General features: G+C 38.9%; 2 protein-coding genes and 1 long non-coding RNA gene across 3 annotated transcripts in view; 1 reads left to right on the forward strand and 2 right to left on the reverse strand.

Annotated features, from left to right (window-relative positions):
- The window catches only part of galnt1 (UDP-N-acetyl-alpha-D-galactosamine:polypeptide N-acetylgalactosaminyltransferase 1), a 58636-nt gene extending 30215 nt beyond the window's left edge, over nt 1-28421 (reverse strand). The window contains exons 1-2 of the mRNA XM_017309341.1: nt 27886-28421; nt 5354-5466 (exon numbers count right to left, since the gene is read on the reverse strand). The gene's annotated coding sequence lies outside the window, so the exon portion shown is untranslated. The remainder of the gene's footprint in view (nt 1-5353; nt 5467-27885) is intronic.
- Nucleotides 28422-41423: 13002 nt separating this feature from the next.
- Nucleotides 41424-44464, forward strand: ino80c (INO80 complex subunit C). The gene is made up of 5 exons (XM_008432617.2): nt 41424-41722; nt 42709-42822; nt 42922-43033; nt 43150-43217; nt 43306-44464. Exons 1-5 carry the CDS (start codon nt 41534-41536, stop codon nt 43435-43437), a joined length of 615 nt encoding a protein of 204 aa, XP_008430839.1. The 5' UTR covers nt 41424-41533; the 3' UTR covers nt 43438-44464.
- A 2722-nt stretch (nt 44465-47186) lies between these two features.
- Nucleotides 47187-60088, reverse strand: LOC108167018 (uncharacterized). The gene is made up of 3 exons (XR_001777409.1): nt 58106-60088; nt 48462-48599; nt 47187-47586 (listed from the first exon to the last, which is right to left on the reverse strand). It is a non-coding gene; the product is annotated as an uncharacterized LOC108167018 (long non-coding RNA).
- Nucleotides 60089-62306: the final 2218 nt, after the last annotated feature.

The following is a 62306-nucleotide window of genomic DNA, read 5'->3' on the forward strand; positions in this document are numbered from 1 at the left end:
AAGCGGAACAAGGTGGCCTTCAGCTCCTTGTCTGTGGCTCCATGCGGAGGAACAGATACACGGCCGCCGACATATGGTGACCCGTCTCAGGTCATTTCATATCAGATCATAACCACGAACCGAGGAACGCAGAAAGGCTTCAGAGGACGAAGAAAAACAACGCCAAGATCGAGGCAGGATGGAGAGGGAGAGAGACGGGATACAGCGGTTCGGCTATGTTTATAATAGTTATGTAGAAGCGCATCTTGGTGTATTTCGGTTATCTGTAATAATTTTGGCTTAAATCCAACAGAAATACAAACTTCCATTTTTCAGAAAATGTGAATATAACATAAGATCAACGCAAAAATTATTTTAAATTAATACAGAACTTTGTTGGTCTTCACAGTCAGAGGATTGATGACTTGGCAACTTGCCAAGTCACAGACTGAAACCGTCCATAAAGAGAGCAGGCCAAAGACGATGGCTGTTCACAGAGCTCTGTTCCCAAACATATTATTAGAAAGTTGATCCGATGGATACATGCTTGTTTACTGCTTACGGCTGTTTTTAATCGCCTCCAATCTAAACACGGCTAAATAAAACAAAAAAGAAAAAAGCTAATCTCATATTCTCACCCAATACTTCAAGGTCCCATTTGTATAATTTAGGAGAACCTTTTCCCAAATTCCTATTTTAGCTACAAATGTTGACACATGGCCACTAAAAAAAAAAAACATACCAATTCAACTCTGCTAGGGCAAAGAGCAGAAACGTTTTTAGAAATAACCAGCTGCGAGTTATTCTGCTGCTTTTACATCGTCAGTCAATAAATCATGAGTTGGATTTTGGGGTCTAGATTTTGCTTCCACCATTAAAAGACGTGGCAGGTGTGTAAAACCAAAGCCAACTGTTCCGAGTCAATACTACTGACAGATTTATTAGCATGATAATGAGTGTTATGGTAATGCGATGCTGTTGGGACACGCATGTTTACTGGAGACCCTAATCAATAATCAATACCAGAGGCAGGGCTCTACTCTGTAAGCGCAGCTGCAATTTATCCTTTGAAGAAATTGTTCGATGAAATATTCAGTGTTGTTTTTCTAAGCATTTTCGATAGGTTACGCTCTGACACGAAAAGGTTTAAGATGCACTTTTCTGCATTTATATAATATTTCACAAAGGCAGACAATGTTTATTTTAATAAAAAAAAATATGATTTTTTTTGTTGTCATATTCTTGTCTTTATTTTGAGAAGAGTCATGGATGCATTAAAAGCTGTATAAAAGGTTAGGGTGACTTGCGGGACTTCTGCAACATTTCTAAAAGTAATAATAAGAAAAAGAAGTGAAATAAATTGACAAGTGAAGTTGTAGATTTGTGGGTTAAATAGTTTTGATCTCTGTTGCAGTGACTCCTGCTTTGCATGCAAAGGCAAAAAAGTGCAAGTAAAGTGTATTTGCCCCTTAGTGCAAGCACATTTTATTCCAATTCTTTACTGCAAGAAGAAAGTACATCCAGCTAACGCAGCTGGAAAAAGGAAAAGTGTTGGACTTTCTCCTGAGCTCTCAGTGTTTTCTTGCAGAGCCAGCCCAGCACCCCTGGCGGTAACCCCCACTGCATTGACTGTAGGATTTGCAATAATTAGTTGCGTCGGTGTAAAACAATTATTCAGTTATTTCTGTCCCAAAGTAATGTAACGGCTCAACAGTCGATAAGCACCGTTTGTTTTGGTGAAACATACCAAAAGAGTTCAACAGAGAGAAGAGCCAACCACAGCACAAAAGTCCCTGCTGAAATCGATTACCGATGCAAAACTTGGCTCCGGAGCAAAGTGGAATTGCACACTTCAATCTCCAATCACTGAGGCATTTTTGGCCAGAATCAATACACATTACTTTCACAGCTGGTGTTCTCTTAATGATTACAGAGAGCACCGCTGCGTGTCCCCAACAAAAAAAAAAAAAAAAAAGAAAGGCGGACATGCTCAAAGACACACACTGAATGCATTAAAAAGAAATTGCGGCCGACAAAAGGCCCCACAAACCACTTTATCACGCCTTGCTGGTCAGATTGACGCCAGTCCGCTTCAGCTGCTCTTTTATTAAGAACTTCATTTTTTATTTATCTACTTCAATCTGATTTCTTTATTTACACAAATAATAAATCTGACACCATCAACCCACTGTGAAGGCGTCTCTTAAGTACTATTAGCACAAGCTCACACAGGCTGATCAAACCCCAACACATACAGCCTAAACTGTTTTTGCCCAGGAGAGTTTCGTGCCAGACATTACATGTTTGACTGTTGTTCCACTCTATTACTATAACAGCTCACAACAAGCAGGCAAGGCTTGAAAGGCTAAAGGCACCACAACAACATTTTCTTTCCTCCAGAAATGAGGAAAGAAAAAAGATTTTATTTATCAAGGGGGCAAAAGCTATCCTAACCAACCTGGTCCAGTGTGGAAAAGCAATTGCTCACATAACCTAATAACTGGGTGTGCCGCCAACAATCCCAATAAAGTGTGTGTGATAACTGGCATTGATGTGTGGGAATTTTGCCCCACGGCTCTTTGTTTAGTCATGTTGGAGGGATTTTTAGAATGACTGGCCGGTTAAGGTCTTACCACATCATCTCAGCTGGATTTAAGACCTTGTTTGTGTGGGTGCCACCTTTCCTAGTCTCCCCTGAAAATGATATTGTTAATCCCAGCGGGACTTCCTGGTTAAATACAGGTAACGTGAGGTTACAGAACAACAGCCAGGCATTCTCATTTGGGATTTTCTGAGCGGGATCCATGGCTCCATCAACCGAGGCGAGTCTCCAAGGTTCAGAAGCTCAAACGTGTCCCCGACCATCACACTACCACCATCACACTGACTTTTCACATGAGACATAATGTGAAAAATAACTATCCCAAAAGATGCACTTTAGTCTCACGAGTGCTCAGAATGTTTCCCCTCAGGGTTTTTAGGTAAATGTAGGATGGGCCTTTTCCACTGATGATCGTTCTTATTGAGCCGAGGGAGACCAGCAGTTCTCTATGTTGTTCTGGGATCTTTTTGTGACTTTTAGGATATGCATGGGATTATTTTGGTAGATGGACCATTTCAGAGAGGGTTTATTCTTTTTCCACTTAAAGAAAGTTTACTCAAGTTATCTTTACCTGATGTTATAATTAGTTTTACGAACTGAAATACTGAAAAATGACGACAGGATTTTCTTATTTGTTTAAATACCAATGAAAATGCATAAGAATCCAAACGATAGCACACTTAACGTTTGCTTTGGAGCTCATTAGTAAAATCACTAGGAGCACTGACTCAGAATAAGGTTTTTATTGCTGGGTGCAACAAAAGGATAGGCAGGTACTTTAAAGAGATCAACACATGGAAAGAGGTAGTTCAAATGTTTCACCCAAATTAGATGTAAATTACAGAGCAGAGAACTGTCTAAGTGTTGACAACAGGAAGATGGCAGGACCACATCTGACAGCTTTAATAACACTGTTAGCTCATAACTACAGTTTGTTCAGAAAGTCCAAAACACCCCGGTCCTATGACATCAGTGCTATGAGTAGGCAAATTAACAGCATTACTCATAACTCTTGATGCGGGAACAAGTTCCAACACAGAGCCGTCCAAAGATACCTTCATGTTTACTGTCACAGTTTCTTTCCCTCGTCGGGATTATCCAATCAAAAACTCAAAAGGTGTTTACCATGGCATAACATGCAGCCAGGCAATACTTAATGCTAACAAAGGTTGTAACGCTTCATAAAATACAGATGTTAGGAGCAAAATTTTAATTATCTGACGTTTGTAAGCCAGTTTGGTCGTTACTGCAGAGTAAAGAAAATAGAAAGAACAGCTAGTAATGCTTTATCTGCCTTGAGAAATATTTCCAAAGTGTCTTGAGATTTTCTCCAAATTTCTTAAACACAGTTTTATTAAACTAAACTATTGTTAGCCTACAGACAGCGCTGATCAGCAGTATGCTCCAGACGGAGGTAATAACAGTAATCTGATCACCCAGTGTTTAATCAATCATGCAGTGGTTTCACGACAGCAGAAAACGGGACTTGGAATTACATTTCATAATAAAACAGGATAATTTACATAAAGCCTTGGTGGCGTTGCTAAAGCCAACTTACTGCTCAACTGTGTTTGACTTTATTTTGTTATCTGTTAGGCAAAGATGTCAAAAAGGGGGTAAATGTCAAGAATTAGGATTAATTAAAGCTTTTAGAAACAAAAAAAGCAATAAATAGAAAAAAAGTTTACATCTTTGGAGTGTTTTTGTCTAGAAAGAACTGTTAAGTGAAAATCTAAACAATATTACCACTTCCAGGTTATTGTGAAATTGAAGTTGTTTGCCAACTGTGTCAAACAGTTTTACACCTAATATAACTATGTTGAACACCTAGTCTATTAAGTTTACTTCAGATGTGCTGATGACCAGTAACAGCCAAATACCAAAACCAGTTTCAAGCCGTGGCTAAATACTTGCTCCTCCATGGCAAAAGAGCTGTTAAGATAATAAAATAACCTAAATGTTTTGATTTAATTTGCCAAAACATCCACAAAGCGAGTTTCAGGAGGAAAAATGTTTTGTAGGTTTGTGTGGAAAGTTGAATTTAACTGGGTTTATTGCTTCCCTGCAATAAAGGAATTGTAGTTTTGTCAGTGTAATACCTCTTAAACTCCTCTCCCAGAACTACCAATGAACAGAGCAAATGAATGTCACAGGGGCATTCCTCAAAAAAAAAAAAAAACAGAAAAAAGATAGGAGAAGCAATGAATGAACAAAAGCACAGATTTAATTTAAGACCTACAGTTTAAAATGGGAGTCTCTAAAAGGCCTTGCAGAAACCTCGCAACATGAAGCACATTTTTAACAGAGTTTTCCCTTTATATAAAGAATTGTAGCATCAGTACATACGTAAGAATAGTATGAATATTTATGAGGTCCAATAATAGAAAGACAAAATGCTCATTAGCTACATCTGATCTTTAAAGTACCTCATTGGTAAAATTGAGAATTTTATATACTTTTCCTTTATTTATTTATTTTTTACAGTTTTTAACTGCAGAGACTTTTATTTTGTATGCACAAAAATAACAAAACGCAAAAATAATAGCTAATATTTCATTAAATTTGTGGAATTTCCTTTCTAATATATATGTCTGAGCAAACATCCTCTATAATACTAAGACGGTTATCTAATTATCTCATTATCTGATTCTGAGTAATTTAATTTTAATCATTACTTTTAGCCTGTCACTGCATACAACCACAAATTTATGCTTCACCACAGTAGAGAAATTTGAATTTGATCCCATTGTTCAGTTGTTGTGAAACTCCTACCTGTCCTAGTGACTCGAGGGCCTCTGGCCAGATGTGCAGGGCGCTCCACCGGCAGAGAGGGCCGGAGCCTCAGGGATCCCACTTCCTCCTTTACGTGTCACTCAAACATGCTCCTTAAACAGACAAAAGAGAGCCAGACAGAAAAATAAACATTTGTTTCACCGAGGATGTTAGGAAATAGCAGATATGCTGTGAAGGAAAAATGTTAACACTCTTGTAATCTCTAAGTCGTACAGGGAGGAAATATTTCTTAAATAGTAACAAACAGTTCATGGCAAGAGGCGCTGTGTAAAGTGTTTCACACATACAGTGCACCAAACCACAATCTTCACCTCAAAAAAAAAAAAAAGAAAACACAGAGTTCCTCACTGTGCACAACCTATAACAACCCTTAGTCACTCACTCATGGTGAAACTAGTCTTAATGTATCCGACTACGTTTCCATATATCAGCTCTTCCGACTTTGCTGCATCGTCTTCCACTCAAAAATGTCTAAATACTGACTTTGAAAAGTCATACATTGCTAATTAAACTCAGGGTCATCTCATAAATGCATCATCCTAAATCGTTCTACAACCATCCAAAGGTCAAACCAAGCTGGAGACATTTGGACGGCCTTAAAAAGGAAAAGAAAAAATGCACATTGAATGTCAAAAGGAGGTAGTGGTGGACAGAAATATGGGTAGACTGTTGATAAATTCCCAGAGCTGCTCACTTCACCGGATTAATCTGCTATTTTGGTAAAATCCACCGAGATGAGATGAGAGTGAGAATAATTCAACATGGGTTTATGTGTGTGTGCATCTCTGTAGCCTTAATTCTGGCCTCTGGCCTACTTTAAAGCCAAGTCTTCATCCTGGTCCACTGGGACTTGATGCTGCCTGTCTGCGTACAGTAAGAGTGTATTAGCTTTATGTTGCAAGAGCAGCCATAGCATAAATCTCTTCCTGCCAGCCTACACACTCCTGCAATAGTGGCAGTAAGAAGGATGTGCTGCAGTGCAGGTTTGCATCAGCTCATGAAGGATTCTGACCACTGAAGGTGTCGGTCTCTTTCACCCTGGGTGACTCATCACTCCTTATCTAACTTTGTCTTCTTCTCAATCATGCTTCTAAAGTCGTCTTTCTTTCCAACCCTCTACTAAACCTTCCCAAAACCACAGTGAAACGTAATCCATCTGCAAATTGGAAGAAAAACGAGTAAAAGGCTTCTAGAAATACTCTTGAAATTCCCAAGACAGACACAAAGTAAACCTACAGAGCCATACCCAACACTGCAGCGCGAATGGCAAATCATCTGTGTCTTTGCTTTGTCTGCACTGTAAACCTCTTCCTGTCCTCATTTCTAACTTATCTCATGCTGTAGGAGTGTGAAATGTCACCACAGGCACAAAGACTAAGAGCAGACAAGAAGAAACACATACGGTTCCACAGCTCTTTGCTTGAGCTACCGTTAAGGAAATGAAACTTTAAATTAAATTCATTCTTAATAACAATAGACGTTTTTTCCGCCTGTGTTTAATTAAGTTTCTATCCAGCAGTGCAGCAAAGGCATAAATTTCCAATCAAAGATGCATCATACATGAAATATTACCCTATACTGCATCCAAGCAGTCAGTTGTGATATATTATGTATTTCCACTCCTATACTAAAGCACCAATCAGAAGCTTCAGATTGGATACCAACTTCATCGTCACGTGGAAAAACTTTCTCAGTCACTTTAAATTTTTTTAACAAGTATCCAAAATACTACTACAGACAGGTTGAAAACCTGGCCTTCCACTTAAACTACTGACTCAGACAAAACAATGGACAAGCTCATGAACAATAGGCTCCATAAGATCATGAGATATAGATATAGTGTATAATAAAAATCACATTTAAACACAAAACGTTATTGGACTAAAATGATCTCTTTTGGTCTTTATTTTTCAGTACTATACTTTTATAACATCCTCACTTCACAGCTGTTCAGCTATACACTAAGAACGAACACATGTAAATCAAAAGGGTGGCTCTAACCACCTCCTACTGTTGCTTCAATCTCGGTTTTACGTAACGGTCCCTGTTAATAATCCAAAAGTCCAACAGTCTCCTCTTCTTCTCAGCCCTCTTTTCATTCACTCTGGGTCCACGTAGTTCCTGTCATGAATCCAAGAGGCCAACGACTGAGGCAGAAAAACAAATGCAGTAATAAGGAGGGGTTCGCTGGCAGACAAATGAAAAAGAAAATCATTCCTTTCTCTATGCAAAAAAAAAGAAGAAAAAAACCACACAACCACCCTGGACAAAAATTTAAGCACGCTTTACTATTAGCACCAAAACTGCCTTGTAAATGCAGAGGTGCTACAAAGCCTGTCTGAGTCTGAACACGGTTAGAAGACTTTGTTCTGGACCGTCTGAAAGGTAGCGTGGGCAGAACTAAACCCAAACAAGTAGTCAAATTAATCTTTCCCAATTCGCCGAGCTCAGAGCGAACCCTCTGAGCAATCAGTCGAGTCCAAGGCTTTATCCAAACTGTTTCACGGAAAAAGCCACAGGGGAGATATATTAAAGCTTTACATTCTCTGAGCAATGAACCGCTTGCAACGTGTGAGTGTTTGGTTCCCAGCCAGGATCTCTGTACGTGTTATGTGACTCTGTTTCTAGCTTATGTTGTAACAGAGGGAGTCCAAAGATGGCATCTTTTGTATTCGCAACAACAAACAGCGCTGCGCCAACCTTGGTCCAACTGGTTCGTCTTTTCTTTCAGTCAACCTCCTGCTCTGAAAAAGCCCTCCCTGAATACAGTTCTGGAGTAAAGGAAGGTGATGCACAGGCTGTTGCACTACACACACACACACACACACACACACACACACACACACACACACAAGTGAAATTCATGCAAAACAGACATTGGAGGAAAAGCAACAAAAGATGACAACAACACTATTACAGGCCACTGCAGTCATAGCTCACCATTTCTGACAGATTTCCAGGGGAAGCCCGAGTAGAAAAACAGGAATACCAGGAATAGAGTGTATAGAAAACACACATGAAGCAGCTGCTTGTGTCTCAATGGACACTCCATAATAGACTTTTGTTTTTAAAAAGATGCAAGCAAGGCAGGTTGGGGTTTAGAAAACCCTTTAAAAGCAAAGCAAACACTTTTATGAGCTAGCCAGAGGGTAGTTTCTGTTTTGCAAACGATCCTCAGCCACATAAAAGCATTTAGCAAAATCCCATCTGACCTGGCAGGATATTACTCACAAACTGTTTCTGGACACTGTTGGCTCATGTGACTGATTGACTGACTTTCATGTGATACATATTTATATGCATCACATGAGACTGACATCCTCATATGATACGGTCTCACACATTTGCCCAGAGGTAAAAATATATCTGGAGATGGGGTAAAATAACAACACAAAAAGCATCAACTAACTGCTATTTCATGCATGTGTAACTTCAGTCTTAAACTCTTGTAAGGGTTAAAAGTGGGGATGCAACAAGAAGCAACTCCTGACCGATACCGACTTTGGGTTTCTTTGAGCTCTAACCGGCTGATATTGATTTATCAAGTCAAGTCCATTTGCATAGCAACACGGCAGTTCAAAGTACTTTATGCAATAAAAACATAATACTGTAACAAATTATGAAACAAGCAATAAACATTACATTTAGTCAAATGCCATCATAAAAATCATCAAATAAATTTGCATTTATCTACTGAGTTCTCGTTTTTTTTATTAAACTCAAACAATATAAAGTACCTGCAGTTGTTTAATGTGTTTATAGTCTGATTATCAAATGTTTTCACCAGCAGATCACTGATCAGATCCAATTAATAATTGAAAGTTAGTTTGAGCTGTTTTTTTTAAAGAGAATAAATCAAATTACCCATTGACTTGAAGCCAGACATAATATGCACACAAACTCACACACACACACACCTAGACAGACCTTCACTGCTCTCGCTGCCCACACAGAATTTAGATTATAGTAGTTGAGATGCTAAAGCGCAGAGAGTGTTACAATGACAGAAGAGAAACAGAAAAGGGAGGAAAATGTGAGTTTTATCACAACAGATACAGTCATTGCAGTAGTCAGCAATAATCGGCATGCTTCTCTAATACCGTGCAGTCCTACTTTGCATGGTAAAACATTTACTGTGTGCTTGTGGGTCTGCAGATTTACAATATGCAGAAGAAAATGGAGGCAGCAGAGGAAGTGGAAGAATTAGGGAACAAAGGACATACAGGGGATAGATGAAAGGACAGAGTGACAGACAGAAAGACAGAGATCTAGTTCCTGTTTACAGAGAGCAGGGAACACAGGAAACAGAGCTGCAGGCCACTAGACCACTACGTGTGTAACCGTAAGCGACAAGATACACACCACACACACACACACACGCACATCCTTACTACCTTCAGTTGTCTGTGTCCTGAGTGATTACACGAGCTAGATCAGTCAGAGACTCTCCTATCTCTCTCCAGGTCCCTTGGTGACATCTGGAAACTTGTGATTTGTATTTGGTCCAAGTTCTGGCCAGCAGCCGCGTTAACAGGATCAGGCTTCAGAGCATGCACGTCCCCCAGCTGTGTGTTCAGAAGCTCCTGGCAACATTCCCAATGCAGAACTAAATTCTTCGTAGTTTTATGCAGTGAGAAATCTCCTCTTCTGACTGACTTTTGGCAAAGTGTGAATTGAATAAATTTTTTGAATATTGCTTTTTTTTTCTACATGAAAAGCACAAGATATATCAAACAGGGACGCAAACAATCGACTTACGATTAATTGTCGATTTATAGTTTATTAAAATAAGTTTAGCTACACTCAATTAACTATAAAGTCGGTGTGTAGACCTTTCAGTGTTGTCGTGTGGCCACAATCCAGAAGAGGGCGCTGCTGCTCATCCTGAAGTAGAGCCAGATGTAAGAGAAGAAGATGGCGGAGAAACGGTCCAAACGGTGTCCGATGTAGGATGCAAAGTGCACTTTATTCGCTTCTGTTTTGAAATATAAACACTCGACAAACTTCGTAAGTTTCACCTCTAATGGCGCTCATACAGCCGTGCTGCATAGTCGAGCAGCGTCTACTTCTCAACCACAACACGGGAAAATTGGAACATGGCGGAGAAAAACAAAATGCCAATAAGCACGATTGACTTTGAAGGCTTCCTTTCATGGCGTCAAGTTTTAACTTTCCTTCAAGAACCACAACAACCTGGTTACAGGCATGATGCAACAAGAAGGTAGCTGAACTGGAAGCACGACTAATAGCACAAAGTGCTGTTCTCACCACAGATTGTAGTCAGCTCAGACAGCAGAACTACATCACAGCTTCGGTCCACTTTTTTGACGCAGTGGACAGTGAAATGTGCAGTCCTGAACATCTCTCTGTTTATGAGGGATTAAGTGTTTCACTTATTTTATTCTTTTCATCTTTTATTTTTCTATTCAGTACACCGAGTTTCTTTTGCTATATTTCATAAATGTCTAAGTTTAATATTGTGAGAAAGTTGTATTAAATTCAGTCTGCATTTAATACAGTTGACACAAAATTATTGTTAAAATATGATGACGAGCTTCCTTTTTAAATTCACAGATTAAGAATAATTAGCCCTTTGTGATATGGAAAGACGGTAAACCTTTGATAAAAGAGGAAACTAAAGTTTGTAAGAAAATGGCCATTTAACAAATCATTATTCTATTGATAAACTCAGTCAACTTTAGATTAACTTAATTAACTGATAACTTGCAACTCTAATATTACATAAAAGCTAATTAACTTCTAAATAGCATTGTCTTTTTTCTTAAAACAATAAAAAGTTGAAAAGTGTTAAAACCAAGGATTCAGGCTAAAATAAAAGTACAGAAAAGCCAAACTGAACCTCTAGCACTGACATTTTAACGACTCTGGAAAAAGTATGCTTGTTCACCAACTTAATTTTATATTTGCTGGCCCATTTTCATGTACTTAGAGGAGTACCAGAATTACCCTTGCTGTGTGCTATGCACCTACCTAATGGGTAAAAAAAAAAAAACAACTTATTTTGAGAACCACTGCATTTGAATCGTCTTATCTTAATCATTAAATTGTCTGTTCTTATGGGAGATGAAATCAGAACATTTTAACAGGCATCTTCTACCTCTCCAAAAGTGGGCCATCAGCATTTTTGCAAATCAGATAACATCTGATGCCACATAACTGACATGCACGGTACACCTCAAGGTTCAGTGTTTGGATTTGTGACGTGTCTTAGACTTACATCTCTCCTACCATAGATAATGCAGTTTAAAAACAATTCAGTACATAATACAATGCAGTAATTAGCAAAGTTTTATCAGGATAAAACGTAATACCGCAATAAGATGAATTAAACACTCATTGCAGTCTTATTAGCAATAATATATTAATTATATGGCTGTAACTATATGGCTGCCAAACCTCTCTACTAAAAAAATGTAAAAAGTTGCTTCAGGACCAGTTACATTTAGTGGTGCAACTTTTTAACTAAGCATCACACATAATATCATATTGTCAAATAATCCAACTATAAAAATAATTCTAGCAATATTGGTAGTCTTTGCAAACAATCAATTTGTGTTCATCTTGTCAAAATAAAGTGTAATTCTTATGATTTTTTTTTTTAATCTTCACTATAAAGATAACCGCTGATTCATATTTCTTACTCCAACTTTTAGAAACTTGAACGGACAGGTTCTTCCTTTTTTCTCCTTTGACTTCCAGTTTTATTATTCCTCTGTGAAACACTTTGTGATATTATCTAAAAATAAACATAAGGATTCCAGTAACCGAATAAAACCAGAAAAACATTAACACTCCTCCGCACCCCATGCTTTCTTTTTATTCACACAAACATAACAACAAAAAGACATAATGACAAAACCAATATTGTGTCACATCATCCGATTCGGTCCGAGGCCGTGTTTCCAAAGACCGAATAGCTTTTTGGTTGCCGCAAAATGAGCAATCAATAAGTGGATGACATCTAAATATACACATGCGGCATCAAGATGAACTCGCACATGTTTCTAAAAGGAGCTGGTGATATCAGAATTTCATTTAAGCAGCTCCATCATGAGATCAATACCCCATGTCACTGCGTGCACACACACACACCCCTCGTCACACTAGATGAACTCCAATAAGCTTCCATTGTGCCTTCTAAATGTTCGGCAATAACTTGAGCTTAAAGACTTCAGGTAAAGCCCCTCTGTGAGCTCCTGGCATGACTAATCTGGCCATCCTCCTTTAAATCTAGCCTTATTAAGAAATCTAGTCTGATTAAGAACTCAAGAGATTTTCTTTCTGTCCTTCTATCCTATTATGTCTCTGTATTGCCCCGGTTTAATACGACTCGATCAACGCACTGTTAAACATGCCTGTGGTGCTCAGTTTCTTTTTGCACATGCTGTCAAATTTAAAACGTAGATGAGAACGAAATGAAACTTGTGCAGTTTCATTTCGTACCTCGGGGCGCCTGTAGATACAATGATTCATCGAGTCGTGCAGCTCCCCGCTTCGGCTTGCATTTACATTAACAATACCTTTAACTTGGTTGAAATTGCAAGAATGTGTTCCAACGCTCCACATTCTAAACAAATCGATCCGAGACAAACTGCTGGATTGTTTATATGGAGCTTAGCACCATGGGTAAGGCTTGCAGACACTTGCCAATTACAAACCAAATAGCTTTCGTGTGACACACTCTGATGGCGTCGTTGGATGGAGGAGGAGCAGTGTGAATGGGAGAAGCAGCCACCAGTGAGACTGCAAAGCCTATTTGAGGGGGTGTGAGAGCTGAAAGCATGCAGAAGGAACCCAAAATAAAAAACATACTGAAACCAAGGCGAAGAGTGTGATGAAATCACCCTGACCCTCTTGAAATGGGTGTGCGTGTTAACACAACAGATTCGATAGAGACGTCCCGGTGATAATCTGCAGATTGACCTCCACAAACGGAGGATCAAACAAACAAAACAAAATAGCCGAGAACAACTTCCTAATCATCCCATCATACTCCATTGTTGATGATTGCAGCACAACGTCTGCATTGATTAAAATCCCTCGGACAAGTCAAGGATTGGGTTTAGGATGTCGTCTAGTTTTGTGCAGCCCTCATGCTGCCTCATGTTATGAATGAGTGAATGGACAGATTCTTGTCGACAAACAGATGAGAGGGTTCTTTTTCAAGACACTACAAAATAGGTCACGTCTGTTAAATGTTACACGTTTAAATAAATCAACAGAAGCCAGGCGAGAGTTTATTTAAGGTTTTATTGCTCTGTGTGCCAATTCAGATATTCTTTTTTTTTTTTTTTTACTCGACCGTGTTTGGTGTAAAGACGCAAACAGCAGGAATGGGGGGGTGCAGGATCACAAGAGCTAACGACGAAAACACTGACAGTCATGTATATCAAAGAAAAGTCAGGGGCAGACGAAAGAAATAAAAATGTCCAAAGGTCGTGATTTTTATGCATCGTTTGCAGGTTTCTTTATGAGATATTTTGTTGTGGAGTTCAACCATAAAACGTTTTTAAAAGGGACATTTAGCTTTCTTATTTTAAAATGTTTAAAAAAAAAACAGATTATTTCTCTTGTACATAATGTTTTAGTTTTTCTGTTACCTTTATGAAACTTGAATCATGCTAGAAAGCTGAAAGAATGAGAGACCTATTAGGAATTTTTTCCAATTGCTTTGTTTGCTCCATACTTACTAAATATGTTAGTGAATGGAGTTAGGAGGGTCAAAGTGGAATTTAGAAAAATAAAAATTGAAATGGTGAAATTTGGGAAAATAAAATTGATTTCATAGGCCCCTACACAACCCTGAAAACACCATCCTCGCTGTGGATGGATGAAGTCAAATAAAGGGCAATCATGAAAAAAACAAAACGTTTCAACTGAGGAAGACAAAGAAAAAAATGTACACTACATGTAAAAACAAAATAAGAAGAAAACCATGGATTCTTCCATGGTTCACAACTTTGTGTTGGTCTATCAGAGACAGTCTAAGAGGCACTGAAAACATTCACCAGTACTTAAAGTTAAGAAATCCTATGAGCTTTTGTGGTTGTTAAACCAGAACAGGCCAAGACAGACAGCTAGAAAAAAATAAGCAGCCACAGACTCCAGTAGTCTAATAGGAAAAGAATGTGAAACTGAAAACAAAAAGGAACCTGCTGTTAACACGAACAATTAAACTAAACCTAAAAATGTTCTGTTTCAGAATTAAGAAAGATTTATCTGGCTGAGAAAATACGGGGTCGATATCCTGCTGCTCCGTCTCTTCCTGGCCTGGCCACTCTGACCCAAATCTCCCCCTCTGGCAGATTACACATACAACACAAACACACACACACGCGCGCGAGTTCGCACACACACACACGCACACACACACACACTCTTCAGAGATAAATGATCATATAGCAACCGACATTTGTGGCTTGGTGGAAATGCAATTCCTCTTGGGTTAGCATGCATACCCACACTTAGAAAGCAAAACAATGGATGTGCTGTTCTGCAGTCCATCAGTCAGGACTAACTGTTGATATGGCTATCCATGTGACCGAGCCAGAACAACTCTACTCAAAGAGTCCTCAGAGACACAAACACACAGACACTTAAAGTAGCAGGATGGCAGCCGATAAGAACTTGAGATGGATGGCTGTGTGCATCCCTGCTGCAACTTTATCAGGGTCACCAAAAGACGGATGACTTACTCTGACAGAGTGCAGAGCTGCACAGCAGGTTCTGTCCTTTTAGCCCAAAACATAATACGTTGCTCATCTTCAAATGATATTGGAAAGTCACAAGTACTTTCTATTTCTGTTCGGGATGGAAATTTTGCCTCAAGGAATCCTTGACTGATCCCTCTTCTGTTTTTTTCCCTGAACTCCAAATAGTTTACAACGAAATACATTTTTTAGGTGATTAGCAAGTAAATAAAAGTCATCCTGGAAAAGCCGACACAAGCTCAGCTGCCTGTGGCAATGCTTTATGCTGCATTACAATTGCTTGTTTAACATTTTAAATGGAGATGAACAATTGAGTTGGACATTTTTTTTCATTGCATTACAAAAACAAACTCAGTTTTCTGCCCATAAACACATCAATATTTTTTTATTTTTGTTTTACAAAAAAAATTAAACAGTGACGTGTTAATGGATAAATGGGGGTGATATACTCCATTTCTAATGAAGAACCTGTGCTTTTCTCTTTAATGAAATATTGTGCTTTAAAAAAGGCAAATACTACTTGCAGCAAAAGGGAAAAAAAACTACTGAGAAAAATTGGCTTAGCACAGATGAAATGCCCCAAAAACATTTAAAAAGTAGGGATGCACTGATATAAAAATTAGGCAAATATCAACAACCAATATTATTTTTGCCCATATGATCAATGACTGATATTTACAGATAGTATTATATACAGTACATGTATTTTCCTACTCACTGAGACTGAGTAGCACTGAGCACTGCAGACACTGCTTCTTTGCTTCAGTTAAACTTCCCACAATCCTTTGCTAACAATCTAACTAATCATGACCAAACAAATACCACATAACCAACCCCCATCCATCCTGAAACACAAATGGCAACCAGATGAAAAAAAAAGCAACAAAAAAACATCAGTTATTAATATCAACCCAGTTTAAACACCTCACAGGAGGCACCGCCGCTACCTCTCTATTCATTTCCTGTGGAACTTGTGCAGCAAGGCGACAATCGCTTCCTCTCCTCCAGCCAAACGACCAGCAAAGTTTGTCCATGTAAATTTTTTTAAATTTCACACTTAGACATAGTGCAAGTCTATGTGAACATGTAAGTGTGCACTGAGTGAACACTTAGATGTTCACACACAGCCTTGCAACGCAACACAAGAGAGTTGAAAAATGTTGAACTTTGGTCGCTGCCGTCACCATCGCATCCCGTGTGTCAAACATCGGCCAATGCCAATGATAAAGCCGATATGTTGTGCACCCCTAACGAATTAGTAAGAGAAATACAACATGTGGAGAGACTGACATGCAAAATAAAGACTAGATTAGGAACAATGGTGAAGCACAAACATTTGAAGAAATAGAGGTGTTGAGAAATCATGCAGGCTTTGTTCTGGGTTTTTTTTTCTTGCTTTTTTATAGGAATGTTTACGAAAGAACTAAAATCCGTGAATTGACGATGTCACGTGTGTTATGTGAATAGGTGATGAACAGTTGCAAAACTAAAAAATTATTCGTTTACTTGCTGATATTTGTCTTCATAAAAGAAATCCCCTGGACTAGTCTTAAAAGTTGACTTCCAAACAGTAAAGACACATCAGATCCAAGTATCACCACTAATTTAAATAATCCCTTAAATGTATAAAGTGTAAAGCATCGTCTCTCACATATAAAGTAGTCTGTATTAAATAATAGCTCCCTTTGATAAAAAAAAAACACCACTGCTTTTGTGAATCTAAAAAAAACTGTAGTAATCTAATTATAGTTGACTATTCCCTTTCCAGTTATGCAAGTAAAAAACACAATACATTATAACTCAGACAGTATTTTGAAGTTATTTTCTCTGATCAACAGATTCTGTCCCGTGGTTTAGTTGTGTAGCAAACATATCAGACACAGTGTGAGCTGACATGCTCTTTTTATTGCCTTTGTTCAATTTTATGTGAATGTTTTTAATTTTGTTTAGCATCTTGTTTTTGTTTTTTGCTTTTTTTTTTTTTTTTTTTTAACTAGACGAAACTGAAGTTTCCCAGACTGAGGTTGGGAAACTTCAGTTTTAAAATGTGCTTTATAAATAAATTGTATTTTGATATCCATTTATTCCTATTTAGGAATGTATCAAGATTCCCTTTTAGCATGTTACTAAGACATTTCATTTTTAGTAAAGATAGTGTTTTTGTAAATTAATTTATTGTAAACAACAGGGTAAGATAAACAAAAGAACAACACTGCTAAGAACATATGAAAAGCCATCAAGAATTTCAGCTCTTTTAAAGAAGACGAAAGATATAATCCTCCAGGCCAGGATGATATTTCCATATTTGCCATGCAATCATCTCTTTATGACTCAGCAGAATTTATATATTTGCTTCTAATGTTGCCTGGAAGGAAAGGAAATCCAGGCGTAAGAGTCAGCATAGAAAATAACATGTTCCTGTTGCCAGACGTTAAGTGCTGCATATAAAGGCACATTAGTGGTGCAGGATCACAAAGACGAGAGCTGAACACGATCTTCCAAGGTTACTCAAGGTGTTTTGAATAAAATGCGACAAATCATATTTTTTTCTACTTTATTTAAGTGTTCAAGGTGACTCTTCAAGCTTTGTGTGATTCATACAAAGAACCTCAGGATTCAGCAAATCACAGCAACGGTAAGCTGAGGATCGGGACTGGTTAAATCAATGGCAAAAACAGGCATGAAAACATTTATTTTCAATGGTATTTGAAATCATCTTCCACTGTCAATACCTCTGGAACAGAAAGTTTCCATTTATGTTCTCTGATCTCCAAGTATTTCACACAAAATAATTGTCTACTTAGGATAAACTCGGAGCACAACCTCAGAATATCAGCAAACCATTAACGCTGGCAAAACTGCAAGTAAAAACTATTTCCACATTTGAGTAACTTTCAAAACATTATTCTTATTCATTAATAGTTCTGCTTTCTATTAATGATTTTGCTGAACATCAGCCTTTTACTCCTTTGTTGTGAGCAGTAAATTCTTTTTTAGTCTGGATGTAGAGCTATTGTTCATTACATTGGCTGAAGTCACTTGATTTCTGTCTCTGAAAGTGACATTTTTGAGAGCAAAACACCTGAAGTCCAGATAATTTTTGCTCAAATTTTAACACACCTAATTATTCGTGCACATTTGTAACAATAAGTAAAGAAAAGAAAAAAAAACCTAAAGAAATATGCAGCATATGTAAACATAGACACAATACTGATAAATTGTATTTATTATTTATAGTTTTTTGATTAAAAAGATGAATAGGTGCAACCCGACTTCATCGTATTGAATTAAAATTATGACGGGATAAGTCTGTACAGATTTATGTTAGTGATCTGAATCGTTTCATATGTTTCAATTCTTTTGGTATTGAGTGGATTAATTCAGTTGTATATTTCTATGTAGAGAAATTAGATATGACTTTAATCGTCTTGCATTGTTAGTTCCTTCAGATGACTTGTTGTGAAATGGTGCTATATGAATTAACTGAACAGAAACGGGTCAAGAGTGGAACGGACACTCACAGCACTATGACCAGACAAAGCCCGGTCCAACATACAGTAGGAACAGAATGCTGATGTACTGTTGATGTTTTAATGCCGCAGGTCTTTAAATCCTTGTAACATGTCACCACAAACTCAACAGAGGAGTCTGCGATCATCTTTGAAAGAACACAAACAATGATAAAACATTACCCAACAAAGAGCGTCATATAATTTGGGGCAGCAGACTGCTTACACTGAGGAAGCTAAGAGATATTCCTGCTGAGCCTTAATCTAATATTAAACTATAAGGGTGTCTTTTACCTTCAAATGAGCTCGTGATGCTTTTGCTACTTAACAACGTTGGGACACAGGCATCCAAGCAGAGAGCAGAAATAGCCCATTAAATCCTCCTCAGAGAAGAACCAATGCAGAAAACAAGAGACTGCAGCTAGGAAAAAAAACCTCTGCTGAATACTGCGCTAAATCCTATTTCCTTATCGTTAAGCCTGCAGAAACTCTGTGTCCATCCAGCTGAGACACACCGAGTGTGACAGCCTCTGAATCATCTGTAAAGGCTCTATAGGCAGTTTAAATATTCTCTGCCGCAGCTGAGGTTTGCTGCTCGTTTTTTTTTCCTCCTTCGCGGCTACAACATTTTCCAACAAGGCTATTTAAGAGGAGTCAAAGTGCAACGAATAAGGCAGGAACAAGTGAGGTCACCACATGACATAACCCAAAGACCGTTCTCCTCCCACTCAGCTTAAAAAGCAAGATCTCCTCAATATAAAATTAACCTTCACACGCAGTTTTCAGGGAACATATGTGCTGAACGCACGCGTGTACTACCAGGATTTACGTGTTTGTGTTGGCCTTCGGCTGGTTCCAGTATGAGAGACGGCAGCACAGCACTGACAGGACTCCCTGATGGCGCTGGCTGACCCACTTCGACGCAATACTATCCCTAATGTGACCTGCTGCAGAGCAAGAGGACACACACACACACAGAAACACACGCATACACACACACGCACACACAAAAACATACCAAGGAAGCGTCTGCTTACAACTCCTAAAGGACGGCCAGCCAAAAAAGTGCTAAACACTCCCTACGGTTTACTCTTTTCTCATCCTTCTCCTCTGAAGATCATCAACTGAAGTGCTATCTGATCCAGCTGAACTACCTATCTACATCCTGAGCGACCTCCTTTAAGATCTACTATTAATCCAGCCCGTCTGTTTTAAGTAGGGGAGCTGATATAACAAGATAAGCATCTTAGAACAACAAACAAGCCATCAAAGCATGTTTCTTTAATTGAAGCGAAACAAGACGAATCTATATTAAGCACTGAAATATCACAGTGGCCTGGGTTTAACCAATTAGGATGTGAAGTAACGTATGACCGCTTCTGCCGTTTCGGAGCTGACGCAGTGCAACAGGAAGGTGGGAGCTTCATATAACAGATTCATGTGTTAATTGCAATGTCTGTGTTAGTTGTGGAAATCCTCTCAGACTGCAGTGAAGTTCCCTGAAGTATTTGCTTTGCAAAACGTACTTCACCACATATGAAACATATTCATGGTAACAGTACAAGCTGCTACCTCTCTCAGCCTGCTGTAGATACGCCAACTCCCACTAATGGGTTCTGGAAGGTGAAAAAAACTCATAAGAAAGATCTCTTATGAGTCTGTATATGTAGAAAATAAAGGGTATTTTCAGATTGTAAAAATTAACTAATATGTGTGAGGGGAAGACAAATGTGTGCCCACTCATGCATTATCGCTGTGCTGGGAACTACTTGTCCTGATACTCCCCCAAAAACATTTGCTTTTTACTTATGTGCCCTTTATGTGAACTAGCATAGTGCTGCAATTTGAGAGGATTACTGCCAAGTTCAGCCTCATCATTAGTATCACATCATTCTGGCTGCTCATAACTTTGCGGCTGATTTCTGACCTCCAGTTTTTGTAATGCTTTCTCTTCCAAGAACTCCCAACTTTTCCAAATCCAGCCTGTTCCCTGATAGACAAGAGGTTGAAAGATAAGACAAATCGCCTTTACTGTAGTCTGTGCAGCTTCCTGCTATCTGCTGAACAGTCTCTCTTCTGCAGCCCTAATGAACTTCTGAACGGTCTCGGAGTATTGTAGAAAGTACAGCGTCATTTTAAATAGCTCCTTACATCTCTTTGAGACTTACGTGGTCGTACTGAAAATGGATCGTATCAACTTTGCCTCATTCAGTGTCAAGCAACCCCAGCACAAAGTCTGAGTTAATAGTCAGGGTAGAACAAGCTTCAACCAGTCACAAGTCAATTTCTCTGTGTATTTCTGGTTTTATGGAAATATTTTCCAGCAGAGTCCCCTGAATGCACCAACAAATGATGTCCTGGGAATCAGCTTGAGGTTCTGATCCAGCTATTACCATCAAGAATCACTGTAGCTGACCTCACACAACTCCAGTTCTCTTATCAACCTTTTGTCTATTCATTGTTTGACAATCTTCTGATTGTCTTTGCAAACCAGTATTGCTAACATGTACACAGCTTGGAGCAATTTCATTTATTTCTCTTACCCCAGAGTATTTCATGTTCAACAGCTGGGAACTTGACAGAGAGCATCTCATTTTACATGATAATGGAAGAAAGACAAAAATGAAGTGATGATGTAAGGATTCAAATCACAAGTTGCTTTGAACACACTTAGGTTGGTTGTTCACCTGAACACAGCATCATAGAAACTAGAGTTACTAAAGAGACGATAGTTGATCATTTGAAGCATTTCTCAAATAACACTAAAGTCTAGCACCACCATTTTCTACTTGCACCTCAAAAAATGTATAAAATCGAAGTCCTATCCTGACCTAACAAATGTCTCAGCATTGAAAACTTAAACATGTTGGTTTACAGCTCATAGTGAGAAAACCGCATCATTCGTCTCTCACACCAATAAGAGAAACTAAGTGGTCTGACACCATCTAATTTAGAAAGCTTAAAGTCCTAAATATTCAAAATTTCAGACAAGCAAAAAATGTCTGAAATTGCCTTTCTGTGTAACCCCAATAAATTTTCTAACAAAATATAGAGAAACTTACGTTTCAAGTTACGTAATGAAACTTACCACTTCCTATAATGATCTGTGATCATTTTACCCAGAGCATTAAAGTGCTGCACTTTTGCTTATTGTTTCATTTTTTTTAAAGTAGTCTGAGAGGAAGCAGGTAGCGAGAAGAGGGAAAGACAACTCAGTAAAGAAACTGAAGACAGGACTCAAACCTGAGACGTTCGTATCGAGGTCTATAGTCTCCGTATACGGTGGGCCACTCCAACCATTGCTCCAGGCGACGCCCCACTCTTCTGCATAATGTTGAACCAAATGTTATAGTGAAGCATTCTGGTTTAACTCTCATCAGCTGACTCTTAACAGCAGCAGGAAGTGATCAGTTTAACCTCCATTACGCAAGAATTATATGTTTCCCTGTTTTATTGGTTCTGCAACAGCCAACAAAGAACTATTATTGTGCTGAAATGTTTCAATAGCCATGGTTTTAAATAGGTAATTAGACTAACGAGAACATCAATCAGTGATAAAGATTAATTTAACATCTAAACAGTGTCTGGCAGTTTATAATCTAAGTCATGCTGTGCAGGGCAGATACCAAACGTCCAGTCAATTGAATAAAGTTTTTTTAAGAGTTGTTCAGAGGAGCAATTGTGCTTCATGCTGGCAGGACTGCAGCTTTCAAAAGTGAATTGAGGGTAACCACACCGCTTTATCCATTAGGAAAGACTCAACCACCTTGCATTAGTGGGTTTAGTAGCATTGCAGAATGCATGCCAATACTAAAACTGCCATGAAAGGCAAACGTTAACCAGCTTAATCAGCAGGGAGATCAGGCAGTCATCCAATGTGCTGAGAGCGGCTGTTTCTATTTATTTATTTTTTTTTAAGAAAAAGCTCAAATAAAGCAAACTAAATTAGAAGTTTTGTATCTTTAAAAAGAAAAGCCCAAAGCCTCTGCTTTGGGAAACATGGCACAGCATAAACGTTGGGTGCTTGCACCCAAGTTTGCAGATGTCAGCAGAATACTTTTTTTCCCCTCAGATGATTAATCTATCACAGCAGTACAAGTAGTTTTTAATAAGGAAATCACTGAACGTAAATCACATAACTAATTAACATACAATTAGATCTAAAGACCCCCAAAACCACTACTTCGCGTACACTGACCAGCCATTTTATTAACTACACTTGTTTAATTAATGGAAATAGCAAATCACGTAACAGCTGAACTTATTTAGACGTCTCAATGTGGTAATGCGTTTTAACTTCAAACTGAGCATTAGAACTAAGAAGAAATTGAATTTAAATAACTTTAAATGTGGCATAGTAGGTGCTAGACAGACTGATCTGAGTATTTCAAGCAGTCAGAATGGTCCGAATGAGAGATGTATAATTATCAGCAGTTGTGCGGACAAAAACAACTTTTCTTATTCTTCTGATTAGAATATCTTGACTGTCTGACAAGATGGAAAGACAACAACAGATCGAATAACAACCAAGCTGCCGTATGTGGAATACCTTCACTAGTTATAATACACTTTGAACCTTGAAGCAGATGGGCTACAGCAGTTGAAAGACTACACCTGGTGTGAGAAAGATGAAACTAAGGTTATAATTCAAACAGACTCACCAAAATTTGGCTTTACAGATTCAATAAGTACTTCATGGTCCGATGTGTTTATTTTAATCAGGAACATTCAAAGGGCAGGACTCTGTTGGTGGCCCAAAGTACCAGTTGAGCATTGTTTATTTGCCACAGTCCGCTAGCATTACTGCTGCCCAGGACCATTACTTTATGACTGCAGCGTATCCGTTTGATGAGACATCTAGCAGGATGACGTTCCATGTCACAAAGCAAACTCCTCTCAAACCGACTTCCTGAATGTGCCAATGATTTCACTGTGCTCCAGCTGCCTCCGCAGTCACCAGGTCTCAAGCCGGTAGAGCAGCTATGGAAATTCACGTCATGGAGATGGATCAGGCATATCTGCTGTCATTTCAATACAGACCAAAATTTCTCAGAAATTATTGTGACAAATTGCTGAACATATGTTCCAATACTAACTGGGTGTCCAGTCAATAGTAACAAAGTGTACCGAATTCGCATGGAATTCAAACACATGTTAATTTACAATTAGCTTTGATGTGGTCATGCCAATTGAAGTTTTTATTCTTTGGCTGAATAGTTCTTTGGCTTTTATGTTCAGAAATCCATCACAACAAACATGCTAGAGAACAGAGAGTACTTCTTCACATTTTGCTACGTTGTGAATGGTTGAATGAGCATTTTAAAAGGGAAAACGAGTGCTATTAAAAAGTACCACCTTGAAAGTTGTGTTCAGCAGATCCAAAACATACTGAAAAGGTCGTCAACGCAGCTGTAGCAGGTTGCATTCCCAGGCCAGGCCATTGAGCAAATGTCTTCCTCTTCTCTTTGCCCCACTTCCTGCCTGTCAACTGTCAAAAAGGGGGCTAACGCTACAATTTTGTAGGATAAAATTGTACCTCCCAAAGATAACAAAATATAGCTTTTTTTGTAAGTTTCTGGGACAGAATGAGAAGGGAAAGCTTTACATCAAGTCTCGGTATCTATCCCAGCAATGTTTATCCGATTATAGCTGCTGTGAGCGATGGCAATGTAACAAAGATGGGTGACCTAAGTTTTGGTATGAGGTCCTGATGCATGTGTCTGTTTGCATGTGCGTTTAATCTGGCCGTAGTCTGGATGGAGGAACAATGGCATTCCTGTGCTCGGAGCTCCAGGTGGCTGTGGAAACCGAATCCTTAACCAAGCCTCCTGGCACACAGAGTCCCGAGAGCGCCGAATGCTGTTGCCTCCCTCCAAAGACATGGGCCAGAATAGAGCTATTGTTTCAAAGCAACCTCAGCGCAATAGGAGAACCAAAGACATGCTCGATGTTAAACTGAGTAGATATTAAGGATTGTCATCTTTTACATGATCAACTGAAACTAGGTAAAAGTATGAGAACATACACATCTTAATGTCATACTTCACATTGTTAAATGAAATCACTTGTTGAAAATAAAAAAAAAACCTAATCATTCTGAAACCACAAATATCGTTATTGCACAATCAATGCAAATATGATCACACACCTAAATGTGCTAAGTGAGCTACAAACCACATGTGATAAACAGCCAGACTTTCACATCCTGTACGTTTGACACCTTTTACCCAACCCTCCTGAAGAGAGAGAAAAAACCCAGACATTATTCAGAAAGCTTAAATCAGTCGTTGAACATCTGGACATACAAGCACTGCACATGTGCTGCGTCCTGGCTGCAGGGTTAACAAAAAGGGCAGGAAACACATCTACCAACTTCGATGGCCTTGAAATGAGGAACATGATTCATTTCCTTTCAATGCCTGACAGTCGTGTTTTACTGAGCTCAGTTGTGGAGCCCCGAGGTGATATTTTGACACAGTCAGGACAAAAGCATTCATTTGGTCGAGTTAAGTTTGTTTCTGTGTTGTTCAGCTTCGCCCCTCGCAAATTTCGGTTCAGATAAAATGTGTAAAAAACATTTCCTTTCGGGCTCCACAATATGTTGCAACACCACTGTAATCAATATGCAATTTGCAATGAATTGCTTGGACTGCAAAAAAAATGTTAACTAATTATTTAGACCATGACTGTAATATGTGGGACATATAGTGTTGCATGACTGTAACACTATATGTTAGTATAGTGTTAAGAAACTACAACTAAGTTGTTTCAAAGCTAAAACATTAGATGTTGGGCAAAAGAAACTAGTTGTTGGTTTGGAAATAATTGATTAAACAAGCCAACATCACCTTGTTCAAAGATCCTCAGCAGAACAGAGAGGAATTCACTCAAGATTTTTGTAGCTGTATGTGGTGAGTCAAGCAGCTCTTAAAGGATGAAGTTACATTTGTTTTAGGTGAAGGTTGCTAAGAGAGTTATAGCAGCTTCTAAAAACGAATTTATCCTAGTATTATACCAAGAGACAAAACACCAGATATAAAATTGCCCCACAAATGTTTATGTGTATCAAAAAAAGAAGAAAATTACTATGGCTTGTGGGTGCATAAGGTTGACCACAGTGTAATTGTAGAACGTATAAATAATGCTGATTTCTTGTAAGCTTTAAATCCATATCTGAAATGTTTTTATCTTACAAGAATTATTGTTTCCCAACTTAGACACGCATTCCACTTTTGTTATTAAAAACCTTTATAAATAGCTATTGGACAGATTCTTAAGAGTTTTGGAAAAAAATTTCAATAATCCCAAAATATTTGAGTTATTTTTCTAACAGTTTTACTTTGAACCTAAAAAGGCAGAAAGAGACAATTTTCACACTTGGTAATCATGTATCATCACTGCCTCTGGGTATCTAAATATTACAGCGGTTCTTTTGATTTCTCAGAGTTTTGTTGCACTAACTTAATTAATTTCTTTTGTTCATTCTTGAGGGATGAAAGGTAATCACACTGATTAAGTTTGTTTACACCAGAAAAGCACCAATCAATCATTATCATAGCCTCTGATCAGCAGGGGACACACTGACCTTTCATTTTTATCATATTTATTGAATCAAAAGTAAAAATTCCCATAATTATTTGTCCATAAATACATGAAATGACAACAGATACTATTATGGACTTTGTTGACTTTAATAAACGTAAAAATAACAGGTTAAAGAATGCTTTTAATGAATGGGGGTGACCTTGTAATTCTTTCACTTCCTGTTGGATTCAAAACAACCATTTCTGTCAAAAATAAATAAATAAATAACAGGCAGAATATTATTTCTCTTTTGTGTGTTAAAATGATCAAACTCAGAATTAAGAATCTGTTCACTTTAAATTAAATTGCACTTAATTAAATTACAACGCTCATCATGCTTTATTGTCACAAAGAGTAGCTTAGAATGGCAAAAAAAAAAGAAACACTTGGAAGAGTAAAATGTCATTTTAGTGTGATGGTAAGCTGCAAACAAATTAAGTTTAAGAAATCTGCTCATCAATCGTTGTCCCAGACCTCAAAATCAGACCTAGATCTTTACACTTTAAGTGTGAGAACCTCTGCCGCAGAGGATAAAAATATATATATATGCTCAACTTTTCCTCTCTTCTTAAGAGACATGTGAGAGCAAAATTAATTTGTTTCCTGTCAATCATATGTCTTCATCCTCTGCTCAGCATCCGTGACTCTCCTTGGATTGATGGCGAATCCACTTTCTTATCTCTTGAGATAATTACAGCATTGTTAATGCATGCTCACTAGAGCACAACCCTTCATTACACACATTCCCTGACATGTCAAGCTCTGACAGTCCAAATCAACTCCAATAAAAGGTTCTCCAAGTGATTCACACGCTTACAATGTGATAAAGCTAAACATTCTGATCACTTTTTCCCCCCCTTTTTGTGTCAAAGCTGAGCTGACCGCTAGCAGAGCCCTACACAAAAGGTCAAACTCTAGTTTAGGGTTCATCCTCCCAACTTGTAATGCAACACTCCAGCTCTAATGTTTCAGGGGGAGGGAAAATAGGAAACGACCACCAGGAAGAGTGCACACACACACACATTCTGCATTGTAAAAGCATGACGATCAACTTTGTGCATGTACTCCTTCCTTTTCTGCTCCTATGCATACACATGCAGACGGGGGTAGGGCAGCAGTTACCTGTCACAGTCATCTGAATCAACCCTTACTAAAAGTTACTGCAGCGAAATGCGGCAAATGTGCGACGATTTTTTTTTTTTTTTTTTTTTTTAATTTTTTTTTTTTTTTTTTTTTTTTTTTTTTTTTTTACGATTTTTTTTTTTTTTTTTTAACCTGACAGTGGCCCAATTCACCGCAAATCAGCACTCAAGGTTGAACACGAAACGCCAGATCTTAATGAGAAGTCTTCAGGACGATGGCTTTCTGCAAACGCGTACAGTCCGTGGAAAGTATTTGAAGGTGTGTTCGCAGGAAAAGCAAGTGTGGAGACATAATGCGAGTGGTGAGGTGATAATCAGCGTGTTAAACGGTGAGGCGCATCACATCCCAGTTGCTCGGCTGCTTCTGTCAACAAGAACGCTCCAGCTCAGCCAGCCGAAGCTCCACTCCGCTGCTGCTGCTCCTAGATACCGTTAGAACCTCGCTGGCCAGCGGCGAAAACCAGGGGTGGAACATGAGGCTCCAAAAAAAAAAAAAAACAACAACAACCATAAAGAACGTGTTTCCACGCGTTTTGTTCGCTTACCTGTCGTGACGGGTCACGTCAATCTGCCGCCGTGGCGCAAAAGACCGCAGGCTAGCTCCGAGGCAGAAAACTGACGTTGATACGGTACAAAGTATCACCGCTAAGTTAGCGGGCTAGCTAGCTTAGCGAGCTAACGATGTGGGGAGAGTGGCTCCCTGAGAACGGTCGAGACGAACCAGGCACCTAAAAATTCAGCCAGTCTGCGCGTCTCTTTTTTTTCTGATCTAAAAGGACGCCTTCCAGACTCAAAAATCGCTACAACATAATTAAATCCATTTGAGAAGGCTGGGGGTGTGAGTGTCAGTTCAGTCTTCAGTGCCTCTGCTGCGCCGTGAGCGCTGCTGTCTCTCTCCCGTGTGGACGTGCTGCCTCTGCCGCTGTCTGTCTGACTGGGAGATAGAAGCCCGGCTGGCTGCTGATGTGCACTGGCAGCATCTCTGCTCATCCCTCCCTTGATTTCCTCAACCCGGAAGAAATACTACAACTGATCCCATCCTCATATTACATAGATGCGTGTGAGATGGCAAAGATGCGCTTAATGCCTGGTTTGATTAATTAAATTATGCCTGACTGACAAATAAGGAAAAACAAAAAAATCATCCCTCTTCAGATTGAATAATGGAGCTGAAGATTAGCTGCATGAGCAACAATAATGTGTCAGACAAAACCCACAGTCACATCAAGGTGTTTCAAAACATGACACTATAAGGGGATATCCACATAAAGGGTCTTATTATCAAGTCAAATCAAAGGGGTTGAGGGTAATGTTTATTTCTAATTAAATTAAAAGAAAATGCATTGTAGGTGATAACACCAAAGTAAAAGCAGCATAATTAATACTGTGGAAAAGTGTTTATGCGTTATAGATTCTTCTGTTTTTGCTTTTTTGTAATACTTCAGCGTTTCAGATTATCAAACAAATTTTCATATCAGACTAAGCATGACCTGAAAAAGTAGTTTCCAAATGTTAATACATTTCATTTCTTAAAGATGGGCCATGGGGTTATTATGTATTTTTCAGGCACATTTGCCCCTTTTCCACCGGCTCTACTTCAACAACCCGGCTCGGCTCGGCTCTGTTTCGGAGTGACCGCGTTTCCACCGGCCCTTCTCGGCTCTGTAGCAGGGTACCGCCTCCTGGTGGCGGGGGGGTGTAGCACCCCGCCTCTAGGCTCTATGTGCTGTGCTTCGTTACATGCGACCTAACGCGAGTTGTTTTTCTGATACAAAAGAAGACAGAGCTGAGCTATTTTTTTATAGCCTGATTTTTCTGAGACTTCAAGAAAATGTGACAGTGGGAGAAATGCTGCGATATGGTGAGGAGGAGCTGATCTCCGCCTTGCAGCGGGAGGAAAGCAGATGGCTCAGACGGTTCAGGTAAGCTAACGACGATTTTTGTATTAAACGACATAAAACTTGTAATAGTCCCGATTATACAGGAGCTAATGTTAGTCAGGGTGTTGCAAATAACTTAAAAATGTCAGAATTAATTCATAATATATTCCAATGTGTTTTCATGTTGGCAAACTGCCGCCGCAGACCATCGTGGTTTTTCGTGCAGTCTTTGGGTTGTAGGTCGTCTCATCAGTGTCCGTCTTCCTGCCAGTCGGTGTTTACCTTCAGGATGTCCAGAGACCTTCACCTTCCTGGAGCAGGAATCACATGAGCTCAATATGCTGATGAAACATTTCTGATAAAACAAAAATGTGTCTGATGTTCTTACAGAGTTGAAGTGCATCAACAACCTGTTGTTTGTAACTTCTCAATATGTTTAATTATGATTCACCTGATGTCCAAGTTATACCGAGAACAAATAGAGCTTTATTCCTTCTAATCTGACTAGTTCCTCTTCCATGTTTTCACATTTTGGACACCAAGAATTAATATGGAGGCGAGGTCTAAATGGCCATCCCAGCGCGCAGTCTCTCTTCTCAGTGTGTCAGCGCTCGCTATGAAGCCATGTAGCGATAGCTAGCAAAACTACTACTAACACTGCACACACGACGAACTCTAACTAACACACTAATAGTCTAAAACTAAAAGATTTCTGCAGAAATTTTACGGGGCATGCCAAAGTGTGCACGTTGGCTTGGACCCAGCGTTCTGATGCTAAAAATAATCATTAATGCTAAGTTTAGCTAAATCATAGTCAATAACCTGTGGAGAGGCAGAAGCATGTGGACTAGGCTGTACCATTCAGGTACAGGTACAGCTCATGCATTAATGTTAAAATTAATGCATGAGCTAAAATTAGCCAAAATGCTAATGTTAGCGTGAAGACAATCAGTAGCATGTGGGGCATCATTCGCATGTTGTCTGTCATTGACTTACTCTATTCAGTATAATAAACATTGTTTATAAGTAAGAAAATTAGCTAATAGCTAACTTTAGTAGAAACGCTATTGGTAGCAGAATTGGGGTAGTGAAAATGCTAATGTTGTAGTAGTGAAATGCTAACGTTTGTGCTAATGTTTGTACTAATGTTAATGATATCATGAATATCATGAAGAAAAAATCATAAAAAAGCTTAACATTATTGCACCGCTGTAGGCGGTGCTCTAACGTGAGAGAAATATGCAGGCTTTTATTTTGAAACTTTCAGTAAGCTTCATTTTAATAACCACACTAATTCAATGTGTAACAGTGGTTTCTTTAAACCAGTCACATAGAAACCAAAAGAGCAATTACATGATGTAAAAATTGTCAGGGCTATTATTTTTGAAATTTTCAGTAAGCTTAATTTAATTTTAAATGGCCACACAAATCCAATATGTAACAGTGGTTTGGTTAATCCAGCTATATAATGTCCAAAAGAGCAAGTAGCTCTAAATGCCAGCTCAGCCCTCCTCTGTAATAACCGAGTGTTCCACCATGTTGTAGTTCTGACCTTTTGCTCAGGCCTCTGTATTAAAGTGTTCCACCATGTTTAGAACTACAGAGTCTTTGTAGTCCAAACCAGCAGCTCTGACTTTCTCAGTATTCTGTTGCTATAGCGATTAATCCTCAGCCAACTGCTGTGTGTGTGCTGAGCAAGGCAGTGCACTAGGGGGCAGTGAAGTGCTAATCTTTGTGCTAATGTTAATTAACAAGGTAGTTCACTATCCTGAGGGGAAAAAAAAGGTAAAAAAGGCTAAATATTATTGCACCGCCTACGGCGGTGCCCTGACGTGAGAGGAATATGCAGGTTTTATTTTGAAACTTTCAGTAAGCTTCATTTTTCGTTCTACCTAGCAACAGACCGTCAACACATTTTCATTGGTTGTTTCGAAATGTGGTACATTTAGACCCCACAAAATAAGGCGGAAATGATCGATCTTATTTCTGGCTTTATTTTGAATAACCACAAAACCAATATAAAAACACCACTTTTATAAATTTTGAAGTCCGTGCTGCCCAACAGAGTTGAAATGAAAACTCGGTATGCGTCCGTGTTATTACGAAGCCTTATAAATGCGTCACATGCTTGTACGCTCCACAGCGGGCAGCGACAGCATAGGGGTAAAAGTTTAAACTCAGTCTTAATTATCACTAATTAAGGTTACAGGTTTTTGGACACATTTTCTCATTTTCTTACATTGAAGATTCTCCAGGAAGACAGATAAACAGTGAGTGAATAGAATGATTGTGTATGAACTAGAAACTAACAAACAGGATTTGTATTTTGGGTTCTTGTTAATAGCTGCCCTGATAATAATGTCAAATTGTTTGGTTTGCTGAATAATGTATTCAGTTTTGGATGGCTTCATTGGTAATCTACAATGTTAAGTTCAGTGACATATTTATATAATATAATGTTATTTTCATTCTGGCTAACGCTCCTCACATTTTGGGAGGATTGTATTAGGACCTTGATATAAACTACAGTACAATAATGTGTGGAGTGAGCATAAATAAAGAGACTTCGCTCACTGAGACACAACAACTTTTATTTTTCTTTTGTTTGTCTCAACTCTCCATGGAGCGCTGCCATCTCTGCTGGTAGCTGCTTCCTGCTGAAGGAGATCCAGGTGTTCTGACGGTTCTCCATCATGTCAGCCATGTTCCTCTTCTTCTGCTCCCTGGGCAGTAATCTGATTACTTTTCCCAGATGTTATAGCTTATATCACATAAATGTAGATAAATAACAGAGCTACTAATGTGGATGTTACATACAAATAAGGAATTATTTCAAACAGACATGTTACTTTATATATACATGCAAATGTGAGATGCACTGAATTTATTAGTTTATTCATTTATTTTACTGTTCATGTATATTATAGTTCACAGGTACCCCACCCAATTTGTTTTGTTTATTGTAATAAGTTAATTCCTTCAGAACTTTATTTTGTGTCTGTCTTGTGCTGTGATCGTCTGTACTAATATTTCCTATATGTCATTGAATGTGTCTGTTTTACGTGTGTTCCTTGAACGTGCCGTTTTGCGAGCCAGTTCTGTTTTCCGACTGCTCAGGAGCGTTAGGCACCAGGTGTGACAGCCTGAGTTTTCTTGTGTTAAGGTAAATAAAACCCATTTTGATTCACAAAGACAACTCTGGACGTCGTCTTTGCCTGATCCCAGCAACACAAACACTTTTTTTTTTTTTTACCACCCAGCCTTACAGAACTATAAATAACTGGAATAGTTGTTTAAATTAAAGACAAAATGTAATTACTTGTAAGTTTTAGACCTATGCAGGCATACAGCCATGGATAAAATACCACTATCGTTTTCTTCAGGTTTATTGTTCAATCTGCAATTAATAATTCATAACAATTTGACTAGAGAACTGATATTTTACAATAAAATGTCATATAACATGTTTTATTATCGCACAACGGGGGAAACTCAGATGCAACAGCAAAATGAGAAAATCGGAGCGCATAGATTCACACAAAGATAAAAAAAGAGAAGGTAACATGCTGTACAATATTAAGTTATTTATATTCTATTTCATGATACAACCAGATAACTGTGTTGCCTTCAGTTGTTATAAAAATGCTGTGTATCAAATACGACTTAGAAATTTGACTTTGCCATGTAACACATTGAAACTCGCCTCTTTAAAAAGTTCCTACTCTTTCCGACACTCTGCCTTCAGCATGTCACCCCAACAATGCTTCTTCATGATCCTGTTTACAGTCATTCTTTGGAGGGTTGGACTGAAAGTAGTTTATTTGATGAGCTCAGCACAGGCATAGTTTCAGTAGGTGTTTGCTAAGGGCTACTGCTGCTTCGCTGGTCGAGCTGAGTGGGGGGCGCAAGGGAGGAGAGCTCTGTTAGCAGAAGCTCTGCTGGGAGCTTAAGCTTCAAGGCGGAGCTTTGGGTAAATATGTGGCGCCGCCGCTTTGAATGAGCAAGCGTTTAGACACCCCCAAATGCCTCCCCTGGGAGATTAAAGGATTCCTCAAACATGCATGAAAGAATCAAAGCAACACTCCATGTATGTTTCTCATTAGGGAATAACAATAAAACATAGTATAAAACTTGATTTTACATAACACGTCCCTTTAAGAGAAGAAAACCAGACACAATTCCTTGTGGAAAAGATATCTCCCCCGACGTGCTTAGAACTATCCCATGGATGTAATTTCCCTCCGTTCTCTTCATTATTGTTGAATCATGAACATCGACCTCAACTTGACAAGTAAGGCCAGCAGTGTTTTAGATGTTCTGATTTTTCAAGGACGTTTCTGTAAGCTGACCACTCCTGAAGGCGCATCAGGTTTTCTTCAGCTGTGGATAATAACCATTGCTGCGGTTTGCTGGAATCTCAAAAGTCTCAGACCTTGCAACCCTTTTCATGCTGATAGATGTCACCATCTTTGTCTGTTCTTGAATATCTTAACGTTTCATTGGAGAAATGTGATTCTCTCTCTCTCTCTCTCTCTCTCTCTCTCTCTGTCTCTCTGCTGATTAACTTCTCATTTCTCCAATGAATATTTATCAAATGTTATGATTAGAAGGTAAAGTTTCTTATACTTTGTTTTCCTGTGGTTGTAGACTTGGCAGTAGAAAATTGATAACATAGGAATAATAACTTTATATCCCTTTTAACAGGTTACACTTGATTCTGCTGTGGTGCCTGTGGAAACAAAGTGCATGACGTTTGTGCTCAGGTGGGAAAACCCTGTGGATCACATGGTGGGACTTCTGCTTCAAACTGCTCACTACTGAATACCATTGCCTCTGTCATCCACCAGTTCACTGTAGACTGGCACACACCAAGGACCCTACATGGATGTCTTCTTAAGTTGTAAACCCTGAGTACATACTGTTGAAATAAAATTGATATGCCTTTTGTAAATACATTTTCTCTGTCAATAACTTAAATTGTTAACTGTGGTAATTATGTTTGTGTAATGTAGTAACCATGTACAGTGTTTATATAATTATTAAATAGATGTTTTAAAGAAACAGCCACACACCTTATGTTTTTGATCCATAATGGCAGCTTTAATTTTAGCATTTCCTCTCCTCCACATACTTCGTTGCCAGATGTGTAAAATTTACAAAAAGAAGCAATTTAAATGTAAAAGTTGCACATATGTCGATTACTCAAGAGAAGCTATTTGCAATTGTTTTTTTACAGAACTCTACACAACATCAATTCATTTATTAATAGATACATATAGATATTAACTACAGAATAGATACACAAAGATTTCATTTCTAACAGCTGCTACCAGTAGTGAGTGTTCATCCAAGAAGTGTGACTTCCAGGAGCAGGGAGGCTCTGTACTGGTTTCTCCTTTTAAAACACAAGAAAGATTATAGTTTTACTAAACACGTGATTAAATAAATAAGAAGTTATCCACCTCTTTCAGCAATATTTATAGTTGTCGCCAATGTAATAAACGCCTTCCTCACCTTTAATCAAAGATACAGACTTTTAGAAGCACTAAAGTCTCTACACCATAAGTCACCAAGTCACCATGTGGAATACAATAATTAAAACAAATTGTTTTTACAAGAAATTTGAGACTTGGCATCTTCATTACAGAGTAGCACAGCTGCTTGTGTAAAATACAGGATTTGTGATCTCGCATTGTATGTGTTAAACAGCCTTTAATTTACATTTTAGAAACCTTAGAAAAGGAAAAAAGAAAACCTCTGAATATTGTTGTCCTTATTACCTACTGTTTTCCAAAACTACGATATCTTTACTGTATTAGCACAGAGTTAAATAGGGACAAATCTCACCCTCATCTAGGGCTTCTGCACAATAGAATGCATTTCTAATCTAGTATTCATCAGGATGAGACGTAGCATTTTAGTAGTTAAAGCTTAGCTTCATTTACAATATATAAAACCTTTATATAGGAATATCTAAAAATAAAACTACAACGCACTTCTGGAGTATGTGGGAAGCAGCGGCAGATCTCAAGGACCATAACCTTTATGGGCCACTACCTGCAAACAAACCATCAATCTAAAAGGAACTCAGAAAGAGCCAGGGGCTTGACATTTATGGCTACATTCTGAGAATAAAAAACTGAGCAGGAGTAAAAGGTAACAGAAGAAGAAAAAAAAAATGAATTAGTTTCTTTTTTTTGCACCAGAAAGAAAAGTAGAACTGTCTGTGGCAAACGGGAAAGTTACAGAAAGCTATAAATAAGATGTCAGTGGCATTGCTCACTATTACCTCCTCCATCAGGGGAGCGCTTAATCGTCTTGACTGCCAGGTACAACCTTTTTAGGTACGATTTATTGCCAGAATAAGAGACGCATTTGGGAATGCTTAGATTCTTGCCAACGCGAGTAGCAAAGCTATCTAACTTGACTCAGCAGCTTCATTTTCTTCTGATGTTCCCAATTTTCCGACTCATTTGCCCCGACAGTAAATTCTGTTTCTGATTGGCAACACAGCCTCCAGGTGCAGCTTTGTGATGAATTCACAGCGGCTAATGTTTCTGATGTGTGAGATATGGCTTGAGTACACATTTTTAGATCTACAAATTGGTGTGTGTGAGTTGGGCGGCATCACAGACAAACCGTTGTTGGACTTAATGATGTCACTGAGGAACTATTTGTCAATTTCATGACTCGACTCTGAACCTGGAGAAAACTTTCTGCCTTGGCGTGATGAGATTTATGAAAGAGCTGCTGCCACTCTTGTATAGGAAGCTAGATTTAACAGACAGATTTAAATATGCAGTATTACACAATTGGCCCCTGGTATAACAATATAATATGCAAAAGGAACAAACACCTTTAGAGTTATTTGTTGTTTATGATTTCTTATTTTGTTTTGAAGAGAACATTTTGCTTTGGCTTAGAATTTAAGGATGATATCAAGTTTTTCAGCACCTCCAGGCTGCAGACTTGTCATTTTCCAATTATCTTATTAAGCCACAGCTAACAAGTACCTGCAGGATTTTCCAGCACTGCCAGATGGACCAACTTGGTTGGTATGATGTATTCTAGTTGTTGTAGAGCCAGTTATTTGTTATTGCTTACTTTGTACCTGCCTTGTATATTCTCACCACTTAATGGTTCAGACTACTCTGCAAAACTCACCAGGAAAACCTCTCCTGCATTGATTATAGAGTAATCAATATCACATACAAACATAAACGTTCGCTCTGACAGCTGAAGGAGGAACAGCTTATCCTGCTCTCTCTTGTCCTTTCTGATAACTTTGCCTTTGAGTTATTTTTAAAGTCACCGTTTTTATAGTTATATTTACATTATTGACATCATAACTGAATTACTTCAAACCTAAGGACTGTGGGATTTTCTTACTTTTATTTTTACCTTACTTTTTACCTCCCAAGTTGAACCAGGGCAAAATGCTTCCGGCCGATCCCAGGGACATTAGCAGTTTTACAACGACTTCAGTTTATAGAAATGAAGATTCAACGGCTGGAGGTGAACTTTGAGATCAACACTACCTGTGGAAATGAAACAACTCTTCCTCAAATCAACGGAGAGATTGTACAACACCCCGCACCAAGCAGCTCACTCCGGAACGCTCAGGGTGCCAAGCCGAAAAAAAAATCTCACGCTGCGGATCCCATGAGTCGACCAACAGGGAAAACCCCTCACCCAAAACACTCCAGGCTGTACATGATAAGCAAATTATAAGGGGCCGGTCTGCGACTCAGAGGCCGGTCCATACTCGGAGGCCGGTCCATACTCGGAGGCCGGTCCATACTCGGAGGCCGGTCCATACTCGGAGGCCGGTCCATACTCGGAGGCCGGTCAGAGGCCGGTCCATACTCAGAGGCCGGTCCCGACTCAGAAGTTGTCAGCAGCATGGCAACTGTTGCTAGGGGTAGTAATAATAGCACGCAGTGAGCATGCGCTATGAAAACAAATAGAATCTGTGGGCACTAAATAGATATTCCCATAAGTTTGAACTGGAAGTGATCTGCGCAGCTTCACCAGAACAGGGGGGCCAGGGAACCATTGGCCCCTCCACTTTACCGCCGTACCCATTTTTATTTGTTATTTGGGTTCTATCTCCTAAAAGGCATAGGGCAAGTGTCAAACATGTTGAATTTTTTTTTCACATTTCACTCTGCAACCACAAATGTCATTGTCTTTATTTGGGTTTCATATAATAGGCCAACAAAAATTATTTTACAAGTTATGATTTTTTATTTTTTATTTTTTTGCTGAAAATGCAAACGAAATGATGAAGAAAACGTTTTCTGCCACAGTGTAGTTTATGCACTCATACGCTGTACAGGAACTGGATATATAATGTTGCATATAATGGGAAAAGAAGATTTTCTTCACACATTTATTTGTCACTGCTTTAAACACACATTTTTAAGTTAATGCTCCTTATATGCAAACAACTACAAACAAATTAGTTTAGGCCACCATGTGCACATGTGCCTGAAAGGAGTCTGAGTTAATCTACAAAGAAGAAAAAAAAGTAATCCTCCAGAAAAGCAAAGATGATACCCCAAATAGACTTTCAGCTGTTCCTACTGAAAAAGAGACCTGAGAAAACAAAAACCTTTTTGAATTATTTTATCATAACAGGGATATTTTAAAGTTCCTATCAAAGTTGGGGGGAAAAAAATCCTTCATCCATTTTTTGCTCATTGTCCAAAGAAACAGTTGAGCTCCCTCATTTCCAGACTCACTCCATGTAGCCATAACATTAGCCATTAAAGTTTAATAATGTTCCAAATTAGCTTTAACAAAGTCTCTGTACATGCTTTATTTATATAAGTGACAGCAGCAGTGTACCAGTGTTGAAAATGCATAAAACATTTAGAAACTCCTTCCCCTGGATCAACATTCCCCTTTGTGACAACAGTCCTCTAGACACCAGAATGACTAGGAAATAAGAGTAGCAGGACTGCCTCTGTGTATCAGCCGGTTTCCCTGTGACAATATGTTTAACAGGATATCAGCTTCTCAGAGTTAATTAAGTTGTTCTCAACTGCTCAGAAGCCAGTGTGTTGAATTTGGATGTCACAGAGTGTTGTGAGGGCTGACTGAACGATGACAGGTTCCTCCCTTTGGGCCAGTGTAGACGAATAGATTAGCTACAGGCGCTCAACCTCAAAGATGTCTGCATGAAACTGCTGTGACAGGATGACAATGGAATAACCATGTAACTTTAATGTATCAGAGGAAAACCAAGAGCAACGCCAGCAGACTTATGACTGGTACTCAACTTAAATTCAACCAAAACAGTAAATTTACTTCCATTTCCACCATTTTATTCATCTTATGAGGCAAAGATATCACCCAACTGTAAGGAACCCATGCTTTTCTGGTTGAGAACTTTGGCCTTGGGCTTAGAGGATATCATTATCATGCGTGGCTCTGAATGTCTTTAGTGTAGGCTCATGATCTTTGCTTCAACATGCTGACAGAACCAATTTATTTGGAAAAAACAAAGATGAAAGCCTGGAGTTCTCAAACCGGACACAGTCCTCAATACAACTACACCTTCAGACCAAGTCTAACTACACCACAAACAACAAGCAGAGCCCAACACTTCTTTTGGAACAGTCACTGACGATGTGCCGAGAATGTGGACACAGCTCTCGCTCAGTGTGTGTACAAGGACCAGATAGCTCTTAAAAACAACCACGGCAAAGTGAACAACACAAAATGTCTCAAGGGACATCAGAATTGGTCTGAAGGTATTTGCAGACACTCAAAACACATATGGACTGAACAAGCAAAACTCCTTTGACCCTTTAGCAACTCCGCAAGTGTAAAAGTCAGGTCTACCATCTCTTAACAAGAATTAAACCCACACTAACCATCCTGAATCGGCCTGAGCGTCTTCTCCAAAAACCTGGAGCAGAGGATTCCAGAGCCATTCCCTGGTAGCAAGTATCCTGCTTGTTTTAGTTTGTTTTCTGGTTCAACACACATGAATATTGTAATGATTTACTGTCAGGCCCTTGCTAGACCTGATCACACTCTAATGAGATAATTCAGGCATTTTAATGAACTGTATCGGCATCTAAAACCTGTAGGAAACAGATCCTTAACGAGTAGAGTTGGACTCCCATGCAGGCAGGTAGGACAACATGGTTCACAAGTACATAATGCTGGGTCACTGCAACATAACCAGCCAACTAATATCGTGTGATAAAGCGTGTTATATAAATAAAACATATTTTTATCTTTTATTTTAGACTGTTTGCTTAGTAAGAACGTTTCAACCTCAGTTTGATTATTGTGCCTTTAAAATCAGCTTTTTGATGTGTAACACTTGTGTTGCACACTAATCTTGCAAGGACATAAGTTTTATTTGCATGTTCCTTTGAATAATCTGCTGATACATGCTCTCTTCTACCAAGGACATGTGTAAGAAATGACACTCCCTAGACTTGTATACTTAATTAGAAATTTTGTAATTCAAATTATATTGTTTCTGCAAAATAATAATTGATGAAGCAGAAAAATCCCAAATGCCCGTTCTATGGTTAAATAATTTATGACTAAAAGCTTTTTCAGATTGTGAATCAGATGTACAGTTTGAAATAAATTATTGAGTGAGTCCAGAGATTTAAATAAGCAGCTTAAACTTTTTTAATACTTACTACAAAGAGGAAAAATGTGTTATCTGCAGAGCTCTGGTCAGTTTCTTAACTCTTATAAAGATTTTTTTTTTATCTGGTACTAACATTCCAGGCTAAGACAAAAGCAGAAAAAACAAAACAAAACAAAAAAACGGTATCATTTTCTGGTTGGCTCGCTGACTTTATAATACACCTCGGTTTCTAACTGATTTTTTGCAAGTAGACAGTTAAATCAAACAGAAACTTAAAGGATTCTGTATTTTCCAAGAACATATAGAGCCATAAAAATGTATAATGGAAAACATTCATTAGTTTTGTACAAACATTTTGCCCTGTTCATTGACACAAGAGGGTTCGTCTAGCAGCCAGCAGATGAGCTCAGCAGTACATCCTGTACAGGATGTCAGTCCATGACACAGTTCAGAAAACATACACCTACTGGGCAATCACAAGGGGCCAATAAACCCAAGATGAAGGTAATGCGTCTGGACTTTGTGAGGAAAGACTTAACCTCATACTGCACCTTGAGCCACTGAAAGACTTATCTTCCACTGCAGTGAATAAACAATATAGCTAACATTTACACCTGAGGATCTTTGCTTGGTTATAATATTGGTTTTCTAAAGGCTTTTGTATTTCTGACAGTAATAAGAAAGGCATTAAAGATGCATTAAAAGTATATCATCAGCAAATTTAATGCAAAAAAATGTTTGCAGGGATCACTGATTGGAATGTATTTATATTCAAAAACTCCATTTGATTCCGATTAGCAATCTGGCCCATTTTGTGTAGCATTAAAATGATAAATAACTGTTAGCAACATTCAGACTATAGAGATATTTTTGTTTCTGCTACATATCCACTTATGTTTGGACTTATATTCAGTATTAATTTCTAAATACTTTTTTATTTTAATAGTGTTTTATTTATTAAAATTGTACCTCTGAACAAGACTACTTTGCACTTTGAAAAGTAAAAAAAAAAAAAAGTTTTGGTTTTTGAGTGGAAAAAAGTTCTTCAGTGCAGAAAGAGAAAAGAAGAAAACATTCTTACTAAAAGCTCCTTGCTGACTGTAAGGTATTCTGACAGATGTGAAGCTTTATTATATGTGTTCAGCAATACAATAATTTAATTATTAATTATTTAATTGTTATTTATTTATCTGCATTCAGAAGTTGTTTTCTTTGGATGCTTTACTCCCTGCAAACACATGGCGGCAGCATCAATCCGTGGACAACATCTTGTTTTCTTCTGAGCATTTGTCATTCTCAATTTTAATTTTGTCTGCTCCTAAACTGAGCTTAAAATTGTACCTCGGTAAAAGCGGGAAATTTACATTAAAATGTTCCACATATCTTCCACCTACATGCCGCTAGTAATATCACATTACAGATAATTTAGCCACTTCGCATTTGTCCATTTGTATCTTTGCTGTTGCTTCCCCTCTCCCCTAGAAATAAAGTAGGTAAATAAAGCTGGAAAACATTTTCCACTTTATTTGACAATATTTAAGCTGCACCCTTTCACCCGGAAGTGTATATGTTCTACATCCGGGTTAGGTACTGTTTACTATAAAGATGACAGTGAGCTAATGCTAAGTTTGGACAGAGAAAAGTTGGTTCGCAGTGGCATTATTTGATGAAATCATTGCACTTTTAGTTAAAATGGCAACCCAAATCCCAATAACGGTGAGGGCGCAACCTGCGACCGCAAGTGCTGCGGCTGTCCGGGGGAAGAAGCGTCCAGGCAGCCCGGCGGTGTCAGGCGTTCAGCAGGCCACAGTGAACAGCAGCATCAGCGGCAGCAAAAAGAAGAAACCCCCGCTGACAGTCACACCAGCCACACAGACGCAGGTAAAACCAGCGACTCGCATACGGAGATGGAGCTTATCCCGTCACCAATGCATTCATATAGGCAAACTTTAACCTAATCCAGTCATGTTAAATGATTAGCTCTTCTCCCGAGTTAAATGGTATACAATACACGAGTAAGTCTTCAGCAGTTTTGAGAAGACTTACTCATACTTTATTTTCTCACAAGATGACAGTATTTTTCAGGAAATATTTCCCTTCGTCACAATCTAGCTTGCTAAAATATCGGAGGTCCCCTTTCAGTTCTGTTTGAAGAGTTTATTTTTTATAGCCGATTTTAGATGGATCCATCTTTTCTGTGTCCTCTTTCCTTTTCTGCGTGTCCTCCACGATGGTTCAGTATTATCAATATTTTCCAACACAAAATTGTAATTCTAAGATTATCCCATTTATGCAAGATGGCGAATGACTAAGCGTTAGCTGGTTTTACATTCAGATTGATTTCTGTTCTTGGTTGATGTATTTATAGATGAAAAATGATGAATGTGTTTAGTTTGGATGCATTGAGTGAGCAGAAAAAAAGTATTTTCAGCACTTACTTTAACTGTTCAATCCAAGCCGGCCTGAGATGATGACTCATTGTTCTTTTTCATCGAGAAAGCAGAATTAAAGTTATTGTGGGCAGAATAAGAAAAAAAAAGGTTAATAAGTTATTATTGGTCTTGTAAAAGAAGTATGCTGTTATTCTTTTTGCAGGGATTTATTTCTGAGTATATTTGTCCCATAGTTTTTTTTTGTTTTTTTTTTACTGTAACTAGATTTTTAGTGATGCAGAGATAGACAGTAATTTTAGGCCAAATTTAATACATTACTATTTAATATTTTATTGTTTTTAAAGTAATGAGATAAAATTGGTTTTGGCTACAAAATTTCTTGTTATAAAGTAGATTAAAGTCCTAATAAGGGATCTAAACAGCATCTAACATTAATATTTAACAGACCGTTCAACATGTTTGGTATGTCTTCAGATAACTGCAGTCGAGACCGTGGTGGAGATGAAGACAGTGGGTTCAGTGGACAGCACTCCGACCACCACAGAGACTGTCGTAAAGGCTCCTCCTTTCAAAGACAACACGTTTATGGTGAGTGCCGTCAAGCCAACTGGATTACATTTATCCCCTCCTTTTACTTCTCGTTCAGTTTCTCTGCATTGCTTCTGTTTTCCACGTTCATTTCGGCAGCACTCAGGGATTGGTGGAGCAGCAGCCGGCAAAAAGAACAGGACCTGGAAAAATCTTAAACAGATTCTGGCGTTGGAGCGGACTTTACCCTGGAAGCTCAGTGATCCCAACTGTGAGTTTAAATAGTTAAAGCAGTCATGCTAAATAAAGCTGACTAATAGTTTTAATAATTGAAAGATGTCTTTGCTCAAATCACTACTACATTTTCTAATTCTTCTATGGTGTCAGATTACAACATCGATGCTCCTCCCTCTTTAAAACCAGCAAAGAAATACTCAGACATCTCTGGCCTACCTGTAAGTAATCAATCAACCAAGGACAACATAACTGTATTCAGTTCTTGTCGAAAGCAAAATCTGAAAACAATCAAATGCATCTCTCCAGGCAAACTACACAGATCCACAGACAAAGTTGCGCTTCACATCATCTGAAGAATTCTCCTACATCCGTCTCCTTCCTACCGATGTGGTTACAGGCTACCTGACCCTTCGCAAGGCAACGTGCATCGTGCCGTGACCGGTGAGCACAGCTCAAAGTTTAAAAACCTGTTGCAACCAGCGTTGGACTCGCTGCAGTGGACGTAGCAGCAGAGGAACAAGGCATGAATGTGGGGCCGCAGGAAGTCGCTGCTGAACTTTTGCACTGCAGTGACGAAGACAGCAGTCAGTTATTACTGATGACATAGAAGAAGAAAGACTGTCAGTTACTCTAATCTGTTCTAGTCAATCTTTTGGGGGTTTCTGAGACTGTGTGAAGTCATTCCAGCAGAGAATATCCAGCAAACATTTTTAATTTATTAGTGCTGCAGAAAAATGTTAAGCTCAGCAAAAATGCGTACATTTCCTTAAGTGTGATGAGGTGTTTTTTCAGTAAGTACTTGCTAAACTTTGGATAATTAGAATGGCTCCACTTGGTAGTGCTTCTGTTAGAGTTCCTTCTCAGTTTCATTTATGTTCATACACTCCAACAAGGATCAGAGAGCCTTTGGTTAAAATAGAGACCCACAGCATGACAGATCCTCTGTCATACTTAACAGTGGGCATTAGGCCCTTTTCCTGTTGTTCATGTTTGGATTTCATGCTAGACCCATCTGGAGTGTGTCACTCTTAGCCATATCTCACAAAAGCACACGGTCCTAGTTAAAACCCTAGCAGAGGTTGGCAATCTCCAACTTTACGTTTGTGATTATTGGACATAAAAGACTTTTTGTTGAAATGCCTCTCAAAGAACCAACATGGCATCTAATGCATATTATGGAGACTTGGTTTTCTGCAGTTTCATTTCAGTGATTGTAGTGAGCTTTAGAAACTCTCTTTACTTTCCTGACCATCCTCCAAACTTTGCATGTAAACAAGATGAATGTAGATTCTCATCCAGCCTAGCTGCCAAAAGCTAAAATAAATGATTGGCATATTTTTACCTCAGGGAAACAGGAAGTCATACATTTCTAATGAAAACGTTGATTACCTTAGAAGTGCTTGGTAGTGTTTTTTTTTTCTGTAAAATATATTGAGCATGAATAAAGTCAGTGTTTACAAACCTGTTGGAAAAGCTGCTTATCTCAGTTTTTGGTGATGTTTTAATAAGTTCTGTGATTAAAAACGACCTTTATATTAAATAAGTCAGTGTTAGTTGTGTTAAAATATATTACTGGTTCAACATGTTTATAGAAGAGTACTTTGTCATTGCAGTTACCCATGACAAAGTTATTTTCAGCTTCCTCAGAAAATTCAACTTGTCACCTAGTTAATCTCCACAGGTTCACCTATTTGTAGAATTTGCCCTCTGACTCGTACAGTGAGACTGTGTCATTAATCACATTAGGCAGGGGCCAGAATGAAAGAGCAGTGTTTCTCATGAGGGCGAGTCCTTTTTATGCAAATATAGAGCTATAAATACACAAAGATAATTTTGGGATTCTTTTCCTTTTTATTCATGGCTGACTAGTTGACACAGAGTGTTTTAATAAGAAAGCATATTGCAAAATTTTGGAATCCCTGTGTGTCCTAAACCTTACACAGTGGGTAAAATAAATACTTGTTCTATAAGGAAAAAGGTCTATAAGGAAAAACCCAAATATTCCTCTGCAAGCCAGACTGCCAAGCTAATTCTGAGAGTTAAAGTGATATAAAGTCACTCATTCGACTCTGGGGTCTACTTTTGCGGCTTTCTTACTGTGGCGCATTCTGGAAAAGCTCCAGCGGGATTTACTGACGAGGCATCGTAAACTAGGATAGCTGACTCTTGGCAACGTGGAGGAGGAGAGCTCAGACTCCTTCACTTGATGGAAAGAGAACCGAGCCTCTGACTGAGATGAGCTGGCTCTCATCCTGGACCCTTCACTCTCAGCTACAAACTCCTCCAGTCCACAATCCAACACTGGAAGAGCTGTGTTATCTAAGACAGCCTCACATCGTCCAGAATCATCCCACATCTTGGGATTAATATCATCCACCTTTGGTGCCACGTTGATGCTGTCGAAATTACTGGGAATTGGAAGAAATATAAGTGACTGTTATTTACGCTCAGTTCAAAGCTTCATGCAAAATCCTTGCCCCGTTGATGAGGATGAGAAAGGTGCCCAGAGTTTATTAGTGACCTAAAGGCATTTGGTTCCACACTCCTTAAAGATGCCACTGATAAAATCATCTAGCAGTGCTTACCAGTAAAATTGTCATTTTCATTTTCATGTAATGTGTTTTTTCTTGATTTTTGATTCAGTTTCTCTCCATTAAAATTGAGCTGGAATGAAAATTAAAGACTGAAACCATTTCAGCAGGAGATCGAACAGGTTTGTTTTCTTTTTTCCTGGGCTGTTTATAATGGCCACCATGAAATGCAAATTCTGATGAAAACAAATGAGAAGACTCGCTCATGGCTGAGTGTTATTTCCTTCTGGTCTGAACTCGGGCAAAGCTGATGAGGGCAGTATAGTATATCTGTTAAAGTCAGAGCAACGTTTTCATTCCTGCTGTGGCATCAAAACCTCAACATGGTGATTAATGAACAGTGTCAGAGCTTTCCACTACCCAAGCACACAAGGCAGCAGAGTGTGTCCCAGTGCAGCAGCAGGCAGGTGTTTGTGCTCATTGGGGCTTCCTTTCACTGTTTGGGTTGTCCTGAGTTTAGACAAAGAGATTTTACGTACGGAAGTAACATCATCTAAGAGGCGCGGTAGTCACACCTGAATATTAATTATTTCAACCCTTTTTCTCCAACAGTCTGTTTTTGGTGACTTCTAAAAGAAATTACTGCTCAAAGATGCAGTTACAAATTTCCACCACCTGGGTGCGCCAAAGTTCTGCTCATTGCGCCACCCAATACTGCTGAGTGTGTTTGTTATCTGCACAGTAAGCCTGTAAGGTCAGGGAGTTATTTATATATTTACTGTTTGGATTTGTATTTATTCAGCCGGAGTACCTTTTAAACAAGTGCTTGTTGATAGATACCGGTGAGAGGTCACTAATGAAATCCACATTACAGAGTCAGATTGTCTCTGTAATGTGGACGAGAGCTCCAGAGTGACAGAACAAATGACTATGTCTGCTTTAGTGTTCCGTTTTTTGCGGGGGACTATAAGGATGCAGTAGTCATCTGATGTAAGGTGTCTGTCCATTTAGAGCTCTCTGAGTCAAAAGCAGAATCATGAAATGCACTCAAAAAATATAACTAGAGTCAATGTAGCTGCACTTGCAGTGGAGTCAGGAAAAAAAATAATGGGAAGATTTAGTGAAGAGCCTGCCAGCAACGTTTTGGTCTAGGGAAGCTTTGGTTAGACAGAGTTTGTTACAAAAAATCCAGACAAGGAGAAACAAAAGACTGAATTAAGATTTCCATCTCAGCACGAGAGACAATGGAGCTAAGCTTGGCTTTTGTTTCTCAAATTGTAGAAACGGGGTCAAACCGGAAATTTAACACGATTATCAAGCGTAAATCCAGAGTCAAAGGTTATCCCAAGGTTTCAAACAGTAAATTGGATCAAAAGGCTCAAGGATCTCCTTTATCTTTTTTCTGGAATAAACATATTATCTGTACTGTCCTCCAGTTTCAAATGATGGTTCAAAAAATGCATTATTTTTCAGAATGCTCTATTTTCTCCTGAAGTTGAATTACACGCCTGTGGACTCACACTCAACAATCAGGTGATTAACAAACGCAATCTGCTGTACTTAGTTTTATTTAGGGGTATTAAAGTAATACAAATACACAATGTTTTTCAAAAGTTGGTTAATTTAGTCGTGTCCTTCCTCTCCACAGTTACAGACTACGTTGTTTCGGTCTTTCTGATTCCAACAAAATACCTGGAAGTTTGTGGTTGTTGACAACATGTGGCAAAGTGAACTTTCAGTACAGCCTTACACTGCTGTCACAGTTTATTTAATACAGACACGGGCTTACACAGGCAACAGACCACAAAGAACCAGTGACAGACTTTCAAATCTGACTCACAAGCAGACAGAATAAGCTGGCTGATGACAATCATTACTGATTTTAGGATGGATGTGGAAGTGGATGTAAGCAGTTGAGAGCTGCAGCTCAATCATATAATAACCATCATTATGACATTGATTGTGATGCACATTGAAGGCTCGTCTTGGAGTGATGGAGGATTCAGCACCTGCTGCACTGCAAAAGAGCTGTCATGGAGCGCGCACAGTAGCTGACCTGAAATCAATGAGACAACCATCAGTTGTTTTTGTTTACAAGTGTTTGCTCCACTGAACTTCTGCAAGCTCACGCTGCACACTGCAGACACTCTGTTCTTTATTTACACACAGCCCATCTTTGGGCGTTAGTCATTCTATTACTAGTTGCTAATCATGTTAGATTTAGTGCTGTAATCATAATGACGCTTATGCACTGCTGTAAAACCTTGAGTAACCGAACGTAATGTGAAGGTCCTGAATCACTCTTTTTTTTCCCTATTGTCTTTTAAGAGGAATTAGGCATTTTTCTAATTTTCAAAGTAGCCCTGAGAAGTAGTTTCCAGGTTCGCTTGAAAGATATTTTTTATTAAAAGCAATCAAGGAAAAATAACAGGTAAGACCAGGCATTTGGTGGTTAACAAAAATATTAAGCCGAATCCAAAGCACTGGAGTCTGACTGGAAGGACATGAGCACACAGGGAATAGCTTTCTCTGAACAATTAAAAAAATCATTGCAGGCAATAGAGAAATAAGTCAATGTCAGACAAGTGTAAGTTAAGACAGGTTGGACTCATGTCTCGGCTAGTCAAGGACACAGTGGTGTCCCTAGATAGTTCTCAAAGTGGTGGCCAGATGGGAGCTTCAAATAATTTAGGGTTGGCACAGCAATCTCTTCTCAACACCTTCTTACAGCCCTTTTTTCCCCCTCAAAGAAATAAAATACTCGTTTTTATAGATCCAGGTTATCTTCATCTACAATTAAAATTGGGTTCAAATGTGAAAAATGAAACTGTGACAAATGAAGTTACAAAGACAAAATTCAATCAATCAGGGAGCAAATACTTTCTCTCAGCAGTGTGCCCCTCACCATTTTTCTCCCATCTCTCTTTTTACCTTCGCCGGCATCACGGCTTCCTCATGTGTGAGGGCGTCTTTAATCACTGCTCTTCTTCTTCGACTTCATGGTAAGCCTTTGCCCTTCACCACCTTCATCGGTCTACTTCGTCACCTCTTCTGTGATTTGTCACCGCCCTAACAGGGACAAACCACATGAAAAGTGACTTTTTGCCCAGAAGTGATCATGCTGTGGCTGCTCGCACAGTATCACAGTTTTATGGTTCATTTAACCAAGAAGAAACACTGATCGCTGTCTCGAGGAGGCCTACGGCAGTGATTTTCCTCCTCCCGCTTCGAATGCAAGCAGAAGCAAGCGGCCCCGGCTCCCAGTTTTTATTGGGCTGTAGAGGTCAAACTACAAGGTGTCATCAGATAACTAATCAACTCATTCAGATATCATTACACTGGGCTAAATCCCTGTTAATCCCACAGAAGATTGAATCAGTTTTCCCTTGCAGGTCAGCTTGTTTCTCTTTGTGTGTACGTGTACTTGCATGAAGGCAAAAGGGACAAAGAGAAAGGTAATTCTTCATGTTGATAGACAATGATTGTCCTTCAGTGAGCAATATTCGCCATCTCCTCTTTGTCCTTCCCTTCGTTTTCCTGCCGGCTCCTCTCCCTCCTCTTCTGGCTCTTATTTAGTCTCCAACAGTTGATGCCGTTCTTTTGTACTAATGTCATATTTATCTTTCAAATGGTCCGTTTCACCACCGGTACATCAGCATATATTTTTGTGTAAGACACATTTTTCTCCTGTTCAAACTGTAAACAGTCACTGGCATTCAATAAAGAAAACCTGACTGCATCTGCGGTCGTTGAGAATGTCATTAAGAGTTTGGTTGTAATTAAGTTTTTAATAAACTGAAACGTGTTAGTAGGTATTAAAACAACCTTACAGGGCAACTACTGAAATAGTGGAGGAAAAAAAAACACTTAATCCAATTCATTAGGATTCTGTGCAGTTTGGTTTAATTTAATCCACTTCAAATTTTTGTAAATCAGTTTTGACGTAATTAATTTCAGTTTTTTTTATTCTTGTCCATGTGACATAACTCAAATCGTTTCGCTTTGCTGTCATTCAGCTCAGTTCAATTCAACTTATTTCTCTTTAATAAGTCAGTTAAAATCAAAGAAGCTCTCTTTGATTCAGCGTGGTTTGATTCAGTTCAATGTGGATTCAGTTCGGGTCAGTTCATTTCAGTTCAGTTTAGTTCAGTTAAATTCAATTTAAACCGATAAGGTCAATTAATTATTTATTTATTTATTTGTATCTGATTTAACTTTACTGAATGTGAGCTAACCGAAACCAAATCTGTTCAATTCAGCTCGGTTCAGATTAGTTCACTTCAGTTCAGGTTGGTTCAACTCAGTTCAATCAATTCAATGCATATAAATAATTTTACAATACAGTCAAACAACAGTTTGAATACTTCTAAACAACCAGAATCGGTAAAACAAGAAGGTTGCATCAAATCTTAACATTCCTCCGAAACAAACGTGGATCAGCGAAGCAGAAGACCAAAGAAGAAAACTTCACCCAAACCAGGCTCCGATATTTTGTCACTTGCCTCAATTGCATTGGGACTGCCACCTATTATGAAGTAAATGGAACAGCCTGTATAGACAGAAACCCGCCTCCCTACCTGTCTGTCTGCTGGATTAGCTCCATCCATCAGACAAACCTAGATTCTGTTGAATATAGTACCGTTGTATGGAAACAGAGGTAATAGCAGGGATGTGACCCTGCAACCTTCTCAACGACAGATGAAACCAATCTCACCTACCAGAGACAGACCATCTATTCATACCTACCTACCATGGTGAGTGTATACGTGTGTGTGTGTGTGTGTGTGTGTGTGTGTGTGTGTGTGTGTGTGTGTGTGTGCGTTTGTGAGAGAGAGTGGGATGATAATACCCATCCATTCACACTCCTGCTGGTGATGCAACTCAATGCCTCACTGTGCCTAAAAGCTATTATATGTCAGGAGTGAATTTGTGTGTTTTCAGCTGTTTGTGTGAGCGCGTGTGTAACTTCAAACCTGTGTCTCAGAGCAGATATTTTATCACCAGCTCAGCTCTGAAAGCCAATTTGCTGTCTGATGGCTGTTGTTTGAATTTCAGTCGCCATCTCGAAAAATGATCTCGTGTGACTTTGAATGAACTTGTAAATACTCATGTTTCTCCAGGAAGTGTCTGATGCCTCTTTCAAGACCATTTTACATAGAACTTTTTTTATTTATTTATGCAAAACTGAATCAGATAGTAAAAAATGGGAGAGTACGACTTTGAGTTTTATTCGTTCATAACAAAAATAAAATCCTGTAACTGTAAATAAATAAATAAAAAAACCAACTGCTTACTTGCTCTGAATTGTCTAAATTATAGTGGTGGAGAGGAGTTTATATCAATAATTCAGAGGCTTTATGAGAAAGACTACGTCCAATAACTGCTGTTTTACTGCGTGTCTCCAAGCCATTTTTATATATTGGATACGCTGCAGAGAAAGAAAAGAGATAATTGGATTGAGTTTTGGGGTAAAACAAAAGTTACAGGCTCAGTATGTGTGAATGTGTCGGTTTAGACTTATTGTTTCTTTTTTTTTTTTTTTTTTACAACTCTGGCCCACTGTGTCCTTGAAGAAGAACAACTTCTCACTGATTCTTCCAGATAAAAAAACAAAACGAAAAAAACATAAATAATCTCAGATTCACCCTGTAAGCTTGAATGTGTCCATTGCCCTCAGATACATGTGTGAATATATAAGGAACAGATTGAGACAAATGCACATGGAGAGAAAAAGCAACCACCCCAAGTGCACCTACAGACATCCATTCAGATGCAGAGCTAGTGTTTAGAGGGAGTGTGATGGTAAATGAGGTGGGAAATGACGAGTCGGAGATGTTGGAACATTCCTTCCCCTGGGAACCTTTACAGCGGCCTGACAAAGACGAGATGGATCAGGACAGACGAAACCAAAGCTTTAGAGTCACAGCAGAAAACGCCGCCTGGTGGCCAGAATATGATATTTTTTGTAACGCAAAGGACAGTGGGTAGCCATGGGAGTAGAATTTTTCTCTTCTTATTTTTGCTATATTAAAAAACCAACACCATTTTATTTCAATTTTAGAACAAAATCTGAAGTTCATAGATTGGGGTGAAGTTAAATACCCAGTCAGCACACATTATTTCTACATATTTTAAGATATCTAATACAAAACACGTAAGAAAATACCAAAAGTGTCACGATTTATGAGTATTCCGTGTTTTTGTTTCTCACTTGCTTTTGCATTCGGGTTATTTTGGGTTGTTTATTATTGTCATCAAGGTTTTTCTCTGTAGATTCAATCCTTTGTGTTGAATTTCTTAGTTCTTCCTTGTGCTCTGTTTTCTCTATGTTTTGGCTTACACTCTTATTTTGCTTTTCTTATCAAAAGCCAGAAAAATAAATCAAGTTAGCAGTTAACAGATTTACAAACAATTTAAATGCAACCAAGACAACTCAAAACGATTAAAAATGTTTCAATCTAAGTCAATCGCTTGAAAAAATATCCCGTTGGCAAATTCAAGCTGTGGATTAAACGCTGAGACCAATATTTATCACAGGTAAAAAAGCTACAAAAAAAATAAATAAAATTAACGTAAACATTTTTGCATGTTCCCAGAACATGGAACTGTGTTTACATTAAATAAAAATACACACAACTAGAAAAAGCAGGTCTCTTCACTGATTAGAGGAGAAGTCAGATGGTAGTTGAATCAGAGTACACAGGATGCTTCAATTCTAATTTGTATTTGTTCTTAACAGGGAGTCAATGGGCCAGCAAAAGACCCAAAGCATGACAAAGCCCACATATTGATACCTGTTTGGATGTCTGGACAGGATTCAAACTAAACAAGCTGGTTAGGGTTGGTAATCAGCAATCGTCTGGCTTCAAATTTGAGTATAAGGTGAAGGTAAACAAACATTTTCACCTTTGGCCAATTTAAAGTGTGCAGGAACACAGCATTCCATTGTTTTGTTCTGGTACCTGTTCTGAAACCGGTAGTAAGTAACATTAGTCAGCACTAACTCAGCAGTATAAAGTTCCAGATACAGGACATGGTATTTTTCTTTTATGGCCACGGCTAATATTATTATCCCTGGCTTGACTGCTGTAGCAGGTCACTTAATTCTATTGGAGATGCATAAAGCCTTCCTCTCCTCCACCAGACTCCATTACAATCGGGTCTTATCTTCTCTAATATGCTCTGCTGTTAATGAACAATCAGTCCTGTTAATGTCCTGCTAATTAATGGCCCATCAGCCTCTTCAGAGTGGTAATTAAGTGCCAGTTGAGGCGTCTAATTGGCATGATTTCTCACTGCATCAAGTCAAGCCTGACCCTCTTGGGACACAGGAAGTGAGTTATAGCGTCGTCATCCAAGTGGAGGACTTTCACAAAGAATGCTGACTTGCTCATTTAAGGAACAGAATCCTCTCGCTAACCTGAGCAGTCGCCAACTAGGAGAGAGTGTCGCTTGACCAACATTGTGAGGGGGACAAACTGTCAAGCCTGAAAGAAGCAGTTCTCTGTAGAGAAGAAGACGTCTTTTTAATCAACACTTCCCGAGCCGTAGAGTAAGATCTATTGTGGCTGTGAATTTAATTATTGAACATTAGGGTTAGAATGGAAGAAATCCATTATAAGCTGTAACAACCTTCTTGGATTTGAATATTACTCATTTTTATTACGCAGTTATAAACTCATAACAGTTATTAAGATGGCTGTTGTTGCCCCCAATGAATCTGAGAAGGGTTATAAGGCTGTTTCTAAACTATTAAATTCATAATCCTAAACTGAAATAAGATCCGTCCATCTGACCACAAACTCTGGCCAGCTTCACCTGACCCTGCTATGCTTCATCACAACACGATCCTGGCACAGTGGTTGCTGTGGGATGTTTAGGTAAAGCTCTTGGGTTGATTTTCTTTTATTTTTTTTCCAGGTTTGTATTTTTGATCATTTTTTATCTGTGTTTGGCCTCGGTTATTTCTCGTTTTCTGATTTCTTGCTTTGATTTAGATCAGCCATCTTCGTCTTTTCTTTTCGATCAGCTGTTTTCTTTGTAGTTGTTTATTTCAGCTACGTCACATTTTTTGTTTATACCTTGTGCTCAAGTATCCTGTATTTCATTTTAGTTTTGTTCTGCTCATTCCCAAGCTTTCCTCTTTCCTCTCTCATTTCCTGTTCCTCTCTCTCTCCCTCAGCCTGCCTCCTTCTCACTCAGCTGCACTCTGCTTCTAATTAGCACCAGTCCATTGTTCTACTAATCGAGTTCCCAGTATTTTACCTTCCCTCTTCAACTCAGAAGTCACTGGTTTCTTCCCATTTTCTCATCTCCTGGTCTCTGATGGTGCTGCTTCTTTTGCTCCCTGTGTTTTACTTTCGATAATGTTAAGCTGTTCCAGCTACACTCTTCATTAAACATTTCATCATCAACTTCCCATCATGAGTGGGAGTCCAACCATCACTAAAACCATGTGTAGTAACAACTTTCCTCTACAAATAGTGTTTTGCATGTTGACCAAAAGGTTTCGGTCTGTGACCAGACCACCATTTTACTCATCTTTATTGTGTCCCTTATGTGGCTTTTGATAATGTAGCTGAACTTCCTAGGTAACTTAATAAAAGCATTCCTTTTGTTCCTCTTTCATGAAATCCTCATTTTTTTGGAGTGCACATCTAATCATAGTCCTGTCAAATGACTCTCTTTCTTAAATTGTGGATCTTTTTAGGTCATCTAGAGTTTTTTTTTTAATGTTTTCAGATTATGTATTTAACAGAACTCTGTGAGCGGATTAAAGCTTGTAACATTGTTTTATAACCCAATCAGACTTTCATATTCTCCCTGACCTGTGTGCTGTCTTCATTGGTCTTCTTAATGATGTCCATTCACTGTGCCACCCTTTCTGATGGTCTGTTACATAAAATCCCAGTGAAACACATTGAAATTCTGGTTGTGAAAAACTTTGACAGGTATGAATACTTTTAGAAGGCACTGTATGAGCTGTAAGAAATAAAGAGGCATTATTAAGATGCACAATTCAAAGTAGCTTCCCTTTCTAAATGAAATTGAGACAAGTGGCTTGTCATCCATACACTGCCAGTAAATAAGGCTACCAAACAAGCTTCACACATGGCTGATGAGGAGCTCCTTCACTAATGAGGAAGAAATACTTAAGATAGCAGAAGTTTCAGCAAACATGGGTTCAAATCCAGACACAATCGTGATGCAGACTCACATGGCTGGCTGCTAGCTGTGAGAAACTTGGTTAATTAGACTGACTCTTAAAAAGAAAAGGAGAAGCCAAAGGTTTGGGGCAAACTTTGAGGAAGGAGCAGGCTCGATATAATACAAGCTAACAGTGAGAGGTGGCAGTTTTCACTCACATATGGCAGAGTGGTTGTGCTTCAAGCTGTTGGATAATGAGTAAAAAGAAAAAGGGGGGATGGAAGGATAGGCAGGCGGATGAGGATGAGCGATGAGAGAGAGGGTGGCTGCAGAAAAGACATGGGAAGGAGAGGATGGGGGAAACAGGGGTGAGGTGCTTCTTATAATGAGGGGACTGAAGAGACAAACACCTGAGTTGAGATTGAGCGGGAGAAGGTTGGAGGCAAATAAAGACTCCAATTGGCAACTCCTGTATACACACACACACGCACACACACAAGCGCGCGCACACACACACACACACACGCACACATGCGCGCACACACGCACATGCGCACACACACACACACACACACACACACGTAATCAGGCCCACACTCCGATGCACAGAGTATACCAGTTGCTTGAAGCACCTTTGGATAATAAGAAACACAATAAGGTGGTTTTTATAATGAGAAACAACAGCTGAACCACCGATGGCAGAGAGAAGAGGAGAGCGAAGTGAAACGGTGCCAACGGACAGCTCCACTTACTGTACAAAACAAGGCTCTGCACTGAAATGGGAAGCTGCCATATGACACCCATACTTAAAAATGGTCTTTAAAAATGTCTTAGTAAGTGGCCAAATGTAATGCATTCCTGACTAGTACATGACAGAAACACTAATGGAGAAAAAACTGTGCAGCATATTGTGGTGTAACCTGGCAGAACAAACACAGAGAAGTGATTCAGTTGTGCCATTATCATTAAAGCAACAGATCATGTGCTTGTTGGCATCATCTTTTATGAAGGAGTTACTGTATCTTCAGAGTCAACCACCAGTAAATGCTGAAGGTCCTGAGGGTATTAGGTGTTATACCGGTACTTGAAACATGAGAAAAACAACATGGGATGTGCTTTTAGTGATACATTTTTGTGTTATTCAAATTATTTTCCATAATGAGTGCCCCATATTTCTGCCCAGTTATAATGGGAAATGTAAAAAAAAAAAAAAAAAAAAAAAAGCCCTTGGGCTGTATGAAAGCTACATATTATCTTAGTATGCTGCTCAACCCTACAGTCAAACTTGTGGACAAGGATAAATAGAAAGTTTTGGGACCGGAGAGGAAAATGTTCTGGGTTGTATAGTTAAAATGCACCGTGAAATTCTTTTTCAACTCTCTACAATGGCATTTACAGTTAAATAGAGACTGTAGTGGCAGCTGCAGCTGCCTCTGTGTGTGATGTCACATCCTCTGTGCAATGTGTGCAGATCTCTCAACAGCTGCCATGCGATATAGAGTGCAGCTAAAACACTAGTCATTAATTTCATGACATTCAAAGTAAAATGTTTATGAAGCAAAAAAAACAGAAAAAAACAACTCCAATGCTTTTCTGTAATTTTTGTCTGCACAGCATTTTCTTGAAACTGCACAAAAAGCTGAGTTATCAACCTTTTGCATCAAAATGGAGAGTTCATCAAGTATGAAAAATCCTTTGCAGAAAAATAGCATGTTTTCTGAAGAAAGTGTGTCATTTATATCTTTTTATATCTTGCATATATGTCTGCGGCTGCACAGTGGCGCAGTTGGTAGAGCTGATGCCTTGCAGCAAGAAGGTTCTGGGTTCAATTCCCAGCCCTGGTCTTTCTGCATGGAGTTTGCATGTTCTCCCTGTGCATGCGTGGGTTTTCTCCAGGTACTCCAGCTTCCTCCCACAATCCAAAAAACATGACTGTCAGGTTAATTGGCCTCTCCAAATTGCCCTTCTCTCCTTATATAATATTAACACAGCAGTTCAGAAAAGGAAGCATGGGGGTTGTAGTGTGATGAGTTGGGACTGCTTTGCTCCTTTAGGACCTGTATGACTTGCCTTAATTGATTAAACCATGAAATCTGCACTTAACTAGAAAATCCTGCAGAGGAATCTCCAGCTATCAGTTTTTGACCTGGGTTACATGCAGGACAATAACCTAGAGCAGGGGTGGGCAACTCCAGGCCTGGAGGGCCGGTCTCCTGCAACTTTTAGATGTGTCTCAACTTCAACACACTTGAGTCAAATAATGAGGTCGTTAGCAGGACTCTGGACAACCTGACTGCACTTAGGAGGTGATTCAGCTGTTTGATTCAAGTGTGTTAGACCAGGGAGACATCTAAGAGTTGCAGGACACCGGCCCTTGAGGACCAGGATTGCCCACTCCTGACCTAGACCATGTCAGCAATTCCACCTCTAAATGGCAAAAAAAAAAAAAAAGAAGAAAGAAACTAATGTTTTACAACTAATTGCCTGGTCAATGTCCAGAGTTAAATTTGATTGAGGTGCTTTAGCATGTCTCATCACTTTGACAGGTAGAGGCTCTACGTTTAAAAGGAGGCATGACAACAAAATGAGATTGCACTGGCTGCAATTATTTAAGAATTGCAGCACACATTTGCACCAACACACTGACAGAAACGATGTTCTCCAGGAGCTTTTAAACAGCACCTGCTGGTGCATTCATCTCCTTTTGCTACTTCACCCTGCTGAGGAGACACCAGGAAAGGTAAATGTTCATTCAAACAATTGTTAAGTTCAAACTGAGCCAAAAGAAATCCTAAGAAACAAACAAATTGACACTTTTACCCACGTTGCTCCGGTACAGGAAGGATGACCAGTCCTCCCCGCCCGCATGAAACTAACTAAATGTCAAAATGTAACTGAAATAAAGAACTGAAACAAGAAAAAATTGGTTTGCAAATCAATTAAACACAACATAATATCGATCTTATTTCATCAGTGATGGTCTCCATCATATGCCTCAAATAAGTTGGTCATGAAAAATCTCTCCAGTGTTGTTGGAGTTTAAGAAATTCTGCAAAGAAGAGTGGGGCAGCATTTATCCACAGTGATGTAAAGAACTGTCGAATATTGCAAAAAGCATGATGAAGCCCCACTGCAAAGAGTGGCACGACCAGTTATGGGGTTTGGTGTAGCAAATCTTTCACAGGCAGGTTGGATTGGATGACAAAATTATTTGATATCTTTTTTTAATTTCCTCAGGTAATCTTTTTTTGAATATGATAAAAAATTGATGGAAAAGAAAAAGCAACAACTGAAAAACTGAAGAAATCTGTTTACTGAATAGTGTGTGTGTGTGTGCGTGGGCGTGTGTGTGTGTGTGTGCGTGTGCGTGTGTGTGTGTGTGTGTGTGTGCGTGTGTGCGTCTTTGATCAGGAAGCACTCTAACCCACCTCTTTTTTCTTCTCTCCTGGATAAGCACTTTGTTGTCCTTGGGAGACTGCTGGTGCTTGGCTTCTCATGCACACTCGCCAGGCGCTGTTCCACTGAGCGGTGCACGTGAGGTGACCTTCCTTTGCCTCTGGCTCCGTCACGCTTCTGTGGACTACAAACACACACACGCACACATACCTGCGGAGCCTCGAGGTAGCACACACAGAGTCCCCAGCGAATGTTTCAAACTGACATTCTGTGTTGTTCACTTTAATGGACCAATAGAAACACAAACTACCACATTTACCCAGATGAACCGCCACACATTAAACGTGCCTCCCTCTCTTCACACTCACACCCAGTCACTCGGGCACACAACGCTTTACCAGGTAACATCCTCCATTTCCGTCTCCAGAGGTTTTTATCAGATGTCGGTCACGTAGGTGTCTTGGCAAAAACATTCACCTTTCACCCTCGAAATCTTAAATCTGCACAGTTCAACCCCCTGTGCAGCAGAGTTTATCAGTGTGAGATGGTGGGGAAGATGCAGTCAATGCTGTAAAACTGTCAGAAATCTGTGTGTAATGTCTAGCCAACCCTACATGTTGCACATTCACTGCAAGGAGAAGGGGCGTCCCAGTTCTTATGTGGCAACAGGGTCAGTGATAAAGCTGTCTAGTCCTTCAATCTGAGATTTTTGCATCACAACAAAAATGTTGTGGGTGTATCATAAAGCCTCCCTGGGTCCATTCTGTTTAGCATAACTAACTACATCCATCAACAACCTTGCAAATGTTACACTCGGACGCCTTAAACAAGCCAAGCACATAAAACCATGATAAACTAAACCAGTGTTAAGCAGTTTGTCTCACATTGGCTTCTGGTTGCGGATTGACACCAGTAAAGTAAAGGCAGGTTAACAATGAAATGTGGGGTTCAGATTTAGGTTAAACTCTGGAGAGGATGTTAAAAATTATTGGGTTTAACTTGGACACTTTCACAAAATCTTGTTTCCCTAACCCTAAGCACAATCTTAGCCTAAAAATAAAGCATTTCTTCCATGTAATTTCTTCTGTCTTAGCATGATATTGTGTTGCACAGTTTGGTAGAAATTAGTATTTTCAGCAGCTGCTGCCCTTCACACTTTTATCCCTTGAACAAAAACTGATTATGTGTTAAAAATGTGACTTTCAGCTGCTTTCATTTGCTGTGTCTTCCACAGCCACTGGTTGCTAATATAAAGTATTCTGGTGACAGCATGGTTTTGACACACACCGGTGTGTCTCAAAGTCACACCGCTGGTCTGAGTCAGTGCTGAGACATCCGAATGCTGCTACAATTTTTAGTTTTCTTGACTGGACTCGCCACAGAGGGCTTTTATGTTCCCGGATTTTCTCTCTGTTCAGTCATGGAGAAAATGTTTCAGACATTCCCTCCTGACTTGCTCCTCCTCTCCAGATATACACAGCGTAAATATTTGTCTTATGAACTTAAATTTGAGCTGGAGACTTTGCAGTGCGTATTTCTGAAGTCTGGATATGGAAACGACAAATTTAATGTGAGCTACAAGCCCAAACTTGACTAATAAGAAAAAGTTGCAAAAATGTGTGTGAGCGCTATCCAGGCCTAATATATCTGTGTCAGACAGAAATCATGTGCCTTGGTTAGACAGTTCTTAATGACAGAAATGGTGTTGGGTGTGTGATGGCTGTTCTCTCAGCCCAGATGTTGACCTCGCTGTGCAGGCAGCAGAAAATCACCTCGGGTGTCAACGTGGTTATCAGGTCTGCACTGACAGATGCTCATTAGAACATACAAGCAGACATGCACAAGCCTAGCTTTTCTCACACATACTGGGTGATGACTTCACAGTTTCTTGACATGTAGAAAACCTTCTTTACACTGAATGTTGCACATATGGAAACTGGTCAGAGGACGACTTAGAATGTTTTTTTTTTTTCCTTTGCAGATTTACTTTTTTGCTAAATATAGGTCTGGTCAGATAGCAATGCCTGAATCTATCCAGCTATTTTTTAAATGTACCCAATGTGTAACTATTTCACTTCACAGTTTTTGGTTGTAGTGCTTGTAATATTTCAGGTCACATGGTGTTGCAGTGAACCACATAGACACCGTAAGCTATTTCGTTGCCATTTAAATCTACATATCCAATCCTGACATGAGATGTGACAGAATAATCTCGTGCTCACACTCACTCCCTCGTCGGCTCCAGAGTTTCTCTACCCGGTTTTCACTCTTGAACAGACTGAAACACATCTGCTGCCACGTCAGGTTTAAATATCTGCCTCTACATCTGGAGAAAAATGTGTAATCAGATTGTGGTGATGCTTTGATGTAGACCGCAGTGGGAGAGCGGACTCGCAAAAGCAAAGGAGATGGACTTTAACAGAAAGAACAAGTTATTTGTTCAAAGTGTTGCTGTGTTGAAAAGAAAATGTAATTCAACAGGTCTAAATGGAAAATGAGAATGTACACTGACAAGCAGCAAAAAGGAAAGTGATTTTCAATCATGAAACAAATACATTTATTAAAGAAATATGCATGAGACATATTTGATTTATTTGCAAATCTTCCCTTCTATAATTTTCTTAAACTATATAATATTGTCTTGGATCTTGACTTGAATATTTACAATGTTATTTATTTTTTTCCCCCGTTTTAATCCAATGGCTAAATTCTAACTGTAATTCTTTGGTATTTCTTGTTTTTAATGTAATTTACTGCACTGCTGTTTCTCCATTTTCCCATAGAGCGCCTTGAATTACCTTTTGCATGAATGATGCAACATAAATAAACTTGCTTTGCGTTGCTTTTAATGTATTCCCACTATAATCTAAAACAAAAAAATGACATGGCTCCGGTACGTTTAGTGGGCCATAATTTCTCAGACTTCTTACTTCTGACGCTTTTAATTTGGAAGCAAACTCAAAGGTCCATGAATAATTGAAACTTTAAGGAAAAACAGCAAAACTCTTTCTTCCCCCCCAAACAAAATCAGAGGCTGAGAGCTTTGTGAAAATGCTTTTTGCTTCCTTTGGAGACATGTTACTCTCGGTGTTTATTTAATCAACCACATTCACTTAGGGTGTTTTCTTATTTCAAGCAGCAGCTTTGGGGAGATTTGTTTTAAATAAACAATTTCTTCTTCAAGCATTTCACACAAATTAAATAAATGTAGAGGCTTGCAGTACGCCGTGAGAAAAGAGACAATGTGGTATGATCAGAATCATCTCAAATATGTACAGAAAGGACGTTTCTGACTGTGTTTTAATTATGTTAGTGTCGTCTTAGTAAAACCAATAAAAGAAAAACAAAACAGATCTTAACAAATGAATAACAAAGCATTACTTATCCATAAATGTAATACAATAAAATGTAATAACTATGAGTTAAAATAGTATAAAATGGGCTGATGGAACAATACAGACTTTTTCAGCTTTTACACTAGGTCACACACTTTTCTTGTACAGTAGGAACAATGAGCAGACAGCCAGGTGTAAATAATCCTCCAGAGGCATCTGATTTTTTATTCATGGCTTCATCTTATTTTGCTGGTTCATTGTTGTGTCTGTCGCAGACTCCTCCCTGGTGGCAGTGTTGCTCATGAATATTAATGTTCCGAATTAGCATAATAAGATGCAGCGTTATCATCATAATAAAGGCCTACTGTATATTGGATCTCTAATGGGATACTAGACCTCAGATCAAATCTTTGACCCCCCCCCCAAAAAAAAAAAAAAGAACAAAGATGATTTTATGGACAGGAGGCCAGGAGCAAGGTGCACAGATGTACAAAATCTAGATGTTTAAACATGCAGGACATATTTTTTTTTAAATTTGTATTTATTTTTTTTTTTTTTAAGCTATGCTTCTCTTTATGAGCAACAAACTAAACATGTTGCATATATTGTGACTGTTAGACTACGTGTTTTTGTTTGATGTTTGTGATGGACTCTTTTTTTTTGTTGTTGTTTTTTGTGTCACAAACACAAACCACTCCCCTTTGTCTCCCCAGCTCATATGTCTCTCAGACACCCAGCAATCCACACGTTTCCACCCACCCACACAGAATAATGATAATTATCTAAACCACAGGGGGGTTTGCCAGCTTTGAATCTAGATTTAATCTGGCCTCAGACTGTCATATTTACAGCAACACTTGAGTGTACTCACTCAGATCAGACTCACACACGCAACCCC

The sequence above is a fragment of the Poecilia reticulata genome, linkage group LG16 (assembly GCF_000633615.1).
Source record: "Poecilia reticulata strain Guanapo linkage group LG16, Guppy_female_1.0+MT, whole genome shotgun sequence".
NCBI classification, from domain to species: domain Eukaryota; kingdom Metazoa; phylum Chordata; class Actinopteri; order Cyprinodontiformes; family Poeciliidae; genus Poecilia; species Poecilia reticulata.

Bases quoted from the DNA above. Each gene is read 5' to 3' on its own strand.
- ino80c (XM_008432617.2), top strand. From the start codon at position 41,534: ATGGCAACCCAAATCCCAATAACGGTGAGGGCGCAACCTGCGACCGCA. The intron at 41,723-42,708 runs GTAAAACCAGCG...GTATGTCTTCAG, and splicing joins CACCAGCCACACAGACGCAG to ATAACTGCAGTCGAGACCGT. The intron at 43,218-43,305 runs GTAAGTAATCAA...GCATCTCTCCAG, and splicing joins CAGACATCTCTGGCCTACCT to GCAAACTACACAGATCCACA.